This window comes from Melanostigma gelatinosum (assembly GCF_949748355.1).
Source record: "Melanostigma gelatinosum genome assembly, chromosome: 17".
NCBI lineage: Eukaryota > Metazoa > Chordata > Actinopteri > Perciformes > Zoarcidae > Melanostigma > Melanostigma gelatinosum.
Window position 1 is genome coordinate 14,752,771 of NC_136650.1, and position 65,649 is coordinate 14,818,419.

The 65,649-nt window shown below is 43.1% G+C and overlaps 3 protein-coding genes across 5 annotated transcripts in view; 2 read left to right on the forward strand and 1 right to left on the reverse strand.

Moving 5' to 3' along the window:
* Nucleotides 1-24,021: 24,021 nt before the first annotated feature.
* col1a2 (collagen, type I, alpha 2) lies at nt 24,022-42,759 on the forward strand. The gene is made up of 49 exons (XM_079287864.1): nt 24,022-24,212; nt 27,428-27,479; nt 27,965-28,048; nt 28,683-28,739; nt 29,045-29,089; nt 29,191-29,244; nt 29,405-29,458; nt 29,591-29,644; nt 29,761-29,814; nt 30,433-30,486; nt 30,708-30,752; nt 30,905-31,003; nt 31,264-31,317; nt 31,636-31,734; nt 32,078-32,122; nt 32,411-32,509; nt 32,654-32,707; nt 32,802-32,909; nt 33,008-33,061; nt 33,210-33,308; nt 33,539-33,592; nt 33,738-33,836; nt 33,947-34,000; nt 34,115-34,168; nt 34,288-34,341; nt 34,543-34,596; nt 34,694-34,738; nt 35,017-35,115; nt 35,279-35,386; nt 35,719-35,772; nt 35,881-35,934; nt 36,679-36,732; nt 36,914-36,967; nt 37,084-37,191; nt 37,295-37,348; nt 37,954-38,007; nt 38,185-38,346; nt 38,511-38,618; nt 38,773-38,880; nt 39,035-39,088; nt 39,178-39,285; nt 39,398-39,451; nt 39,553-39,660; nt 39,768-39,821; nt 40,162-40,269; nt 40,356-40,599; nt 40,720-40,904; nt 41,038-41,280; nt 41,491-42,759. The coding sequence occupies exons 1-49, from the start codon at nt 24,154-24,156 to the stop codon at nt 41,635-41,637; spliced, it is 4,059 nt and encodes a 1,352-aa protein (XP_079143990.1). The 5' UTR covers nt 24,022-24,153; the 3' UTR covers nt 41,638-42,759.
* A 3,277-nt stretch (nt 42,760-46,036) lies between these two features.
* On the forward strand, nt 46,037-55,522 carry casd1 (CAS1 domain containing 1). The gene is made up of 18 exons (XM_079287435.1): nt 46,037-46,503; nt 47,652-47,748; nt 47,955-48,075; nt 48,494-48,538; nt 48,627-48,689; nt 48,812-48,856; nt 48,960-49,083; nt 49,425-49,624; nt 50,885-51,304; nt 51,810-51,899; nt 52,020-52,139; nt 52,940-53,096; nt 53,254-53,333; nt 53,654-53,755; nt 53,860-54,000; nt 54,395-54,472; nt 54,892-54,984; nt 55,254-55,522. Exons 1-18 carry the CDS (start codon nt 46,263-46,265, stop codon nt 55,518-55,520), a joined length of 2,484 nt encoding a protein of 827 aa, XP_079143561.1. The 5' UTR covers nt 46,037-46,262; the 3' UTR covers nt 55,521-55,522.
* A 2,172-nt stretch (nt 55,523-57,694) lies between these two features.
* sgce (sarcoglycan, epsilon) overlaps nt 57,695-65,649 on the reverse strand; it is a 9,600-nt gene continuing 1,645 nt past the window's right edge. For 2 of the 3 annotated variants that reach the window (XM_079287653.1, XM_079287654.1), the window contains exons 2-11: nt 62,952-63,074; nt 62,597-62,754; nt 62,154-62,226; nt 61,252-61,450; nt 60,544-60,706; nt 60,214-60,428; nt 59,709-59,735; nt 59,068-59,256; nt 58,671-58,714; nt 57,695-58,076 (exon numbers count right to left, since the gene is read on the reverse strand). In XM_079287653.1, the coding sequence (XP_079143779.1) occupies nt 58,060-58,076; nt 58,671-58,714; nt 59,068-59,256; nt 59,709-59,735; nt 60,214-60,428; nt 60,544-60,706; nt 61,252-61,450; nt 62,154-62,226; nt 62,597-62,754; nt 62,952-63,074 (1,208 nt within the window). In that variant the 3' untranslated portion in view covers nt 57,695-58,059. The remainder of the gene's footprint in view (nt 58,077-58,670; nt 58,715-59,067; nt 59,257-59,708; nt 59,736-60,213; nt 60,429-60,543; nt 60,707-61,251; nt 61,451-62,153; nt 62,227-62,596; nt 62,755-62,951; nt 63,075-65,649) is intronic. The other variant, XM_079287655.1, reaches the window with a different exon arrangement.

The following is a 65,649-nucleotide window of genomic DNA, read 5'->3' on the forward strand; positions in this document are numbered from 1 at the left end:
GAGACTGCTGTTCGTGTCCCATGTGAACAAAGTATAGTTTTGTAAACCAACCAAGTGGCAGTCTTATTCTGTTTTGTTTCAATTTCAGAGTTATTTTAAGTCAAATCATGATTTTTGTTCAGTAGTTTTGTAGCTTTCTGTTTTGTTTTGTTCATTAACGACATGTTAGAAACATTTTTAGACTGCGAGTATGTAGTATTGCTACTTTTATCGAAGTAAATGATCTGAATACTTCTACCACTCATGTGTTTGTAGAGACAAGTCTTCATGGGACATTTATTTTGTCTCCCCTCTTCTTCTGTTGTTCCTCTGTTGTTTAGTATAAAAACTAAGAAAAATGATTTATTGCTGCCAAATACTACCTCTAAACGTGGACTGACAGATCACTCATTCATTAAGCAGTTCTGCCAACCCGTCTGTCATCCTGCATCGACAGGCAAATGCGCAGCTGCGGGAGAAAAGCAAATATATTCTGCTGGCTGACAGCTGGGTCACGCAGCACTCTGAAGTTTTATTTATTTTGTGTGGTGGTCACAAAGAGTTCACGAAGCTTGCAGAGGAATATTTCGATGTGGCTTTGCGACTTTCAGTGGAGAAGATGAGGCACCTTGTAGCACAACACGAAGCCAGTGATGGAGAGATAAGTGTTATCAGCAGCAGCAGCTGCAGACGAATCACGTTTGCTTGGCAGCAGACAAACCCCAACATGAGGTGTAAACACAACAACATCAATCTGCACGACACATGGCTTTAATGGGGTTCTCCTGGAAAATTATTTACCACAAGGATTTTAACCAGCTGGAGTCGTTTCACTTGAAAGTGGAGAGACGAGATAAATCAATAATTTCAATTATTTTGTTTTCCTTTGAGCAAAATGACTCAATGTATTAATGGACTGATTACACGTCAGGGGATCTCACAGGAGTGGGTAAATACAATTATTGTGTAATCACAGCAAATTTGTTGAGAAATAAATTAAGTCCTATCCCCAAATGGGCAGAATGCATTTGCCTGTCCTTGAGCAATGCTCTCAATCTCTGGCTCCAGAGGGGGTTAGTGACCAGCGGATCAGACCGTGGTTGCACTGGGCATGTTTGGATTTTATGGAACTAGCTGATGTGTGTGTGTGATGCAGTAACACCCTCCAGTGGACAATGTGGCCGCGCTTTCCTCAGCTGCTGTTCAAGGAGGACAAAGGCCTCAAGCAGTGTAGTTTGATCCTTTATTTCCTGCAAGAAATATGCATAATATGCGTATGCAAAATGTATTCCATCCATGTCGCATCAACGGGGTTAAATCCATTATACACAACATTGTATCTGTTCAGATTACAGTCGTATTACAGTTTTTTCAACGTGGCAGTTCCAATGTGCTCTGTAGAAACTTCAGAAGAAGAAAAATGAAAGAAAGCCAATGGGGAATGTCTTGCTTATTGAGCGTTTTAACCAGAAGAGGATGCTGCTCTCTCACTCATGAAGGGACAGAAAGAAACTATGTGCTGCCAGAAAGTCTTTGTCTGACGGCAACAGAAACAAGAAGCAAAAGAGAAAATTACAGTTTGAACAGTTAGTATAGTAACCCGGTTTGACACAATGCTTTTTTAAAATAAAGTACCACATTACTATTGGATGGCCCTTCAAAAGAAAAGTGGATCTAAACAATCTGGTTGCCTCTTCTTTTTTTATCTTTCTTGTTTTCTTTTGGCCATTTATTTTGAAAGCAGTTCATTTTTCCTCTTCTGTCTTTTTTTCTTTTTTTTTGTCTGCAGATGGTCGGGGCGGTGCCTAGAAAGGATTGTGGGAGGCGTTCAGATTCTTCACGTCTGTTGCAAGTGGCGATTGAGGTGAAGTGCGAGTGTGATTCTGTGAAATATGTTTAATAATGAGCAGGTAGAGAGGACTAGAGTTGGAAATAGTTTGACTTTATGAGTGAAAGTGGAATGCCCAGATTAACCAGGAGTTTAGCTAGTTTCATCTGTGGAGGAGGAGCAGGCACAGTCTGGCCTTCAGGTCCTCTGATGGAGCCCCTTGTGGACCCAGCCCTTGTAGAACCTTACTGACACACACTGACCTATCAATTCAGTTGAGACGAAATCGCAAATTGGCATCAAGTAAGCTGGTCATTTGGTGATTTAGCTTTGAAAAACTCACATTCATGTGGGAGATTTACAGCTGAATATGAGGGGACATAGGAAAAACAGAAAAACGAGGATGGAGTAGTGTAGTCTACTTTACAGACTTCTTCAGTTTATCACAGTAAAATGTGTGTATTTTCTTAACAGATATGTTATTTTGTTTCCTGCCCAGGGACTACAGATGCAAATTAGCTGTCATATAAAATAAATAAATCCAAAATAAAATACACATCCCAGACTGTGCATAGATTCAAGAAATATCAGTTCGATGAAAAAAAATCGACTCCAGATTTTCTTTATCGAATTGAAACAGCGGAAAAAGTGACTGAGCACAAAAACTGTTTTTTCAAGTCAACTGCACTCTGATAAAACATGCCGCGTGCATTTTAGTGTGTATGGAGACTCCTGTGGCAAAACCGTGTGTCTGTCTGAGAGGATTGATAAAATGAGAGAGAGCAGCTTGGTGAATATGGCTTGTGACCGGGGTGCAGCAGCTGAACCATCACTGCGCCCATCATGCAATGCTGTGTGGTCACCAAGCTGGCGTTTAGACTGCAAAGAGCACAGGAAGCAAGTCGACTGGACTGACCCTCCCTTCATCGCTGCAAGAACCACATCATATGAAAGAAAAGAGAGAAAGAGAGAAAGGTCTCATCAGAAAGGGAGGGAGAGAGAGAGAGGCTACAGAAAGCAGCCGATCGTCAAAGAAATGAAAAAATCACAGTGAGAAATGTAGAGCAAGGGAATGAGGAAGAGACGGAGGGAGAGAGACAGGGAGGGGAGAGAGAACAGGAGAGACAACGTGGCAGGAGGTTTCGTCCGACGTAGACCTTGGATGGGATGATAGGACTCTGGGTTCATCTGAGGATGTGTGCTGGAAAAAAACTCTGCATAACCAGTCATAAGTCTGCTGAAACTAAACATTAACATTCAAACTCTTTTAACTGCTGTTTGCACTTCAGCTGATGGGACTTTTTGCATCATGCAATTTAGTTTTCACTATCTATTTGATGCCACACCCCACAGCATTGAATATAGTCTAATATTGGGCAGAATTAACATAGTCTTCGTGTAATAGCAGCACTACAAAGTATTGCATAAGTATTATAGAGGAGGATCGCTTGGTTTGACAACAGTTATCGTCCGAGGCACAATCTTCTCCTCTCTTTGTGTTTTCTCTTTGCAGACAGACTTTATCACAATGATCAGGCTGCCCCATTACAATGGAACTTCCTGTTTACACCCAAGAAAGGACAATTTAGCTGTTGAATAAATCAGGAGGAATAAATGAATCTTTGAAGGGAATGAAGTCTAAAACCGATGGGCTCCTGGGTTTAGATGCAGGGAAGACTCGATGAATAAAATGTCTAAAAACTTGTGTTCATGTGAAGGTTTGTGACACTGAGGGAATATAGATGCTCCGCAGAGCAGACGGCAGGTAATTGAAGGTTTCACTTCATGGCCCACCTTTCAATTCACGCTTTATTGCTGTTGAAATGGGATGATTCTCTTAACATGCAAACAACATGCAAACAACATGTAAACAAAAAAACATGGGAAGACTCTTTTTAAAATTGATCTCATTTGTGTTGGAGCTGGAGTGAGCAGTTTTATTTACATGGAGATGTTGCTTGTTAGTAAAGCATCTTCCTTACTAACCAACACAATGCCGTAGCCCACCGGATATGCGTAGAATTTATGTTATTTATGACGGGTTCTGCGCGATACTTTGATCCTACCATTGAGCAAATTTCATAAACATTTTGGGAAATGTGCCTGTTAGCTTTTTCGAAGAAAGTTAGATGAGAAGATCAATACCACTCTACGTCCATTTGGCTTAGCTTAGATTAGCGAAAAGGCTAACCAACACCTTTTTATATCATTTTTCTTCACCGCCAGGCAGCCACCCTAGAAACTAGGAAGTCGGTATAAATAGTTTGGCAAATGAACCGCAGTAAAACTACAACTTGGTGTGGGTAGCCAAATTATTTGTTGTCTTTGGACAGAGCAAGGCTAGCTGTACCTAATTTCAGGCTTTATGCTAAGCTAAGCTAACTGTCTCCGGGTTGCTTCATATTTCGCAGACAATTTTGAGAGTCCTATCATTCTTGTCATCTAACTCTCTGCAAGGGAGCAAGGCGTATTTCCAAACGTGTCACTTGCTAAGTGACACGTGTATCATGATCAATTATCAGGCCATGATAAAAACTGATCCCAGCCAGGAAATCCTCCTTGGAATAACATAGAAGAGAGGGAGTGGGTGAGGAGCTAGGAAGCAACGAGTGTGTCTGGGTGGGACCGTGAGGAGTGGGAAAGGGTGGGAATATGGCTTGTAGCAAAGGGAACGAGGGGGGAGGACGAGGAGTGGCTGCAAGTGCAGGTTTCTCCCTCTCCACTTTTTTTCCTCCCATTAGTGAAAGTAGGCTAATGCAGCCCCTTAAGAAAAGCAGTCCGCCTACTTTATCACATCCCCCTCATACTGGAGGTGTGTTTACCTCCTGAAGAGTGTCATCCAGTGGAGCCACCCACCACAGCACCTGGGCAGGCTCATCACAACTCCCCCTCTGACCACCAGGGTAGGGGGAGAAAGAGGATCGCTCGCAAACACCAAACCTTCAGCTATAGAGATTCCATATAAACGTCATTCCTTCCCCGTTTGAATGTTGGTTCCACTGTTACTGACGAGCACTGCAGGCTGAGACAATCCAGCAGTGGGAGTCTGAACTCAGGGAAAGAGAGAAAGGCATGGGGGAGGGGAGAGTTTTGGACCGTTTTAAGATGTCTGTGGAAAACGAATCATGGGGGCCTGTACAGGGGGAGATCCAGAGGAGAAACACATCTGGTTGGGAAGAAAAAAGAAAAGAATAGGATTGAGAAAAGAGCAGAAAACGCATTTCTTTTTGACAGTTAAAAGGTGTGGAGGGTTTTGTTTAAAAAGTATGTTAAAGTACGTCATGTGCCTTTTATCAGAATACAGTAGTAATGAAGAAGAAAGGTATAAGAAGAAACTGAGAGACAAACAAAAAAGGAGGCGCATATATACGTTAGCAGAAAGTTGACACAGTGACAGATGAGGAGAGAATGGGGGGGGGGAAGGAAACTGTGAATTGTCATCTTTGAGTTTAATGCCATGTTATTCTAAGCTGGAGACATGCCTCCCTAAACACTGACTGTTCTCCACAATAGACGGGCAGACGCAGGGAAATGCAATCCAACGCTGCCAGCCCTCGATTCCCTTTGGTGGCCAGGGCTTGTCATTAAGATTTCTTTTTCCCCGTTCTCTTTTAGAAATTGGTTTGAGCCACGAGAGGCAGACACCGTCTCAGGATCCTGACCCAGCCACGTCATCTCCAGGTCTGTGTGGCGGGACATGATCAATGTGCACCACATCAATATGAAAAAAAAGTTTTATCAAGAGAGGAAAGAATTTACATTCCATGGCACTGCGAGAATGTTCGAACCTGCCACTGTACAGCGTTCTCTTTTAGTTTCTGTGTAAGGTTGTTGAAAAACCTCTTCGTCCAATAATGTTACAATCAAACCAAAGACTGGCTGCACACTTCCAGCAAAAGGAAATATTTTGAAAGGCTGTGTGCATCTTTTGTACACAGTTCCCCAAAATTCAGCTGGCAGATTTGAGATCTTTAGGATTTGTGCTTGAAATCTGAAATGAAGCCCTATGGGTTTGAACACGGCATGGGTTTATAATGACTGGTTAACCTGTGGGCTGGTAGGTTGCAATGAGCGAGTTTTACTTGAGAAACGTAAGATAAACATCCAATATATTGCACAGAAAACACCTTGGATCATAATGGGAAATGCTAATGCTTAGTGTTTCAAATGCAAGTATTGCCTCAGACGGAGAAGTCAACAGACTAGAGAGGAAAGGCAGAAGGAATAGAATAAAAAGACGAAGAAGAAAGGGAGGAGAATTCCTGCCATGTTGGAAGAAGACCAGCTCTGTGAGGCTGGAGGCTGCAGATTTAGAGCTCGGACTACACGCTGGAAAACTCTCTTCTCATTTCATTCTCAGCAATTTCCCTGAAAGTAAAATCTTGCAGTACTGTAAAACACTTCTGTAAAATTGGACAGAAACACTCAATTTTGAGAGAAAAAAGTAAAATGTCTAAGAAAGAAACAGAGATTTCCTGATGGCACGAATACTTATTCAATCTCTCAAGCACACACTGATAAAGGTGTGTGTGTGTGTGTGTGTGTGTGTGTGTGTGTGTGTGTGTGTGTGTGTGTGTGTGTGTGTGTGTGTGTGTGTGTGTGTGTGTGTGTGTGTGTGTGTGTGTGTGTGTGTGTGTGTGTGTGTGTGTGTGTGTGTGTGTGTGTGTGTGTGTGTGTGTGTGTGTGTGTGAGTTGCCACTGAAGACCCCAGGGAGCAGTAAGAGGAAACAGCCTGATTCCTGCTCAGTGTGTCCATCCTGTCTGACACCGGCTAAGAAAATACAGCAACATATGCGCCTCACCACCAGACATGCTCACCTGAGTGTGTGTGTTTTCATACATTAATGTGTGAAACCTGAAGAGGATGATGTTCATCACTTGAACATGTTTAATGTCTTAAAGGAGGACTCGGTTTTTGGCCTTGTTGATCGAGGCAACATTGAATCTATGCTGAATGCTTTGCTGTCATTTCAGACAAATACACGTGTCACTGCTGTGATGGGTCTGCCTTTTCTACACTGACTTCTTCCTATGAGGTAGAAAACTAAAATGACTAGAAATATATTAAATGTGTATTACTTTCACATATCTTCATCTCGCATATCTTCACACATGTATTTCAGCTCAAATTATAGAGCAGGAAAATACATATTCAACATATCTTTGAAACATTGGTGTAACAAAAAAGAAAAAGCTTGAATCAGTTTTGATAGTCCGACTGCCTACCCGTACACATCACCTCAATGTGATTGGTTTACATGGGTTTTTGTTAAAAATAAAGGTTGTAAGGATGGAAATATGGTGGGAGACTTCAGTCACATGTTTATGTTTTGTAAGGGAAAACATGGTTGGACTTTTTCTTTGTGCCTGAGGGAAGCGAGAGGTGTCACATTTCCGATGGCAAGTCTCAGCACATCCGTAATCCCAACCTGGTCAGTCTCAAACATCCATGATGTCGACCATCATGGTCACAGAATAAATAAATGATTTGCTGGACAGATGGTCGGGATTAATGGGGAATAGGGAGAATTTACAAAAATAAAGTCTGTCTAAAAGTTGCAAATCCCTTTATTTATGTCCATATATAAAGGGATACCTAGCTGAGCATCTTTAAGAATAATCTTCTGAGTGTTTCTGTTTGGAGAGGAAACAGACATGTATTTAGGATGAAAGCCCACCGGCAGGTACAGTGTTATTATTTCCTCATTATAGATCAGAACAGGGTACCATCCTTTTTGAGATGCAATTTTAAAACGACAGCAGCTTCAAAGTCCTGTCTTCTGCTTTTTAATCCAATCGGAAGATGAGATGAAAATAGATCCCGGGGCTCTTTCTGATTACAGTCAGGTGTGAACCCTTTGATAAATAACAAGTTTCTTTTCAAAGGCCCAAATATCTTCTCCAGTCTTTATTCCTTAAAAGTTTCTTACTCAAACTTGTGATGAAGAGCGCTTGTACCGCTCTGTAGTGGCAGGAAACTGATCTGTGAGTGCCAAAATAAAGGTCCAGAAATTAGATGAACTCATGACACAACCCACGGTTCAACAATGTTTTTTGGGGGTTTTATTTGCACTTCAGAAATCTAAATTTGAACTTGCCCCTTCACAAATTGTTTTATTTATTAGTATTAAGTGTCCGGTCGCTACCGCGCATGCGCAACACTCAACGGTGTGAGAAGGAAGCAACATGGCTCAATCCTTAATACTTCCATCATCAGCTCTGGTGAAAAAAGAGATGTTTAATTCTTCTTTTTACCAAATGTCCGATTGGGCAAGTGAGTTGTTAGATTTACAGACCGCCCTCAGCGACCGGGTAGCTCAGGTCACAACAGCACAGCAGTGTTGAAACTAGCAGCTAGCAACTTTGTCATATTAATCAACACGTGCTATGAATATTGGACTGACTAAAGGATGAATTAAAACGAGGAAAAACAATGTTTAACAATGTTCGTTTGCGAAAAAATATTGCAAAAACAATACTTGTTTGTATCTTCCTTTCTTGGTTTTCCATGCTGCGTATGTTATTATGCATACTGCACATTGTGTACGTTTTCTATACCATCATCAGTTATCATATCCGTTATTCTTTTTAGCCATCCAGCTGTGTTTTTTTATATGCCTTCCTCCTGCTGCAGTATGAGTGTGTGTATTTGCATCCCATCTAAATTAATATTTATCACTGAGCACCCAAAACAACTGTTAATAGTTCAGAAAAGAAATGCAGGAAAGCAGACATGTTCTCTTCCTCCCCTCCTCCATCCAAATCTAGCTGTGGACACGTGGAAGAATATTCTGGTCATCATGAAGTTTTGGGCTCAGCAGGAGGAAAAAAGAAAGGCAAGAAGCAGGACTGGAGAGGAGGAAAAGAAAAGATTTCTTTTTTTTTTAATGTAAAATCCGACTCCGCCCATCTATTACGACTGGCTGCAGTAGATCATCTGGTCAACAAACTGAACTGGGGGAAGTGTGGACACGCCTTGAAGCTATGAAGTGTGTGTGTGTGTGGCATGTATGTGTTTATATTACTGACAAAAAGAAAAGACAGAGGAAGAGTGAAGTAAAAGAGAGATGAAGAGGGAATAAGAAATAGAAAGAGAAACTTGCTTTCTTCCTCACATGATTTTAATAAATGTGTATCTTAAGCATCAAATATATATATCAGAATACAACCATAAGAAGTTTGGAAATATTTCAGTGCTTTTCTCATTATCAGTATTGGGGACCTATTGTCTGCAGATAGCTGTAGAGAAGACAAGGTGTGTGTGCGTGCGTGCGTGCGTGTGTGGAGAGTGAGTGAGACGAGCCCATACTTGCCCCACGTAAACCCTGGAATGACTGGGAGTCACTAGAGCCGGGACCACCTCATCGTTTTAACAAGTGGTGTCATCCATTAGTCTTTACTGGCGTTATAAAACCAGTGCTCAGCTGGCTCACCAAACACCTTGTTCTTTTGCTGTTTGCTTGTGCAGAAAATACTTATTGTGAATCATGGCCAGTTTAAGGCTTTACAGTAGATCTGAGTATCAGTGATTCATTTAAAAACTGCACTTTTAGGGCAAATTCACCATATTTTGGTCAGCTATGGTGAACGTAATGTTTCCTGTGCTAACTTGCAAACCTCAAAGTAGAATTCATGTGTTGTTTTCCTTTTCTTGGTAAATTATCTCTTGAGGGAGATACAATACAAAAGAGACTTTCCTGCATAACAAGGCAAACTCTGGAGTTAGTCAGCTGATAGTGAAAGGGACACTTCCTTTCTCAAAATAATGATATGAACCAGTTGAGTTTAAAAAGTGCAGGTCTATCTGCACATGTTCTGGGTTACAACAGCAACAACTTAAGCTCATTGTCTTATTCTTTCTCTAAACATTTGTTTTTGATACATCCATTCCCATGCATAAAGAAAAAGTTCAACATTTTGGGAAATACTCGTATTCGCTTTGTTGCAGAGAGTTATGTATGCTAAATATGAAGCTACCGCAGCAGTCAATTCACTTAGCTTAGCATAAAGACTGGAAGCGGGGGGAAACGGCTAGCCTGGCTCTGTCCAAAGGTAAGGATAAGGATTTGTTGTCATCATAAAACCTTCTTTCTACACTCTTTATCTGAACATTTTAGTTACAAAAAGGTTTAAAAGGGAGAGATGGATAAAAACACAACTACAGACGAAGAGCAAAAAGACAAAACACTTTGGCAAAATGGCAAAGACCTTTCCTCCAAACACTGAAACATCGAGGTTCAGATGGCCTTCATTCTGTTTCTCTCTCCATCTGTCTGTGTTACCTTCCTCTTTGTGGACAGAGACACAAAGAGGAAGAGGAAAAAAGAGACAAAGTACAGTCAGGCAACAGAGAGCGATAGGTCACGGAATGAAATAAGAAAAGAAATGAGATTAAAATGAAAAGTGAAGAAGAAGCAGCAGGCAAGTAGAGGGAGGAAAGCAGCAGAGGCAGTAGATTTTATCCAGATGCAGAACTTTCAGAGTGGACGTCAGCCAACAGGCATGTACTCATGCTTTAGCTATGTCATGGGCTGCCTGCTCTACCCTTAAACCTCCCCCTTCCTTTAAACTCTCCCTCACTCTCCTTCTTTTAACCTCTCTCTCTCTCTCTCACCTACCCCTCGTCTCTCCACCTCTCTAAACCCAGTTATCCCCCTCTCTCTCTTTATCTCCCTTCCTGTCGTTCTTGCTCTGACTCAACCACATGCTGCACAAATAGACATCTGACAAAAGGGGGGACGTGGACTGTGTATTGTCGTGATAAGTTCTGTTCATGAATTTCGTCTTGGTAATAAGTAGGGTGGCAAATTTAAAGGACGTGGCTTTGAAACGCCACAACTGGTTCCATGAAAATCCAGATGTACAGGGTACGAGTTTGGTCTGACGAACTTTTTTTGTCTTGTCTGAGTTTGAGCAGACACACAGGCTAGAATTTGCTGTGATGGTGATTTTCCATTGAGCGCTCAAGAAAATAGAGGGAGAAGGAGAGGGAGAGGGAGGGACTAGACAAAAGAAATTGAGAAAAAAACATCTGTAATTCTCAAATGGAATTTCTTCCATCATGAGCCAAACCTCCAAATGTAACCAGCAGAGGAGGTCAACTCGCACTAAGATGGTGGATCTGGTGGCCTACATACACTATAGATCAACACAAACCCCACCTACAGTTCAATTAGGAAGACTTCCCAAAACCAAAGCTACATGAGCTAATTCTGGAGATAGCATCACTCCTTCTCGATGAAAGATCCTAATTCAGAAAGATGGAAATTTCAAAAAGATCTGTTGAAATTATAATGTATCTAATTATCTTCTTCAGCGTTTTATACAGTGCGTATGAGCCGACACACAAAGGGAGATAAATAAAGGCTTGACATTCAATACTGTACTGTGATGTTTGTGGTTTTCTCATTTTTACATTGTCAATACAGTGGCCACTTTCTTTTTCATGTGTATCGTAAATATATTTAAAGGCGGCGCTGTGATGTGTAACCGTTCTCACCTGCACAAACCACAAAGCCACCATGAGGCCAGGCTGTCTATGAGGACTGTAATAAACATACTTGGTCAGCCACTAACTTCCAAACTCACCTGGAGATTTCCTGAAGCAAGCCGCATTTTCACCAATTAGTGTACTCCACTTTCCTCAATTAAGTCTCCCTCATGCTCCAAATCCATTGTGATTAATGCATTGTCATTTAGAGATGCATTGTGTCATAAAAGCCAACTCCTAACTAACAGCAGGATATACACATCAAACTGCTGAAACTCTGAGAGCCGGTCAAAATAACACCACTATTTTATAATCTTGACTTGTGGCGTCGGCCTATAGTTTACCTTCGTCCTCTTTGTGTTCGTGCCACTAACAAGTGACTGTACGGTTCGTGTACATTTCGATGCTTTGTGTATGGTAGAGACAAGAAAATGAGTCTTTTGTTTTCGAATGAATTTTAGTTTAGTTTTTGTTTCTCAACTCACTTCTACTCTTCGGAGACTGACAGTTAGCAGTTGTAGCAACTTGCTGGGTTTTGCATCGACTGAATTCAAGCTAACTGTTGACTGACATCCGTCTCTCGGAGCTGTTGCCCATTCTTCTCCCGGCAAAGTAGTTTCCTGGCGGCCGAGAGGACAAAACAAAAATACGAGTCCCTTTTTTGTTTCTGACACTTTGTATTTGAAACCAAACTATCAAAACGCACAGAGACAGGACGAGTCGGGGCGAGCTGCCTGCTCATTTCAGTACATGTCTCTGTAACACAATTGAAAGATGTCTTTTCACTAACGTCAGCACTGTTACATTCCGTTGATCATCATTAATTCATCTGGCCAGATCTTACACATTGCACCTTTTACAGCAAAAGTATGGGAATAAATGCATACATATCACGGATAATTTGAGGATTTGATTTGTATGTAGTGTTTGTATTTTATTATGCACTTAATTGTTTAGTTATGTCTTTAAATGCCACTGCTGCCCAAGGAATCCAGATGCAAATCAGCTGGTGCAATAAACAATATTACATAAGTGCAGATTTAGTGGCCTCACTGTGAGTATTTGCATAAACGTACCTTTGTCAGTAAAACAACTGGGGCTCTTCAACACACAATGCTTGTGATGGTTTTTAGTGTGACATTTGTGTTCAGTCAAAGACTCATTGTACTATATATTTCCCCCAAATACATTTGGATTTTGGTGTACAAATCAGGCTTTTTCAGAGCTTTGAAACAAAGCAGTTTGAATCCATATCGAACAGCATCGCAGGACAAAGAAAACCGCTCCCTGCAGTAACTTGAATTGGTAAATAGTAAACTTGTGATGTGTTTTCTCTGGACAGCAAACCCTGACATTTGGAATGCGATCCAAAACCATAGATCCAGACAAGCTGTGCTGCAGGCAGAGAAGAGAAGAGAACGTGTGGAGCAATGGGGGAGAGGGATAGACAGGAGGAGGAGGAGGAGGAGAAGTGATGATGTGGAACTTTATGAAACTAGAAGTCCGACTGAGAATGAGGAGGATTTTTAGGGAAAATGGGATAAGTATGCCATTGTGTGTGTGTGTGCGTGTGCGTGCGTGTGCGTGTTCATGTCTGTGAGTAATAGAGACATACTTTAATAATTTTTTTTATTTCAAAAAGTATCCTTTTTTGGATTCCAGAAGGCAGTTTAAAGAATATTCCATTTGTGAATTAGTTTTGTCAACAAACACATCTAATATAAACTGAAAAGCAGCTATTTGCCTAATTTCAGTTTATTAGAGACAGTTCACATTCATCACAGGTTTCATCATTGAATCATGAACTAAATTGCTCAGCTAACACAGTTTGATTAAATCAATGTAATTAATAGACTTAATTAAATCAAACGTAAATGAAGCTAACTTCTGATATCAAAGGGGTCTTGCTTTGGAATATATTTTCTCATCATCAGCATCCTCTCCATCCCAGTTCCTTCTTGCAGGACAGCATCGGGGTCTTGTAGAGGTAGAGGCTCCTCCTGCTGTTACTGTGTGTAGGTCCCATTGAAGGTTCAATTTCCTGTGACCCTTAAAAACTGCACATTTGCTCTGAACGCACCACAAAATCACACATGTTCTTTATGCAACAGAGCTATGTAAGATGTGTCATATGTGAACTACTGGTATTAGAAGTCAAGAATAAGTCAACGCTATAATGCTTTCTTATACTGTAAGATTCCCGTCTTCATTGTTCCATGCCCCTTATTATTCATATGTCTCCTCTCCACGTCATAATGTGGAAAATGTCATCATGAAAGTTACATTATTATTACATACAGGATGTGATGCTTAACACTATGCTCAGTTTATTTCTTGTGTTTGTGTTTCTAGTCTGTGTCTTAGTGGAAAGCTAAAAAAGTACGAGTGCTGTTGGTGGTCTTTCTGTTGTCCGGACTAAATATACTCTGCTGCAGTAGTGACATTTTGTATTTGTTTTTTGTAAACAACTCAACTTAACGAGGAAGTATTGCTTTCTCACAGGCAAATTCTTAAGGCGGCCTGGTTTTCCTGCCGCCGATAGAAGATGTCTTCCACCCATGGCTTTAGCTTTCTGCTGCTGCGGCCCTCCTCCCTCTGGCTTAGCGGGTGGAAAAAGTGACAGAGCAGCTGAGTAAAATGCAGGAGGTAACGCTGCTCCCAGACAGAGTGATCAAATGGAGACGAAAAAGATCTCAGAGCTTCATTTAGTTTTGCAGGATTTATTCAGAAGAATGAAACACAGACAACTGTTCATTTAAAAAAAACTGTGTTCACTGTGTAACACCAACGTTTAACTAAATAGTGTGCAGTTACAAACAACAACATATGAACGGGGCGCCACCTCCAATGCTGTATCCTGTTCTCTGTATACATCCATGGTTTAAGTCAGTATTTCCTCTATTGGTGTCCAATGGTGCCATGCCAATAGGCATGTTTTCATTACAACCAAAACCTTTACTATAGGTTGATTCCTGAATCATTACACCTTCAGTAGAGAAAGAATACCCCTTGGTAAAATGTGTATGTGTGGTTTATATTTTATTGTGACTACTTTCTTCGAGGGAAAACTGCTTGACGCTCTTCTCCACTCTAACCCGACCCTGAAACCCCGGTTTACTTTCTGTACTAGAGCTGGTGTTACTGTTTGGGATCGTCTGTGCCTCGTCAAATCCTTCAATCGATCATTCTTGTACGGAACCAAGAAATGACCAATGCTGAGAGCCGCCATGTTTGCAATTTCCTTTAAAATCTGTTATCTCAAGATCACAAGTTAGGTATGTTATATTTTGTTGTCTCCAGACAACGAGCTTTGTTATATCGAGATAAAAAAAATAAAGAACTTGTGATCTTGAGATAATAGCATTAAAAAACCAATTACAAGCACAGCCGTCCTTGGCTTTCATAGAAACTAATTAAGTTGAAATAATTAGAGGCATTGCCAAGATCAAATATCCCACCAGAGGTTTGAACAGCAATGCAAATGTAAGAAAAGTAAAGTAAAAGCTTTTTTTCCAGCATCCAACTGGTTTGTAGACCGTTCTCCTTCCCATCTGTGAAATCATTCAAGTGCGGAGGAGGTCTGGAAGAGTCATTTTACTTCCTTGTTATCAAACCGACTGCGGCCGTAAAGCCAGAGAGGCCAGGCGCTGCACTTTTTCCTGACACAAGTCTGTGTGAGCAAAGCTGATCTCAAAGAAATTATATTCAACCTAAATGTACACCACCACCAAAACTACAAACAAAAGGTGCAGACTTTACATTTAGCTGTTTCCTTTGAGACAACAATACCTGCACAACGAATTAACGTGTTGAATGGTTTTGCTTCCACTGAAATCAGATTATGAAATGACTGAGCTCCCTGGCATTGATGTGAGAATACTCCAAAGGGTTTTGTTACAGCTGATGAATACAATTGGAAAAAAAGCAAATCTCACACAAGTGATGCGTGGAGGGTTTTTTTCTTCCCCTCAACTTTGACCTCACCTCTATAACTCTTGTTTCCCGCACCCACCATTGTCACTGCAGGGATCCCACCATCTTTGTTTGTTAGTGTCTTGAGGAAGACAGAACCAGGATGGAATGAACAAGAGAGAAGGAGGAAAACACATTTCATCAATTTATTCGACCAAATAGCATCTGCAGAGGCAGCTGAAGTCATGGAAGCAATATGATTGTGGTATGTGGACCTGGGACTGAACAGTTTCCATGCAGGAAAAAAAAAAGAACCGTGAGGTTCCTCCCTCCCGAAGGTTCGGCCAGTCTACATCCACCATACTAAAATAAAACTGCAGGAACCGGAGCAATTTGAAAGAAAGAGGTGGAGTTACTGAGGGGAAGTGACGGCAGGAGAGAAAGAAGTCGATGGATCAGATTTCCATTCGTGTTAATATCGATGCCACGGTTTGTCGTGTTCACAATCTTTTGCAGGGCTTTGTTTTTTCTTCAAGGGTGTAAGGATGTCATTGGCTTCATAACAACCCTGACACTCTCTGTCCTGGCTCTTATGGAAACAAAGTGGTCGTTTTTTGATGGATGCTGTTGTATTAGAAACCTTTTGTTCAAACACTGTTTCCTTTTAAAATTCTCCGTCGTCGTTTACCACAGATGTTAGTTACGGATGGAGCGCAGTGTCTCTCTTTTCTCTGGTGTGTCATCCGGGGCTCTGAGTGCATTTTCCCAGATGTGTAATGATATACTGCTGTGTTGAACTCGCCCCTAACCAGAGAGAGAAAGAGAGAGAGAGAAAGACTCCAGACAGCTGAACTCACTTAAATGTGTTCCTCATGTGTGCCGTAATATGGAAAAGATTTCAGCGCTCTCCCCTCCGCTCACCATAACTGAGCTCAGCTTAACCCTTCAACAGCCAAAATGCTCTAGTTGAATGTAGTCTGCAGGTCCTGTATCTTTTATCCTAGTTGTGAAAACGTACCCTCAAACATGTGCATACACACAACCGTACACTCAGATTGCAAACTTCAATACAACCACTAAAAAGTTATGTCACTGTAAATGGCTGAATTTATATTTTTTTAATGGGCTGAGCAATATGCTGTAGGTCTGCTGTGCCTCCTGTAACTCATAGGAAGAGTCTGATAGAGTGACTAAAAATGAGCAAATTCCTTTTTGAGTTTGTGAGTTTACTGAAAATGTCCATTGTTGACCATTAAAACTACAATGCTCGGCCAAATACATCCGGCACACCTCAACAAGACGAAATGATGTGACTGGTACAGCAGTGCTATAGAGCTACATGCTAATATCAGCATGCTAACCTTCTTACAATGGCAAAAGAGTGCTGCAGAGTTTGACAAGAAGCAAATGGGATTTTTCCATTGGATTTTGGATTATTGCAGAAAAGTAACAACACAAGTTTGTGATACTTGTTTTGTTCAGCAAAATTAATTTATATGATTTTTGAAGTGTAAATGCAATCGGCAGAAGTAAAAAGCGTGAAAGGCTATAAACAAACGACACCACGTCACATGACGTCAACAACACGTAAAAGGCAGACTAGTTTTCTCATTCACCTTTTTTATAACATGCAAAAGCTTCAAAATTCACGAGTGGAATATTTGCTGACATATTTTGTATCATAGTAAAAATATTAAAATATCTCCTTAGGTTGTGTAAACCACGTTGACTTCAAGACGAGGGAAGTGCAAAAATACTCACTCATTTCTGGGTTCTAAGACTCGTTCCTTTAGCACTCTATGCTAACTTCAGCAGGTTTATGTTTACCATCTTAGTTTAGTGTGTTAGCGTGCTAACATTTGCTAACTAGCACTAAAAACAATTACGGTACAGGTGGTACAGGCTGATGGGAATGTCGTTAGTTTTGGAGGCAGCCTATTTGGTCATAAACCAATTGGACACATTGAACTTTTGACCGGATGATGGAGCTAGATTGAAAGATAAAGATTGTATTGGTTGGTAAGGATGGTAGTTTGTAAATACGACAAATATGTCAACCAGCTGGTAACGTTTATGGGATCAAAAGGGTTTATCTTCTGGATACCATGAATTCTGTACAAAGCTTGAATCCAGCCAATTAAATGTTGAGATATTTCAGTCTGGACCAAAGTGGTGGACCGAACAACCGACTGACTTGGCCCTCCCTTGAGTCATGCGTGGCAACTGCCTCTCGGGGATACAACATGTGTCTTTGAATGCTTGCACCTGATGAAGTAGAATCATTGTGCTTAAAGGGACAATGTGATCGTGAAAAAGTATATGATAACCAGTTATCTGTAATAAATGACATTTTGTGAGTAACTGAAAAGGCAGCTGTATTCCTCACATTGAGTTCATCATTTTGTAAAATGTTCCTCATCCTGAGAACAACCCCTCTGACTTTCATCTCTGCTCCACCAAAACCGTGACTGAACTATGTCAAAAGATCAATTCGACTCTTTTGCATATGCATGCAGCCTTTCAAAATAAATTTAAAAAATACATATAAGGACATTCTCTTGCTTTTCACTTATATGAGTTGGACTTTTTTCCCCCTCTCAAACCACGGCTCAGCTCTATCTAGCAATTAACTGCCTGCCGTGGACTCTGGTGACATTGTGCGGGGATATTTCTGTCACGTTTATTATGCGTTTGCTGACCAGACTGAGTCATGTGGACACACAGGCATATCTAACCATGTGTTAGTCCCAGCCAAGGGAGGTTCCCTACTTTGATTATTTTTCTCTTTTGCCTTCTACTTTGTTGCAATTCTCACGTTCTTTCTCATCACTTGAGCTCTTTCATTGACAGAAAAGCTTTTTGGGGGAATTGTCTTTGCTTAAATTTTGATAAATCCTCTGAAGTACGCAAGAAATATGCAAGAAGCCATTTTCACGAGAGAAAAGCTGTATTTTCTTTGAGTCTATCTCCATTGGAAGAGCTATTCGCTGTGACTCAACTGTTCCACCATCCTCGCTTGTGTTTCCTGACACATATTTATACTCTCCCTTACCCGTACCCCTCACTCCTACCCATCCCCAAACTGACATTAGAGCAGCTCTTCAATAACCCCGCCTCCCCTCAGCTTAGGTTCAAGAAATATATTCCACTGGAAGGAAAGAGCCTGCAGATGTGGTAAACTATGGGAGTGAAGGGAGAAAGAGAGGCAAAGACGAAGAGACGGTGGGGAGAAGCTGAAATGATAGAAACAAGGGGGAAACAGGAAAAGCAAGAGAAGGACGGGAATGAGTGAGAAAATGTGTTACATACACGTCACAAACTTGGCTGAGGGTGGAGTATAATTTGAAGCACTTAAAGCAAATGAGAGCTCCTTAAAAAGCCCTGGCCTGTGTTTTGCTAGTCCTCCCCCCGTTCCTTCCTTCCTGGGTGCTACAGAGTCAGTCAGCAGGGTGAATAATGCCGGTGGCCTCAGCATGCTGATATGCGCTCAGGCCTGTCGAGCCAACGAGAGAGCGGAATTCTTTGACTCGTTGTGCTTAAAGACTCGTGCAAGTGCCAGCAGCTTCCAGGTTCTCCTCTCAATCTAAATGGCGCTAAATCTACATGCCTGACTATTTCTGTTGCGTGTTGCTGCTTTCTTTAACAACTGACTAAAGGAGCAGCGGTTCACTGCTTATCGCCTCGACTGAATAAAGAAGTAGTGATGTTGCTGCCTGATTTCTGGTAGACGAGTCAATTCAAACTCATGATGTTAATCCAGACCTTGTTCAAACCCGGAGAACTTCACTGTAAATTCAAGTTGAATTCCTGAAGTTTTAAAGGATACACCATATGTTGAGCTGAATTTAGGGGACACGTATGAAATGATGCACTTTGCATCTGGAATATTTGTCTTCGATGGGATGGTTGATTTCAGTTTGTTTCGCTTAACAAATAAACAGACAGAAAATGAACCAAAATACCTCAGAGATGAGGGTTATCATTCTTTGTCTATCAACGGTCTCAGCACAAGACTTCCTCGCCAGCTGCAGCAAGATAACTTTCTTGTGTTTGTGTTTCCTTTGTCCTCGTTCTCTTTTTCTCTCCTGCCTTAAAAAATGTACGATACTTCCAAGTTTCACACTTTAACTCTACTTTTAATCATTTTTGAAGCGTAAATGCAATTTGCAGAAGTAAAAAGCTAACGCTAGGCTATAAAGAAACGACACCACGATCGCATGAGCGCTATTATACATAATAGGCCGTGAAGGCGAACTCGTTGGTGTGAATTCATTTTGTTGTCTCATTTAGCCAGTCGTTATCAACTTTCTTTTTTAAGACCTGTGAAAGCTTCCTCGATTCACAAGAGGGATATTTACTGACGTATTCTATATCGTAGAGCAAAGCGTTTGAACCTCTTCAGCTCGTGTAAACCACAGACCTGTTTTCAGGCATTTAACCAAAAACACATTCAAGAACCCATTGACTTCAAGACCTTTATTCATTCTGAAAGAAATGCAATGCAGTTGGAGTATGAAATCAAATTATTTAAAAAACCTTATTGTTCGACGTGTTGGGGAATATGCTAATTAGCTTTCTTGCTGAGAGCTAGATGAGAAGATGGATACTCTCGTCTGTGTGGTAACTCCACACTCCACAGTTTAGAAATGCTAATTCGCGATTTAACTTTTGTTTGTCATCGACGGGCAGAGTTTCATAGTTTCTAGTTTTTACCGACAGTATTACTGCGTGGAAAATCCGTTGCAAGTTTTCAGAGGAGAAAGACAAAAAGCGACTGGACTATAGGCTGTAATTTGGAAACCTCAACCGCCCCTGCATGTCTGCTGTGTGTATATATGTGTGTGTGTGTGTGTGTGTGTGTGTGTGTGTGTGTGTGTGTGTGTGTGTGTGTGTGTGTGTGTGTGTGTGTGCAGTGCTCTGTTTAATGAGTGCCTCTATCTGTGTGTGTCACAGAGTGTGTGTCTGAACCTTTTTATCCATCACTGTCTGCTTCCTTCAACCCTGTTTTTGATCTTTTCTCCTCTCTGTCGTCTCTCTCTTTGCTTCAGTCTGTGACAGGATTATAGGTGTGTGTGTGTGCGCCCCTCCTCTTTAATCACTAACTCTCTCTTTCTCTCTGCTCTGTCCCTAAACTTCCTCGACAGACAGCTGCCGGTGTCTGAGTGTGTGGGCCACATATGCTTTGTTTACTTTATTTTACAGTAGAAAAATGTGGACGGGCCTCCTTGTTCAGAATCACATTGTCCCCTTTTAGAATGCTTTGAGCCACCCTCAAATGTATACGAAATAGAAAAAAGGAAATGTCACTCTGTTAACTCTCACTGAGATGGCTCTTTGTACCCAAAGTTGTGGTACAGTATGGACGAACACGCGACAAAATAAAGAGGAAGCCACAATAAACGATTGAATAAATATAACGAATGATTCCATGCAAGTGAGGGGCAACAAATAACTAACATATCACCATGAAACTTCTCTATAATTATGTTTAAATATGCAAATGAGGCATTATCTAATGCTGTCTTTTGGTAAATTTAGGAGAAATCTACAGACGCAGATAGACAAAGTGTATTAAAATAAACACCTGTAGAGGTTCTTCATGCTTCAAGTCAAGCCATTTGAAGTGTGACCGTCTGATCTTTTCTGTAATTCTGACACGATAACATCAGATATACTCTGGCATTTCCCGATCAAGGATGCAATGGTTCTACGTTTCCATCCGAGCGTACAGCAGCTGATCAAAATCTAATCTCATTGGCTGTGTGCTCTTCTCCTCAGCAGCTGGCTGACAGGTGGACAGTCACCTCCGACATGAGAGGATCCCACTGCACCCATAATCCTTAGCGCTTTCTTCCGCATCAGAATGGAAATATGAGACGAGGCCAGTGAGAAAACAACGTCAACGAGCCAATCAGAGCGTAGCACATCTGGAGGAATCTGTCTGCGGGCCCAGCTGGCAGCACTGTGGGAGACAGCAGAGGAGAGGAGCAAGATGTGAGATTCAAAATGGCTGAGGGATTAAAAGAAATCTCCAGGAGAGGAAAGGAATGAATCTTGTCTGATTTTAATTTAGCTGACTTTACTTTACTCTTCGCCGTTGCAGCATTCTTATTTCCTGAATAAAAGCACGGTTAAAGGAGCAATACCCTTTGAAGGCACTACATTTAACTGTCACCAAAGCTGAACTGGGAGACGACAGAAGTGAGACTGGGTGACCAGTGTTGCTGACTGTACCATTTTCAGATGTTTCCCAGGAGCTTGCAGATGCATTCGGTAACATAAACTAGCTGTCTACCCCCCAGTGATAGATCGACCCACAGGACACCCTCACAATCTTGAGATTTTCTCCTGAAAATGCCAATGAAAACATCTTCAGTATACAGTGACTGGAAAATGAATTATCAAGTAAATAACAGTGAGTGCTTCGGGGTTGAATTGTTTTTTTCATTTATTTGTGTCTGCTGCCATGTTCGTGACCCTTTTGGTTTTAGAGTTAAATAGATTTTTTTTTTTTAATTCAAACTTAGCTTTCAAAAAGTGTTTTTTTGAAAGCTAATCATGTTTTTGAATGTCCGCAAAGAGCAAATAATCCCTGAGATGAAAGGAAACGACACAACTGACTGTTTCTTGTGAAACGTGGTTGAATCAAGACAGGGGGGGGGGAGTCTGATGATGTGGAGCTTTGCAGCCATCTTTGATTTCCTACGCCGCCTGTCTGGTCTCTCCGGCTACTTCAAGGCTTTAGCTCCTCAGCAAACATGAGAATGTAACTCTGCAGTGAGTGGGAGCTCTGCCATCTTTAAAACACATTTCATCTCGCTCGCCCCTCCCCTTCTTTTTTTCTCTGTCTTTCTGTCTTTCTGGTTCGACTCAGGGAGGAGTTGAGGTAAAGTTCTCGGGAGTGTCCAACAATTACTTTTCTTCGGGGTACAGAGGGGGGAGGAAAGAGAACGGGCCTTTCTGTGAGCAGGAGGCAAAGAAGAGCTTATTTGGAATAGTTCAGTAAACTGTAACATAACAGAACCAAGATGTAACCTCCTATATTGTTTCTATATTATTTTAGAGTGGCTTAAATAGCTGGTGCTAGTACCTACCATGTTGCAAAAACCAACTTTATAACACATAATTGATGATAAAGTCATTCAGAAACAACAAGCTTTTTATCATTATGATCTGCACTAAAACCCCTAAAAGTGTTTGTCCAGGCTCACTGAAGAGTTTCGAAGTGGAGCTCCTTTTCCTTTCCACCTGACGGACACACTAGTTTTCATATTTAGTGTTTATTGGGGCAAATCCATCTCCATAAAATAAACAGAAAATATCTAAGTATGTCTTGGTGATTGAAGAAAGACAACTTTTCTCCTTCTTGAATTTATGGTGCAGCAAATATCCTTTATGAGATGCAGAATAAGATAAGACGGAATAGGGAGGTAATTCTTTACATTGTCATGAACTCATTTTACTGGTTTATTCCTTCATAACCAGCAATCGTCTCTCATTCAAAGAATAGGATCTCAACAGTCATCATGTAGAACAGTTTCCTATTGTGATTATTCCTCCTGTGACTTGAAAATGTGTGGATTCCTCCTTTAAGCCAGGACACAGGGCTGCTGCACTGAGCGATACATTTGTTTTAGTCGTGAATAGATTGATTCTGGTTAACAATGTAAATGTGAGTTTAAACACCGAGTGCAGCACTGCATTCATTTAGAAATATGTTCATGCTGTGCGCTTTACTCACTGGAAAGGACAGTGGATGTGTAATATAAGGCAGCATGAGGGGGAGAAAAGATGGCATGTCTGGTCATGTGGGCAGGTAAGCGCTGCTCAGAGAGAGAGCGGGAGAGAGAGGTTGAAACTAAATCTCTCCTTCACACCTGTCTTTTGTCAGTGTAAAGCTCCAGCAGACTATGTTGAATGTGAATCCCTGCATTCCACTCATAAGCTTTTGCAGAGTAAATATTCATTACAGTTTTAAACTGATCTAAAGAGTTTAGAAGCTTTACAGAAAAATCCAGATGTAGAAACAGAAACATTATTTTATTTGAACACAATTGTTTGGGAAATTATTAATGCATGTGGTTTGCACTTGAGAGGGGGAAAAAATATGGAAAATGACACAAATCTGCTTGACTGCACAATGGTCATTGTTGGTAGCCACATAATACACAAAATAGCAAGGTTGCCACGAGCATGCCATAAACAGTAGAAGAATAAGGCTTAGATGTGAGAAGTTTTAAAATAAATCCGTGCGTAAAAACGGTAAACTAAGAATTAAATGATTACAATTAAATTACAATCGATCAACAATAGTTCAGTAGATATTGCTACACTCCGTCTAAAAGTTACTTTCTTCATTAAATACAAAGTGAAGAAGAATCGGGCCCTCTCGGTACCAACTGAAGCCCACCGATGTGCACCAAAACGGGCACATTTTACGCACAAACCTAAACTGCGCGTTAGGTTGGATACCAGCCGCCCGTATCTCAGTACTGACACTCCGGATTCCCTGCAACCCGTAAAAGAGGGGAAAAACGTAGCCCTTCTTCTCCCTTTTAAACCTCGACGCTGTCCACGTCCTCAAAAAGAATGGATCTAATTAAAACGTTGCACTCGTCATCATCGCGAAAGCGTTGCCAAACGGGTTCTGGTGGAGAGGAGGCTGGGAGATGCAGCACCACATGACTGAGTGTGAGCTGGAGAGGGATGGGAGTCCGATTGGGTTTCTCTTCTCTCATTGGCCGGTGGGCTGACTTTTGACACGCAGACCAGGGACCCTCCTGCCGTATAAATAGGCCTGGTAGAACATTATTACTCTAGCATCACGGCAGCAGGTTTCCGCTCAGTTTGGAGTTACTCGTGTCATCACAACTGTAAGCCTGCTTGAAGGGTGGTTTAAAAACAGCGGTTTAGCAGCACAAGGAGTCTGCATGTCTGCGTAGACATGCTCAGCTTTGTGGATACTCGGATTCTGTTGCTGCTTGCAGTAACTTCATACCTAGCGTCATGTCAATGTAAGTTTGAATATCTGCTCTTTTTCTGTGATGGATATCTTTTTTCTCGGGTCCCACTGCTTGAGGATCTTGCGCTTTGACTTTTATTTGGGACTTACATGAAGGTCAACCTGAAGACAGCTCAAAGCACTGCAGACTAAAGCTCAACGGATTTAGCTCGTGCAGAGGATTCTTCACCCTTTTTTTTTTTTTACCCAAGGATACAATTATTTTATATTTCATTAGTTTCCGAGAGGGGAGAAGTTGCACTCCTGAAAAAAGTTTTCTCGCTTTGAAAGAGACCTCTAAAGTAATCGACCTCGTGACTTTTTAAAACTTTGAATGCATGTGGAGTCATCAAAATAGGCTAAATGTGTATTTTTCTTTCAGACATTAGATGAAAACCTTCGTGGGGCGTTGTACATATTGTTCCATCCAGACGTCCAGCTAATGCAGCTTTATTATAGGAAACGGCGATGTCTCCCCCTGGTGGCCATGAGTGTAAACTTCTACTTGGCACCAATTCGATTTTTTTCTCTCTAAAGAGAAGCACATCTGTTTTTTTTTAAAGTAGAAATTAGACTAAATGCTTATATATTATAGTATTTCTAGGTTTGCGTTAAACCTGGTCTATAACTGTCTTTATAGTTACACTTTACTGCGGAATTTATCATTATTTAGGACACAAAGCGATTTAAAGAATATACCACAAAATATACATTTATGTTGAAAGCTTCTTGGTAACTTTTTTACTGTTACAGTAAAAAAATGTTTAAAATGGGGAGGTAAATTGTCTCCCATCACCTTGAATGTCCAAGTGCGCCACCTCGTGGTGTAGATCGGACATGACGTGGTAGAGTTCATGGGGAGGTCCCAGCTGGGCCAAACCCAGCCATGACCAACTGATGTCCACCTGCGACACATTTTGGATGAGAGAGACACACGTCAGCCATGAACATTGGCCATAATGCAGTCATCAGATTATCAAAACTGCTTTACAATTTTGGCTTTTAGTATGATTCAATCTAATTGGGCTAAAATTCTCCTCTTTTTAACACAAAACCAGAAAGTGCACTTTTTAACAATATAGCAGCAGAAATCAGGATAAATAACTGATGTCAAACATCCCCCAATACAAGTGATGTCGTTCTTATCTTGTTTGCAGGAGCAGCCCAACTATTCCTGTCCCAAGGGCACAAACTACCAGTCCGGGCCTGTTAATAGCCGGATCCTTCTGGAATGCTAGTCAACACTGAGATTCACATTCAACACAGAGTTCGACAGGCTGAAGGCGTTTAGCATGCAGAGATGGCCCTCAGCTACACTTTCACACATCAAGCAGATTGATAGCAAGGAGTCAATACGGAAAAGCCAGATGTTTTAAGCCCGACAGAAGGTTTTGTTCAACATTTCGAGATTCTGGTCATCAGGGTCGCTTTGTTTTTAAACTTGTCTTGATCTCTGACACATTATTTAAGCCCTAGACGACGTTTAACGCCATCAAAACACACAAGCAGTGCAGCTTTCTGTTGCTATCTTTGAAAGGGAAAAAAATACTTTATCTTTGAATGTGGGATTACTGGATTTTAACATGGCCACTGTGCATTTTATTCCAGTCTTGTTTCTGCATAGTGTAGTTGCAGTCTCGTGTGTACATTTTACTCGACTTTGTTCTCATTCAAAGGCAAACAGAACTCTTTTCAGCGACCCAAAGAAAGAGTTAACGCAATCAAAAAGAATAGAGATGGATTGAAATGACACTGTTTCTGACTGTTTTGCTCTCAAAATGCGTATCATGTTCTAACGGAGTATTCCCTCTTCTCTCCCCACCCTCATGTTCTCCCTCTTCCTCCTCCCCATCTCTCCAACGCCACAGACTCGGTTAGTACACACGCATGATATCATGAAAGCAACACTTCTTAATGATAGCTTTACCTTGCCTCTTTGCTGTTTTAATCTTCCAAGCGCTGTGAAATATTCCATGACAGCGAGACATCTGGTTTGGTCTTGATGAGCAATCTCAACGATGGCAGAGAATTTAATTTCAGAGTTTCTGCCCCTGAACCAAGTTATTTCTTGCAGTTTTCTCCCTTCCTGTCCATGAATAGGTGAGGGTCCTATTGGCTAAAGTTTGTGTCAATGAAAGCTAAAACCGCAGCCCTGAGGCACCCATGGGGCCTGGTACAAAGGATCCTTTCTAAGGGGCAGAGGGAGGTTTGCCCCTAACAGCTGGCTTTGGGTCCGTTTGGAGTCGTCCCCTGCTCCTTGATCAGGATTTGATTTTGATTTACGTAAGCTGATCTCAGACCAGTTAGGAAAGGTTGAGATCGTCAGCTCAGATAAGCTAAAAAATAGAAAAGTATTTCACTGTTATAAATCAGACTGAGGCCCCTCTAATGTAAGACAAACAGAAACTGATGAGTGTTTGTTTGAATGACTCTGCTCATAATTGAGATTGCCCAAATCAGCAGTATGTTTGCAGCATTTTAATGTTTTAAAGGTGCAGTATGCACTGTGTGGTTCTTTATTTGTTCCACGGACTAACATATACTCTGCTAAGAGCTTGTTGAGTCTGGTTTGGGACGCTCCTTTTAGCATCTCTGTGCACATGTTGATGATTTATACCACATGCACATTGCTCTGCTGCGTTTTCATTGTAACGCCTGTATCTGCATGTTTAAATGATCCTCGTTATAGTATCACGTCTTAATTAGCATGCTTAGCTGTTTCTTGCGATGGGCACTCATCATCATGCTTACGCAAAAGATACGAGAGCTGAACGTTCACAATAGCCTACACGTTAAATGGCCTGAGAAGACGAAATAAATCTTACGTTTAATTGTCTTCTTTTATTTTTATTTTGGGAAAAGTCAAGGTGGGCACATAATGTTGTTCTTATGTGTCATTCACCTGCAGTGTGGCACATCAGACAAAGTGTAGTTTGGATTAGAAAAGGTCAGAGGGCATCTTTACGATGTCTGTTTTAATCACTGAAATGTGTTTTAACTTGCTTACCCTCTCGCCGGAAGATCAAGTTTGTTTTCATGCACATATTTTTTGATTTATCATAGAGCAGATTGTTTGAATACAGTTCATATCTGGTTTTGATTTTGCTTTTCGTTACATTGACACAGTTCAGATTAGATGCTGCTTCCCCTGCTTTGCTAGAGGAATGTTTAGGATCTGACATGTTGCTTCAGCAGCAGTTGTTCTGGTCTGACTGAGTGATTTTCTGCTGCAGGGTCCCCGAGGAGACAAAGGACCTCAAGGTGACAGGGTAAGCTGAAGCGAAACTCTGCTTCCTTCGATCAAACAACTGTTACCAATTATGTAATTCATGCAATTAATGTGGTGCATTTTGTTTGCATCTTTGGCTCTGTGTTTGTTGACATCATTTGACCCTCTAACCTTATTAGGCCACACCCCTTTCTTTACATCATCCATAGGCCCTAGGTTTTAGGGACAATAACAGTGATGTGCATGGATATGGGTGCTATTTCAAATATTTACCTCATTTATTGTATTCGCAAATTCATTTTCCAAAGTAGAATTTGTTTCCCCTCATTGTTACTGAAGTAAAGTCTGCTCATCACATCTTATAATAACACAATTAGCTACAACAGTGATCAAGCTTTATCTATTCATCTCTTGATTCTGTTCATTCATGAAACACAATAATCGAACAATCACAAGAAAACCATCCTGTCAGCCGCTGTTCCTCCAGCAACAGTGTTTGCTCACTATGTCGTCTGTGTTTTACAGGGTGATCAGGGCCCAAATGGAAGAGATGGCAAACCCGGACTCCCTGGCCCCGCTGGCCCCACTGGTCCCCCTGGGCTCGGAGGAGTAAGTCTCTTTATACTCGCTAAATAAGCCGCTTAGCTCAACAGTGTGTATCTCAAAAGTGGTCCAAAAACTATCACGATAATGCAGTTTCAGCCGTGGTCTGACTTCCAATGATTCTCATGATGCAAACTGCAGACAAAGCGTTGAAATATGTCTGTGTGATGTGTGTGTCTGAGCCAAATTCGGCTCATTCGGGGCTGCAGGCCACGTCTCTGTGCAGCGCCGGCTGGCAGCGTTTATAATCACTCCTGCTGCTTTGCTTTTTTTTAATGATGTCATAACCCCGTGACCTTTGACCCTTGACCCTTCACCCATTTGAAGGACAAGATTTCTGTTCGCGCTCTTAGTTAAATCTCTTTTAAGATCTTGACCCCTGAACTACATACTGTAGGATGCTGACTTCCATGTTGTGGTAAATCTGATTATAGGTGCAAAAAGGACCAATTTAAAGTCGCACATGCAGCTGTTGTGTGTTCCTACAGTATTCTTTCATGGCTGATTGTTGTGTCATGCCAATTACATCGACTTGGACGACTGGAAACAGTGACCGCTGCTATTCCTTGGTCCTGTATCAATGCTCTGCTTGTCCGATATGACTGATTCATCTGTGGTGTTTTTTTCTTCTTTTTACCAGAACTTTGCTGCTCAGTACGATGGCGTAAAAGCTCCCGATGCCGGCCCTGGACCCATGGTGAGGGACCCTCTCTCTTTCTACCACATACACACACAAATAAACACACACCTTCATCTACACACACACCTCAACCAACCTTTATTTCAATGGATACAGACTTCCCTGGACCTGAGCTGTCTGTTACTTCTATGTGTGTCTTTACATTCTTGCCTTCACATAAACACTTATAGTCCATGCTGGGATACTTACCTCACACCTTTGAATTCTGATTCCAGTCCTCACACACAGGACAAAGCGCACCAGCGTAGATTATTTTACTGTTGATAAATGCTGTGTATAATTAACTTATTTCTCCTTTTCAGGGTATAACGGGCTCTAGAGGCCCTACTGGACCTCCTGGACCTCCTGTAAGTTCACACACACCCTGCTCATTTAAGTTCAATCTGCTGTTACTATAATGTATATCTGACTCTGTACTATCTATAACTGCCTCTTTCTCATTCAACAGGGAGCTCAGGGACACACTGGACACCCTGGTGAGCCCGGAGAGCCTGGACAGAATGTAAGATCATCTTCCAAAATTCACACCATTCTTCAAATGATCATGTGTTTAGAATTGCTTTGTGCTCATTTCTTTGTCAGACTCATCCATGTGATGCCACAACCCGAAAAGTATTTGTTGTCTTTGCGATGTCTTAAATGTTCTGGTTTTCCTTCCGAAGGGTCATTTTGGTTCCACTGGCCCCTCCGGACCCCCTGGCAAATCTGGAGAGGATGTACGTATACATTTGTGTTTCTACAGGCCCTTTTCCGGCACTACTTTGGGTTTCTTGTAATCTTGTAATGGTTCTGAGTTGCTGCTGTTGACTACAATGTGAAATGTAAATGTCTGTTTTGCTGACTCACAGGGTAACAACGGCAGACCTGGCAAGCCCGGAGACAGAGGTACCCCCGGCCCACAGGTAAGAGATGTTCTCCGAAAACAAGGAGAACAAAAAATGAACAGATACAAAACAGACATCTGAACGATAAATGTGAAGCATGTCTCGGTAATACTTTCTCGATTTTTGAATGGCAGGGCGCTCGTGGATTCCCTGGAACCCCTGGACTTCCAGGAATGAAGGGACACAGAGTGAGTGTTGATCTTTTCCTCTACATGACTGCGTGGTTTACCGAATCACCTGAAGCCCCCTGGCTTCAAGGCAAGCAGCCAAAACTGCTCCAAAACAACAACAAAAATGGCGGAAAGGCTACACCTGTGCTGCGTGGACTCAATAGTTTGGGAGCATGGTGGGAGTGATTTTAGAATCAACTTCCTTTCTCCTGCCTCGTGAGGAGCAATGTAGCATTATAACAGAGCTTTATGGCTGCCATTTAAGATTTTTAGTCCCTGTTTTGCATGAGAAATTCTCCAGCCAGACAGTAAAACTTCCTGGGAAACCACCTTTGCAAACAGCCTCCTGAATGTCTTACGTGATACTTTGGATGTCAGTACACATTCTCATGAGAGGTCGAACAAGCATCCCAAATGCTGATCCCTCTGATAATCTCATCGATCTAATGAGGATCCCCGTCTCATCACTTTGTCCCTTATCTCTTCTTAATTGTTTCTGGAGTAGCACAGTATATTTCCAATTAATAGGAGTGATAATAATAGCACTCTATGCCTTTATATAGCCCACAGGCTGTCATGTGATGTCTGTTTGCCCTTATGAACGTCTTCCATCATCACTCTCTTTCTGTGCTACAGGGCTACACTGGCTTGGATGGACGCAAGGGAGAGAACGGTGGTGCCGGTGGCAAGGTAAGGAGGGCACCCAATGAGTACTTCATGTCGGATCCCAGTTTCTCTTGTATTAATGTCGATGTCAGCCATACTGATAAGTTTAGGGTTAGACTTCCGAGTAATGTATTGTAGTTTCTGCAAGGATGCATTTACATGACTTAGTTTCTCCAGGTTTTTCAGCTCTCACCTTGAGTCCCTTCACTCCAGATACCTAATCTCCTCTCCTGTCTCTACTATAGGGTGAGAATGGTGCCCACGGAGCTTCTGGAAGTTCTGGACTCGCTGTAAGTTTTTGATCGAGTTTACCATTCGTGCACAAAACCGTAGTAAACCCTGCCATAATAATAACGGAGCCATCGTTCATCATTTGCCATTACACGACCGCAGTAAAGACGCATTCCTCATGACTTCTATTTTTTGTGTGTTCTCTCTTTAGGGAGCTCGTGGTACGACTGGTGAGAGAGGCCGTCCCGGCCCTGCTGGCCCTGCTGGTTCTCGTGGTGCTGATGGCAATGTTGGACCCTCTGGCCCTGCTGTGAGTATTGGCCTTTTAAACCCTTGTAAGATGAATGCATTTTGTGAATATTGAACTCAAGATACCGATCCAGTTTGTACTTGGTGATTGATATTTTAAAGTATAAATGATAATCTGAAATATAATGTCAGAGGAAGGATAAATATGCTACTAAATATTGATTATATGAATATTATTGCACTCATATTAGACAAACGTAATGTGAGCTTTGACCTATGTTACATGTATCTGGATGTCATATCAGCTGTTCTTCTACCCAGGGTCCCCTCGGATCTGCTGGTCCCCCCGGTTTCCCCGGCGGCCCCGGACCCAAGGTAAGTGTGATGTCACTTCCTGTGGCATTTACTGTCCTTTGGCAACACATCCTCCCAGAGATGTTTATGTGTAGGGCCACAAACGGAAAAGTTCTCATTGGCATACAGTATCAACATCTCTCAGACAAATAAACTCCACGTGACCATCTGTCAATGTTGACCAATCCAATAGCTTCTTGTGTATTATCCCCATGGGAATAGTTCAGACATGCCTCAGTCACTCTGGACCATTTGTTTTCATAATTGCAACACATCCTTAAGAAACACCCTGATTAGGATTTCATTAATTAATCATGGCTGTATTTTTGTCTTTAACAGGGAGAGATTGGACCCGGTGGAGCTACTGGCCCATCTGGACCTCAGGGAGGTAGAGGAGAGCCCGGTACCAATGGTGCTGTTGGCCCCGGTGGTCCCATTGTACGTATACAAAGCTCATACCGCTCTTCTTGGAAGAATCATAAGCAAAAACATGTATTTTATTTTGTCCTTCATTTTGTTTGGATTGTTGTGTTGCTACAGATTTCCTCAATTAATTCCTAAACTTCATTAAATATAAATCATGACATTTATTCTGAATTATGATTCTATGATTTGCATTGATTTGTCTTTACCACATTTCCCCGAACATTATCCTTTTTTTCATATTATTGTGCTTTGGAGTGTGTTTGTTAAATCCATGAAAAAGTTAAATGCACTAATTGATGCAGCAAGGTGTTTTTAATCAGAATGTTTTCCCTAATTTCTTGTTCTTTTCCTGCAGGGAAACCCTGGTGTCAATGGCCTGAATGGAGCCAAGGGACCTGCTGTAAGTACTCAGGATTGTACTATTAGGGCATACGCAGGTCAAAGGTCGGTTAGACACACAGAGGTTACAACCATTAGTCCCGAATCCATGCTGCACAGATAACACATAAATAATGTGGTTATTTTAATTGACATGATTTACTTTTACTAATTGCAGGATGCAGTTTTTATTTTTTCTATTCCAACTTAGCATAATATGGTCTCTATTTATTAGACAATGATCAAATACAGGCAATGTTTCAAGATAGGCTGTAGCGATGCTCACCTGTCCCTCACGGCTGTTATTTAGGGTACCCCTGGTGTTTCTGGAGCTCCTGGCTTCCCCGGACCAAGAGGAGGACCTGGTCCCCAGGGCCCTCAGGGTTCTGGTGGACAGAGAGGCCTTTCTGTGAGTACACAACCGACACACAAACAACGCCAAAAAAACATACATATTCCTTTTGAAAGTATGTTGTACACACAATGCATACAGACACACCGAAACACAGATCATTGTGTCAATAATTAAACAGTGTCTGTTTATCTGTTTTAGGGAGATCCTGGTGTTCAGGGTATCAAGGGAGATGGCGGACCCAAAGGAGAGCCTGTAAGTTCACGTACTGATCTTTTCGTTTAAAATGTGAAGTACCTCTGAATACGTCATGACTGTTGTCCTTCAACTTCTCTGTTGCCTTCCTCAGGGTCACTCTGGACCTCAGGGAGCCCCCGGACCTCATGGTGAGGAGGGCAAGAGAGGACCCAATGGTGAGCTCGGTGCCAATGGACCTGCTGGAAGCCGTGGAGCTAGAGTGAGTACCAGACCATCGTCTCTGATGGGACCCATATGATTCCATATTCAGAGCCATGTTTTTTGGATCACCTGCTGATGCTTGTGTGTCTCTTACAGGGCGCCTCTGGCAGCCGTGGGATGCCTGGTAGTGAGGGAAGATCTGGCCCAATTGTAAGTCTGCAATGAACAAATCTCCTTCCACCAACATGCAATTTTGATAACGCAAATCTATATTTAATTACACTGATGAGAAGCCAAAAATAAAGTTCTGTTATGCTTCCAATGTTATATAGTGTATAATATTGTCTCCTTCTCATAGGGCATGCCTGGTGCCCGTGGTTCCACTGGTAATGCTGGACCTCGTGGACCCCCTGGAGATGCTGGCCGCGCCGGTGAGTCTGGCCCAGCTGGTTTAAGGGTGAGTCTTTTGCTAATTTCATTTTTCATCTGGTGTCCATGTTAGTTCTCAGAGTCTCGGCTACAGAGAGGAAAGGCCTCTAGCTTGGAGCAGCAGTGAAAGGCTGTTTTGTGAAATGAATTTGCCTTGTGTGCATGATTAAACCCAATATTTAGTTGAAAGGTAGTTGCCTCAAGGGATCGAATGAAGTTTGATTGATTGATTGATTGATTGATGTTTATCATGTACAGGGTCACTCAGGAAGCCCTGGAAACTCCGGACCCCCAGGAAAAGAGGGACCTTCTGTGAGTAAATCTGAATTTTACACTGAAACTTGCGAATCTATTATTGATAATATCCCCAAATTTTACTTCCGGACACAATCTCATTCTGTACTGTTCATGATATTTCTTATTAACATCCTGCTGTACTTTCTGTTTCCTCCTCCAGGGACCCGCTGGACAAGATGGCCGCTCTGGAGCTCCTGGCCCATCTGGGTCTAGAGGCCAGCCCGGAAACATTGGTTTCCCCGGACCCAAAGGACCTTCTGTAAGTGGAAACAAAGCCCAAACTGAACAATGAGCATTTGGATCTCTTTTTTGCTTTTGGTTTTCAAGTTTATCGTAACCTGTGCGTAACCTACCTCTTACCTCCGTCAGGGTGAGGGTGGCAAGCCTGGAGATAAGGGATCCGCAGGCCCCTCTGGACTGAGAGTAAGTCAAACAATACCCTGCAAGTGTTTAACATAGTAACTCACTGATAAATTTCATCATGGTGTGTCAGCTCCTTTGTCAGTTGTTATAACATGTCATCATATTCCTACCTAGGGAACCCCTGGAGCTGATGGCAACAATGGAGCCACCGGTGTCAATGGACCTGCTGTAAGTATCCTTTTATATATATATAAATATACTATATAAATCACATATACAAATACATACACCATGTATGTGTCGTTTTAACACTGGTCTTCTCTCTTTCTCTTTCTCTTTCGCTACAGGGCGGTGTTGGTGAGAAGGGAGAGCAGGGACCTTCTGGATCTCCCGGCTTCCAGGTTCGCATTCTTCATCTGATTCTATTCCCTGCTCATTGTGAACAGCGCTAAGACAATGAAAAACACAAAAGTGCATTCATCAGAGCAATTCCAGTCGAATTGCAATATAACCTTAGCAGCTACACAACACACACACACAGTATCAGCATGAATGGCACTGTTGAGTCCATTGGTCCTGATGTTGCGGCTCGATGTTTTCAGGGTCTGCCCGGACCCGCTGGAGGTGCTGGAGAGGCCGGCAAGGCCGGAGAGAGAGTAAGTAACACACACTGACTTCCAACATGTTGCACAGTCGAACCATACTTTGTAGAATAAGCAGTACATCTCTAACCCACCGTTCTTGTCTGTATAGGGAATCTCAGGAGACCATGGAATTGCTGGACCTGCTGGTACCAAGGTGAGTTCACCTGTTCATGCCTTTGTTTTCCAGAGCACATGCAGTACAGAGATTTTTTTTTAGTTTCCAGTTAATATTCAGGATGAGTTACCTTTCAAAATCAGAGGCGTTCTGGGTCTATTAGTAGCCTCTCAGATTCATGATGCCAAACGCATTAGTTAGAATACTAACAGAATATCTCCGTCATTGTGGCAGATTACATTTGCATTCATATAGTAAAACAACCAGCTTCAAGTCGCCGAAGACAATACACTGACTCCCTCTGTGTGTTCCTGCAGGGAGAGCGTGGTAACGCCGGTGCTGCCGGATCTACTGGACCTCAGGGACCAATTGGAAGCCGTGGACCCGCTGGAGCCCCTGGAATCGATGGTGGCAAGGTAAGATGTTGCCATATAATGGTTGTTTATCTGCCCTTCTGAGTAAAATGATCCTGTAGAAGCCGAATATGTTGGGGCCAAGCTCATATATGAGGGAATGTATTTATGGAATCACGTGCGTTTTATGCAAAAAGGAACCATGGTTTGTCATGTCTGTTTCCAGGGAGAGCCTGGTGCTGGTGGAGCTGCTGGTGGACCTGGACACCAGGGAGCTGGTGGCATGCCCGGAGAGCGTGGAGGCGCCGGTGGCCCTGGAATCAAGGGAGAGAAGGTAAACTCCACAAATCGCCCACCTGCAAATAAAGCGGGATGTCAGCCTTCAAAATAACTCAAATGTGTTAATGAGATTTGTTAATAATCAGACAGCCACAACAGCTCTGTAAATACCATAGGCATCCTGTGACGATGTATATGGTGACCAGTATTTATTTTATAATGCTTGTTGTATGTAATGTATATGCTGTTTGGATTATTGATCACCAAATTAGCTTTTACCTAATTCTCCGTGTGTGTTTGTTATACATGCTCCCTGTTAAATAAGCTTGTAAAAATAATAAATGTAAATTTCCTCTCTAAACTTCCCTCCTCCTGTCTCTCCTCTAGGGAGAGGGTGGACACAGAGGACTCGAAGGCAATGGTGGCAGAGATGGTAGCCGTGTAAGTTCAACTCTAATTCTTCTTGAAGCACTTGATATAAAAGTGTTTGAGTGTAGCAACCAGAGCACCAGAGCCTTGGTCTTAGTGTCCTCTCATCTCTCGTTCTAGGGTATGGCTGGACCCGCTGGACCTCCAGGACCCACTGGAGCCAATGGCGATAAGGTAAGTTGGTGATGTGTGGATGTTATTTACCACAAAACAAATAATCAGATATACCATTAGAATGTGGCCGTTGAGGATGAAAACTGTAACACAGATTCATTTATGTTATGGAGCTTTGTAACGAGCTAAAGAATGGCTGCCTCCAACATCAGTTAAGATGGCTGGCAGACTCTCGTACCAGTGACCGACAGAAGAAAACCATCAAGACGTGTTTTTAAGATCAAATCACAATCAGATATTGTCTCTTGGCTGACCAACTCAAATCTATATCCTTGAACATCGCACTGCTCTTTAGGAGAACCCCAACTTTAGCATTGTGTCTGATGCTAGAACCTCAACACTGCCACCTGATGGCTGGTTTATAATATTCCAGCAATGGCTCAACCTCAGCCTAATCTAGGATGGCATAGGCGAGAACGTAATAAATGCAGCCGGCCGGCGGATGCACAACTTTGCAGCAGCCTTTTTCCAAACGGTTTACCTATTGTTTTTGGACAAAAAAACGGTGACACAACTTTTGCATTATGTCGTAAAAGAAGAAAAAACAAAGAGTTATATTTTATTTCATCCATATCAGCTTTTTAAATTCTATCTACAGTACAAAAGTCTGTTTAAAACAATGCTGCTGACAAAAGATTTCTCATGTGTGTATGGATTTATAGACGGATAACAATGGATGAATGGATGGATAGATTGCCGGAAGCTATGCTAAGCTAATGAAACTCTCACTGTTCTCTCCTCCAGGGTGAGAGCGGTGGCTTCGGACCTTCCGGCCCAGCTGGACCTCGTGGAGGCTCTGTAAGTAGCTGTGGCTGACTTCCTTCATGCTAACCCGTTTCACCATATTCGCCCTAAATTACCTGTTGCCATGATATCACCAGCACCTGATGATATTATAACAGACAAAGACCGAATGACAACTTACAGCTTTTATGTGCAGCTTAAATTGTCTTTCTGACCCACTGCTTGTTCTCCACAGGGAGAGCGTGGAGAGGTTGGATCTGCTGGATCTCCCGGATTCGGTGGACCCCCTGTAAGCCAGCAGCCGATCACCTTGCAATACAAAATACTCTATACGGTGATACAAATACATACACGCACACTATTGCCCAGATATTGACCCTGCCCCATTACTCTTCCTGTTTGCAGGGTTCTGACGGTCAGACCGGAGCAAGAGGAGAGCGTGGACCTGGTGGAGTAAAGGGAGAAGTTGGCCCATCTGGTCCTTCTGGACCCGCTGGACAGTCTGGACCTGCTGTTAGTACCATTTACAGTTGACATACAACCACTTACATTGACAATTTAAAAACTCAGATGAGATATGAGTGATGTGAACGGTGTCGGATTTCTGTTTTTCTAGGGTCCTTCTGGCCCTGCTGGACCTACTGGTGGTCGTGGAGACAACGGACCTCCTGTGAGTACTGAAACATTTAAAATAATTCCTCCTGAATACATGTATTGCATCTGTAAGCATTTAAGATCCTTAAAAACATGACAGTATACATAAACACATACATAATCTGTTTACCTCAGAGTCAAACGGCTCTCTCGCCCCTTCAGCTCAAGTGAAGTCTACCAGAGCATTTAGTGACTGGAAATTAACATCATCAATCTAAGGGGCCAATTTCATCTGAAAAGTTATATTTGTAAATGTGAATGTCAGAGGACGACCACTGTCCACTGACCACTGAGTTATAAGTAACTCTGTTTTCCACAATCAAACGCCATGTAAATGCTTTTTCCTGCAGCACTTGAGCCACAAACTCACACATTTTCTATTTTTCCTTAACTTTAAGATTGATAATCAATGACGTTTTAGGAACATGTATCATATAGCTGCAGCAGTACTCAAGGACTTTGTGTTTTTTATTTAATTTATTCATCTCTTTATTATACCTCTCTGATGTCCACTCACACACACACACACACACACACACACATCGACACACACAAACAGGCACACCACACATTCTTGATGACCGCTGTGTAACCTTTGATGGTGTGTGTTCCCGATGTCAGGGTCTGACTGGTTTCCCTGGTTCTGCTGGTAGAGTTGGCGGTTCTGGTCCCGCTGTGAGTATTGCTCTTATAACGCACACACACACACACACACACACACACACATGCATGCATGTAAGCCCATGTTGAATGCATTGGATTACGTAACATTTTCAAATAATTTTCTCATCTTGCTGCTTCTCATATCAGTGAAACTGACATAACCACATTCTGCGCCTCTTCTCCTCACAGGGTATTGTTGGACCCCCTGGCTCCGCTGGTTCAGCTGGTAAGGATGGTCCTCGTGGTCTCCGTGGTGAGTCTGGTCCCGGTGGTCCTTCTGGAGAGCAGGGTATGGTTGGACCACCTGGTCTTTTCGGAGAGAAAGGACCCTCTGGAGAGTCTGGTCCCCCTGTAAGTTTGATCAAAATGATGAGACCTTTGGAACACTGAAATGTTGAAAACAACAACAACTGTTGGATAAATAAATATGACTGAGTTTACATCTGTATTATGGGCATATAGATCCATAGACATCCATCGCCAATACATTAATATGTGGCTTGTGTGTTGTTTAGGGTAGTCCTGGTAGTTCTGGAACCGGTGGTCCTCTTGGACTTCAAGGATTCGTTGGTCTGCCTGGTGCTAGAGGAGATCGTGGTACACCCGGCGGTGGTGGTGGATTGGTAAATTTGTGCATAGTTTTCAGTCACCATGCACCTTTGCGAAAGAAAACATCTGCCAGAGGGTCAAACATGCATTCCATACATACTGTATCACATACAGTATGAAGCCTGGGACTGTCGTTGACCCAGTGGTTTTCTCTGCATGCTATCACAGGGAGAGTCTGGTAGAGTTGGACCTGCTGGTTCCCCTGGAGCTCGTGGTCCCTCTGGCAACATTGGCCTGCCTGGTATGACCGGACCCCAAGGAGAGGCTGGACGTGAGGTAAGGATTGATCTGGAATTACCTGGTAGTGGTAACCCAATGTGGAGTATTAGAGTATTCGACAAAAACATGGACTCACAAGAACCTGACACGATAGCCTGATAACAAGATAGCAACTTTTATGTCAACTATAATATCCTTTGCCATCTTACAGGGTAACTCTGGTAACGATGGACCCCCTGGTCGTGCTGGTTCTGCTGGATTCAAGGTAATGCCCGTTCATACACATTGAAGCACATTTGAACACACACATATGCTATGCTCTGACCCACATTTACACCTTTCCACCATGTTTAGGGAGAGCGTGGTGAGCCCGGACCTGCTGGTGGCATGGGAATTTCTGGTTCCCCCGGATCTGCTGGCCCCTCTGGAGCATCTGGTAGAGGTGGAAACCGTGGAGAGTCTGTACGTATAAACAGCAACCCGTTTAAGATGAATTCACAAAATGTACAGGTTACACAACATCTACATTAATCTGCTTTCTCATCCTTTCATTCCTCTCTCTTCTTGTCTCTAGGGCCCAGGAGGTCCCTCTGGACCTGTTGGAGCAGCTGGAGCTAGAGGTGGCGCTGTAAGTACAATGAACAAGTATACTCATAGAAATAGTACATATAATAATTAATCGACTAAAAGTACACAGATCTAACACGCGTGTGTGTGTGTGTGTTATAGGGATCTGCTGGAACCCGTGGTGAGAAGGGAGTTGGTGGAGAGAAGGGAGAGAGAGGCATGAAGGGTCTGCGCGGACATGGTGGTCTCCAGGGAATGCCCGGACCTTCTGTGAGTGACCCATACCGTCGTAATGCACACAAAATATGTGCTCATATTCACCTAATCTACAACACCTACTATGATGTCACTCAGTGATGCACTTTCTCTCCCCTCAGGGACCCTCCGGTGACTCTGGAGTTGCCGGCGGAAACGGACCTTCTGGACCCAGAGTGAGTGGAATCCTAATCACCCACAATACACCAGTGGTTTTCTTGTTCTACCTGTATCCATAGAGGCACCATGTCCTCAAATCAAAGGCTTATATGCGAGCTAGTAATTAGCAGAGCTAGTTAAGGTCAGTGTGGCAGAGAGAGTATCAAGGAGTGTTCATTGTAACGTGATGAACCACATTCAGAGCTAGTAACATTTCTAAAGGTGTCATTAATAACTATCTTACTGATCTCTGTTGCATTGTGTTATTTTCGTGATCACTAAAACAACAAATACAGGAGATATAGTAATGTAAAAAGACGAATGTTTGACTGTGTCATGTGATGACCTCCTCTTCAGGGACCTGCTGGACCCCATGGACCCTCTGGTAAGGATGGCAGAGCCGGCGGCCATGGAACCCTTGGCTCTCCTGGTGTTCGTGGACCCCCTGGATACGTTGGACCTGCTGTAAGCACATCTAGAGTCTTGTAAACCTGACAGTTGACAACTGCTACTGCGATACACATATCAATCCTCTCTTTCATCCACATCAGGGTCCTGCCGGATCTCCCGGTCTGGCCGGACCTCCCGGCCCCGCTGGTGGTGGATATGATGTCTCTGGATACGATGAGTACAGAGCCGATCAGCCCTCTCTGAGAGCCAAGGACTACGAGGTCGATGCCACCATCAAGTCCCTCAACACTCAGCTCGAGAACATGCTCACCCCTGAGGGATCCAGGAAGAACCCTGCCCGCACCTGCCGTGACATCAAGCTCAGCCACCCCGAATGGAGCAGCGGTAAGCTCAACTTAATCCGACAGCTCTGTGGGGGCAGATACCGCTTACATTTAGTACGGTTAAGATGTCTTTTGGAGCCCATATGTAGGAGAGTAAAACGCTCTTTTTCCTGCCCTGTAGGATTCTACTGGATTGACCCCAACCAGGGATGCATCAATGACGCCATCAAGGTCTTCTGCGACTTCACCACCCGTGAGACCTGCATCCACGCCCATCCCGAGAGCATTGCTCGCAAGAACTGGTTCAGAAGCACCGAGGGCAAGAAGCACGTCTGGTTCGGAGAGACCATCAACGGCGGTACTGAGGTGAGCGTCCACGGAGAGGAAACACGTTTTACTTTATTTGAAACAAAAGGGGTTTAAACACCACACAAGCACCCAAGACCCGGAAATAACAGCAACAACAGATGTAATATTTATTTTTCTTTCCTTCGTGCAGTTTACCTACAACGATGCGACCCTCAGCCCCCAGAGCATGGCCACCCAGCTTGCCTTCATGCGCCTGCTGTCCAACCAGGCTAGCCAGAACATCACCTACCACTGCAAGAACAGCAACGCCTACATGAGCGATGAGACCGGTAACCTGAAGAAGGCTGTGGTGATCCAGGGCTCCAACGACGTTGAGCTGAGAGCCGAGGGCAACAGCCGCTTCACCTTCTCCGTGCTTGAGGATGGCTGCACTGTGAGTTGCTCTTTGGTCTTTACTGTTACCTTCACCGCTTCTGGCTCATTCTTCCTCATGAGAAAGAAATTACTCAGTTTGCAAACTGCTACATTAATGCAGTTTTTGGTGTCACGAGACAGAGCTAATTTGTTTCACTGCTGTGTGATTTGTATTATTTTGCCACTATTCTAACATTTGGTCCCTCTTTTTCTTCCTTTGCGCCTGCAGAGACACACTGGTGAGTGGAGCAAGACAGTGATTGAGTACAGAACAAATAAACCATCTCGCCTGCCCATCCTCGACATTGCACCTTTGGACATTGGTGGAGCTGATCAGGAGTTTGGTTTGGACATTGGCCCAGTCTGTTTCAAATAAATAGACTCATGATAAATTAAACACCAAAAAGAGAGAAAGAACGAAAAAACAAAATCTCTGCCCTTCTTTCTGTGTTGTTTTTTTATACTGAATGCTGATTTCTCTCTGCGAATCCACTTGCTTAAGATGGGCAACTATCTGAGAGGACTGAATGGACTGAAGGGAGCATTTGTGCAATGCAAATTAATACAGCAACCCAAAGGGACGTGGGAAAACAGCTTGTTGTGGGACATCATGTCATCCTTTTGTAAAAAATAAAAGAAGTGTAATAAAAACGCTGAAAGTATGCATCACTTTGTGGTCTTTGTATATCTTCCAAAGAGGAGGTTTAAAACCACAATTTCCATGAAAAAAAGGTTTAAGCTACCTCATGCCTGTACCTAAAGAAAATACTTTTGACAAAACCTGGGTCCACAACCGAGATGTTAAGACTTCTAATGCTTCAAGCTGTATCGGAAGGTGCTCAGTTACTTGAAGCAGAGATCTATGGTGCTAATATGCAGCTCTGGAGCTAACCACTTTTACTGTATTACTTTGTATTGACATTTGAGGAGTCTTGCATTCGTCCCCTGATGCTCCCCCACTTTAAGCAGGTGGAATGTTTCTAAATCTGATGTCTGGTTTTTGTTTTGTTTCATTTTGTTTTGCTCTTTTTTTTTGTTTTGTCTAGAAGGTTGTTTTTTTTTGTTTTGGTTTTTTGTTCAGGCTTTTTTTACTCAAAACCCCACACCGAGTGTTCATACTGACAGCACATATTTCATCCAATTCTTAATGCTTTTTAGGCGGCCTCTTTCTCTCTAAAAAAAATGAAACCACAAAGTCTATTGTTCCTATTTTGTATATGTGAGATGTTTAAATAAATTGTGAAAAGTTCTGAAATAAAGCATGTCCAATGTTCCAAAACAGACAACTCAGTGACTTAAGTGCTTTCGTGTTTTAATGACACCATTGAAGGTTTGTCACTGTATTTTGGTTCTAGTTTGGCTGATGGTAGCAAATCATCAAGAACTTAAACATCTTCTGACTGTGGAAGCACAGTCATATCTGATTTACTTTCCCCCTCTTTCATGCTTTTCAACAGTACATCTGAATTTAATGTACAGTAAATTTCTGTTGACACTGTCCATGCCAATGTGTGATTACTAATGTGCATTGTGTCTTGTAAATATGCATCTTCTGATGTTGCTTTTCCTTGCATAATACAGCTTTTGCATCCAAATAAATTTCTGTGGTTTGGATCAAGGCATGAATTGCAGTGATAAATGCACACCAATGTGGGGACATGGCATTCCTGCAGAAAAGACTTGTTTTGTCACTTTGTCAGAGGCTGAGTTCAGTGTGTTAAGGGAACTGGGATATGCAAGCTTTCTGAAAAAGTGGATTTAATTATACCTCCTCATGAAGAAGCAGTTGTATTCAGCTAAAGATAAAGGCATCAATACATAAAAAGTATTTTCTGTGAAGTGGTGGAAATACACTTCTCTATACAAGTTCAGTGAATCACAATCCATCTACATCGTACTGTCGATTGTAGGTTAATGTGTCTGTAATGATGACAGAATATTTTTTATTATTCAAACTGTTCATTGCCTAAAAGTCATTTTTGAAAGAGTGACAGACTGCTCCTGAACATGACTTTGGACACAACAGCTTCAGTTCATCCTTCTGAGTATATTCCATGTGGAGATCAACCGAGGAGCCATGGTAGCATTGAGCTTATCACCCGAAATTCAAAGTCTCCAGTATTGGAGAGACAGCGAGATCCCCCTTGTGGCACTGGCACCTCAGTGGCTAGTCTGTGGCAAGCGTCAGTCAGGCGTCAGTCAGGTGCCACAACTGTGGCAAGCAAGCGGCACTCGTTCGACACCCGTCAATAAGCTGCCGAGCTGAGCGGGCGGAGCCACATTTCCTTCAGCCAACAGTGTGCCGTTGGAAAAGTACTGGCATATGATGAAGAATACACATTGTGGCCAGACTTCCGAACCAAATGACTCCTAGGTGCTACTTCAGCCCCCCCTGCTGTGTCGACGCCTTGAATGACCAAATGCCAACTGTGTGTCCTTCCTGCAGATCTGAATGTGAATGCCCCCTTCCTGCTCTTTGTCTCTACTACTACTATGTCTGGTCATAGTCTTCCCTAGTTTTCTAGTATTTGCATGCAGTCTAAACACTGCTCTGGCTCCCTGTATAAAATGCTTCTTTGTCATTTGTTCTGGGTCAACTCACCGGCTCAGATCTGTTCTGTGTCTGTGAGGTCACCAGTGTGCCGGCATGCTTTAACAAACTCACAACACCACAGCAACTTCTGAACTAGACTTGAATGATTTCTTCAACACATACCACTCCAGGGATAGGTACCTACCACTGAACAGCATACCACTCCAGGGATAGGTCTACCACTGAACAATAGCCGCATACCACTCCATGGTGGTACCTACCACTGAACAATAGCCGCATACCACTCCAGGGATAGGTACCTACCACTGAACAACAGTAAGTTACCGTTCATTTACGGTGAAATTGTTTAGAGTGTATCTTTGACCACGGAGCAGCAAAGACTGGGATGCATGTTGCAACCACGGGTCTACAGCATCTGATACGCATAACCCTTATGATAATAAACCACAGCTAGAACCGTTAATCACACAGACATCCGGCGACAAACATACTATGTATTTCTTTTTACATTACATTAATTAAAATGACTTGGCGAAAGTGACACTTTTGAAGTGAGATTTTGAGATACCTTTACTCCACATGTCATTCTACCTACTACTATTACTACATTTCAGAATCAGAAATGGTTTATTGCCAAGTACATTTGCACATACAACGAATTTGACTCGCCGATTGGTTCGAGACAATAAACACAGTGCAACAGAGGACACAATTGAAAAATTGAAAATATGAAAAGAGGGCCATATTCTACTTTTGTTTCTTCTTCACTACATTTCTCTTACAGCTGGTTCGATTTTTTTCTTTTGACATATGATTGCCAACGCTACCAGACTAACTGGTTGGAGGTTTTCTAAACCGTAATAAATACATCTTTATTTAGAATAGACTGAAATGATTTTTAATAAACAATATACTTTAACACAGGGGAACTCTTCGAGACAAGGTCTCAATTAGGTAATAATGCATTACTCCCCTGGGTTGATATTGTACTTTAGTGGTGCAAATTCCTCATCAAAATTTGAAATTAATCAAATTACATACAACCCATTGGCACACAGTGAACCTGGGGCAGCAGGGGATCTAGGGCAGATGTCCTCTGTTATAATCCAGCCTTGCTCAACAGTATGATTGTCGTCACTATTGTGTCTTTCTTGACCAAATACAACATTCAAGTCCTGCTTACATGCAAATAAATCAGAAATCATAATTAAATAACATCATGCAGAATACATAGGTGCTTTCACTATACTTTAAGTACATTTTGCTTTCTTACATTTTGAATGCAGTTTTTTACACTGCAGTATGAAATAAAGGATCTGAGTACTCCTTTAACTCCCCCTCTGACTCAGTCCAGACCTGCTGATTTACAGTATTACTGAGCAGGTGCCCGACAGACTTGCTTGGACGTCCCCAGTCTTTTACAGATGCTTACTATACCAGGTTTGCACAGTAGAGTAGTAATTATATGTTTATTATCTTATGTACACATAAATGTGGCCTTTGTCTGATGAAGAAATAGCAGGTGAAGGAGAAGAAATACAAGTCACGCAGGTGAAGGAGAAGAAATGCAAGTCAAGCAGCTTAGAATATTCAAAGGAGAGTGCAGAGTGGCAGATTACAGATAACTGTTGAGTGTTTAATAACCACTGATTGCACAGCATGTAGACTCTGAAAAGTCATTTGAAACTCAAGTGTGGAAATAGAATGTGAAAGGTTACACCGATTTTAATGGAAAAACGAGTGCAAGTAACTCTGTGGATTACAAAAATGTAAGCACATTATTCAGCACGTCCTTCAAACACAATAACCAGAGATTTCATATGAACTTTATCGGTGGACAGCAGGAGCTGATCTACAGTATAAATACTTGGCACAGCTCCCCCTCCACTTCAACATGGACCTGACGTTGATCATTTCCCATAAATAGTTAGAAAAATACTGCAATTTTTAAACTCAAGCCATCATATGCTTGTCTTTATTCAGGGGAGTTAAAACAAATCACTGTCCTGGAAGTCAGTGCATGATACAGTAAATCCTGAGCAAAAGTGCCAAAATATTCAGCTCCACAAGATCTAGCTACACTTTGATCGGAGAGTAAACACACAGCTGACGTAACTCACAAGCTCTTTCAGCTCCAAACAGGTTCAGCACGTCACCTGATGCTTACTTTACATACTCGCAAAACTACATTCCATCTGTGTTCGCCTAACCCATCTGTGGTAATGCATTCAGCTCTCTACCGACTAACGTCATGTCTTAATACTTTGTTGCGCTTGTACAGAAGATTCACACAACCTCCGGACGGTGCGTAATTACGCAAATCTTCAAGTTTCGTTTTCAAACTCTTGCTTGAAGGCACCGAACTTTTACACCGGTCTGTGAACTGGGACACTCTATTTTATGTATTTCTACTTATTTTTGATCTGCACCTGCTACAACCAGCGGTAATGGAGACGCAGGATGCGGTGCCGCAAAATGCAGACCCGGCGGATGGCGCACAGGGAGGAGCGCCGCTGTTAGACCGCACAGGTGCTTGTTGTCATGGAGGAGCAAAGATGGCGGTCCTGGCCTATAGCCTGGGCAAACGAGAAATAAACCATCATTTCACCATCAAAAACGCCAAACTGATATCGCTGGTACTCGTCATCTTACTCCTGGTGTTTCACACAGCTTTGCGGTACTATGGCGGTAAGTGGTCTCCCTTTTTATTGAAGTGTACTGTTGGTGCAGCTAACGCCAGAGCAACCAGCTACTAGCTAATGCTAGCTAGCTACACCTAGCTTTTTCGTGTCCGCGAGCGCTTCACTTTGCGGATCGGTACAGTGCCGTTATCCGGTGTTTACTTTTAAAATGTGAGGCATAACGTCACGGGTTGCACGCTTTAGACAATGCAAATAGGTGGTTGCATATATTGACACAATTCCCCCGACGGTTAGCCTAACTGCACGAACTTAAATCCGATTTGTGTGGTTAGCGTAGCTGTGCAAAGCTAACACTGCATGTCGCTGTGTTGATATACTCCTGTCAGGACACGCTTGGTTATGTACGGTGTAGGTTGATGCAGCGAGCAGCTGACATGAAAACGTTTTTAAGTAGTCTATAATGAGTTGCTATTTAAATGGCAAGTAAGTTGCATGCCAGATTATCAATACAGCTCGGCAGTAATTTTGGTGTAGTAACACTACACACCATAGTCAACTTTAGTAGTTTTGAACAGCATCGCAGCAGAATGCTCCCTGTCTCGGGTCTTTGATAAGTTTGCTTTGGCTCGTCGTTTAAAGATCAGTTACTGCAGCTGCATCGCTCAAAGACGCACATTGTCAACATGCTGGATCTCGTTTATCTTGTCCCACACCCTTAAATATTGGTGGCACAAATCCCAGAGTTTAATTATTGTTAAATATCAGAATGTTATACACAACGCCCATCTTAGAGTGGACTTTGTTCATGAACAGGATCCACATACCTCTGTGTGTGTGTGGGTGTGTGTGTGTGTGCGCGCGCACAGAGCATCAGCCTTGTCAGCCCGCATACCCTTAACGTTTCTATGGATTGACTCAGTTGCTCCATTCATTCAGTGGCTCTTTTAATTTTTACACACAAATGAATAGCTGAAGAGATTCAACGTTGAGCTTGGATTTCTGATGGCTTTATGTTGGACTATGGCCCCTAGCAGAGCCCTGTATTGTATACTAGTCTTTTGACAGCACTGAACGAAAAGCAGGTGCCATTGAGACAGCAGGTTTCAGTCACAGAGAAGCTATGTGTGAACGCAAGAGCGGTGTCTTTTCTTGTTTGGTCTTACTGATGGGGGGGTTTCTGTATCTTTCCTCCAGGCGGAGACTCATGTGAACGGCTGCTGTCCAGAGGACGTTACTTGGGGGAGAACGTATGGCAGCCGTACGGCTGCATGATGCACAAATACAAAAGCATGTGAGTTCCAGTAACCGTTTGAGACGGACATGAACACGGATGTAGTCGTTATACATTTGGTGTGTCTGTAAGGGTGGAGGAGTGATAAAACCTGCTTTTAGTGAGGTTATAAAATGCAGTGAACCACCCAACCCATGATTGGTTGTTATGTGCAGTTGTTGGGATTTACAGTTTGCAGATTCCTCACTGTCATTTTTGTCCTACAGTGAAGCCAAAACCTGCCTTGCTGAAAAGCGAGTGACCTTTGTCGGTGATTCACGAATCAGGCAGCTCTTTTACTCCTTCGTGAAAATGATCGACCCTGAGCGAGGAGAAGATGGAAACAAGGTAATTATGAGAAGAACCCAGGGTTTGTCTTTAGAAATTGTTCAGCAGAGGTGGCAAGAGTTGGTGATGTATGGCATACAGATCTACAGATGTGACGCACACCTGTGTACAAATCAAGTGCAGACATTCCAAATATATTCCTCCATTTACCCGAAACAGTCTTTTCTTCACACTACACATCTATACAGATGTGATTTCATTCAATATCTGCACCTGCAGGAAACCCTGAAATGGGTAGCATTGAGAAAATGTACTGTAACCAAAAATACAACAGAATATCAAAAAATGCAGCACTGGAATGCACTGCAATCATTCAGCCGCTGTAACTATTTTTGGTCTGATCTCAAGGAGGGAAAAAATAGGAACGCTCTTTGCCTAACAGACTTTCTCTCTGTCCGTCCACATGTAATGTCTGAAGCACGAGGACATTTCCTTTGAAGTGGCGAGTTCCTCTCTCAATGTGGTGAGCTATTTATGGATGTGTTTTATCTCCTTTTCCCAGTGTGTAAAAGCATTCCCTGATAAAACATCTCCGTACTCTTTGTGTGTAGGACTTTCTGTGGTATCCAGAGGCAAATCATTTAATGAAGGAGCGCTTGATATCATGGACAAACGTGAGTATAAACGTTAAGTTCAAGTAAGGACCATTAGTAATAGAGGGAGTTTCATAAACCTGACGTTGTCTCGTGGTTAAGACATCTACTTTACTGATTGTAACGTCTCTCGTGTGTTGCAGGAAGGTTCAGCAAAGCCAGATGTTGTCATCCTTGGTGCTGCAACAGTAAGCTGTATAATGAGTGTTGAGCAATGCTTGCCCATTTCACAACAAGGTGGTGGCTGAGTTCTGTCAATCTTAATCTCATCCATGAACCCATTTCCCACAGTGGTCCATCAAGTTGCACAGTGGCAGCAGCGAGACGCTGCAGCAGTACAAAGTCAACCTGACAGCCATTGCCGCTCACCTGGAGAAGCTGGCTGACCATGCAGAGGTCTATTGGGTCCTGCAAGGTAAACTCACCTTCAAGCTGCTTATCCCCCCTCCGCCACAGTGACAAGTTTCTGATGCGATCACTGCACTCATGTCGAACCGCATTACCATTAAAACGACTCCGTGGTTCAAAGCATTGTTTACGCAGATATAGTGGTTGGGTGCTTCAGGGTATTTCAGGTGCTGCAGTGTCATCACTAAATCCCAATGTCCCAAGTCGTATTTTTGACCAAAAAACTGTGCGTTTCACACGCGATTTTAGGATTGCGTGAATATCAACGTCTCGTACATGCACCCTCTAAAGCAAATCTCTCTTCCTCTTCGCGCTGCACAAATCGCCATCACACCTCCGTCTGTCTAGACCCAGTTAATGAGGCGGTGTTGAGTGAGAACAGGAAGATGATCACCAATCAACAGCTGGAGCTGTACAACGAGGCGGCGGTGGACGAGCTCAACGGCAGGTCCCGGGTCAAGGTGTTGGCCGCGGCCCGCCAGGCTGCACTGGAAACGATCGCCCAGTCGGACGACGGCTTGCACCTGCCCGAGAGCACCATGAATGTGGTAGGCAGGATTTCTGTTTTATTACCCAAATCTGTTCATCTAGACTAGAGGTAGTGTTGTTGTACTCCAGATCGGGCTTGATCTCAAGACCACCCCGTGAAGGTCTCGTCTCGCAATCTTGGTCTTGACTCAGGCCTTGGTCTTAGTATTGACTTGGTCTCAACCCCTCAAGGTCTCGGTCTTGATACACTCTTGGTCTTGACTTGGTCTTGGTTTAGTTGGTCTTGACTACAACACTGGCGAGAGGGAAGACCTCCCAAAGTGCTTTAGTTTTTGAGATGTCCCTACCGGGAGTAGAACAAAGCACAACGAATGGGGGATGATGCACCCAAACTCACGTCATTTCATAATGCAAGCTCCGATTGATCGATTCCAAATACGTTGGACAAGGTGTTCCTCTACATGTGTAAAACAATCTCGACAGCTGTAGTAACAGTACTACAAACGCATAAGTACAATAAGCGGAAATTCTGAAATGGGACATTTTGCAAAAAGGTACTTTCACTTTTGATAGTTTGAGTGTATTATGATGCAAATACTTTTTTACTTTTAAGTATGATTTTGAATTAGAGCGAGGCGACAAGTCCTAAATCTGCCATGACTATCGATCTTTTCATATCACAATGATGTATAGCATGTTTTCTCGTAGTTCATTAAATGTAGTAGTAGTGTGTCTTTGTGAAATAACCGTCTGGTAAAACTTGAATCATCGCATCGAAGTATTGCTCAAAGCTGCTTTTACTTGTGACAGAGTATTTCCACACTGTGGTATTGCTTTTGCAGTGCAAACTCCGGTCCAGCTCAAAGATGGCGGGATACTTTTTTGCCTCGCCACTGTCTCTGACACAGATGCCTTTGTGCTTGCCAGTAAATGCACCAATTCATGTGCAGCGGTGATTTAAAATATCACCAATGCAACAAACATTACAAATATATTATTTTGGGGTGCACGTTTTGCTGTTTGTAGTCCCTACTTTTTACATGTTAAACAGCTGTTGCAAATGATGGCAACCAAACCACCAAGCAGGATATAAAGCAGTTAAATTAGCTTCACCTTGCCGACTAACTACAACAATAAAATGCTTCTGACACATGAATGTATCTGTAATACCGATCCGATAATAGAAAACAGGGACAGGGGCCATTCTGCTGCCTGTTACCGTACGTTCGTTTGACTTGTAGAGTACAGTGTGTTGTTGTTGTAGTAATGGATGACTTCACCTCACTCACCACTACCACCCTGTGTGATGCTCCTGTTAGGGAGCCATGGTCCTCATGAACTCTCTGTGCAACAAGCTACTGAGGCCCATCGACGGCTCCTGCTGCCAGACGTTGCCACCCCCGAACCGCCTGCAGAAGCTGTCGTTGTGTTTCTTCCTGGTCTCGGGCGTGGCCTTCCTGGTCTTCCACGTCCTCGGCAAGAACCGCCACCGCCGACCCGTGCCCCCAGACGTAGAGAGCCTCGAGGAGAAGAAGCCGGCGACCGCCGCTGCCCCTCTGGGTCCAAAGGCGCCGTTCCAGGCCCTCTGCAGGATGGGCGTCATCATGAGCTACTTCTACCTTTGTGACAGAGCGGACGTGTTCATGAAGGAGCAGAAGTTCTACACTCACTCCACGTTCTTCATCCCGCTTATCTATATGTTTGTCCTGGGAGTGTTCTACAATGAGAACACCAAGGAGGTGAGATGGCACTGTTGAACGCAATGTTTCTTTTATTTTGGGGAAGCAGACTTGCAGAACAACACGGTCTCACTTCAACATAATATTAAGTCCAGTGTATTCTAACTTGGTGTTGAAAAAAAAGATGTTTTATGTCATTTTAAATTTGTATCTGTCTATAAGACAAATTCATCCATCAGCTGTGTGAATGTAGTTTGAAGGTATGGTGAGCTTGGACCAGTTGGGTGGATTGCTGGATGTCTTGTCTAGTCTAATTCTTCCATCTGTTATGATTGACATTATTATGAAGTCTAATTTCCCTACAAGCCCTGACTGTAACAAACCTTTTAACTGTTTGTAAAAACACAAGAAAGGCGTCCGTGAGTTTTTAAGGTAGGAAAACATACAGTCGTAATGTTGCCCTTGCTGTTGGTAAAGATGCACCGAGTTTAAACGATTAACATCTGCCTTATAATTCAATATGTTATTGTCTTTTTCGTCTTTTTTTTTTTTTTTTTTCAAACAGACCAAATTCCTGAACCGTGAGCAAACAGACGAGTGGAAAGGCTGGATGCAGTTGGTCATCCTCATCTATCACATATCTGGAGCCAGCGCTGTGAGTGCCACAGTAATTATGTCATCGCACATACATTTGAGAGTAACCTGCTTTTGAAGCACTGCACATTTATAAGTCATGTAAAGGCGGAGAACATTTGTTTTTTCTTCTCTCTTTCAGTTCGTTCCAGTGTACATGCACATGCGGGTGCTGGTGGCAGCGTACCTCTTCCAGACCGGCTATGGACACTTTTCCTTTTTCTGGCTTAAAGGAGACTTCGGACTGTATAGAGTGTGCCAGGTGAGGATACAGTCGGTGATACTTTAACCAGGATATGCAACCACTCTTTATCTTAGTAAACCTATTTTATACCAGAGCCCTATAGGCGTAGTTATCACAGCTGTGCTGTGGACGGGGGCAGCAGTACAACTTATATTCGCCACTTAAAATAATCGTTATCGGTGATTTATATTTAGAATGTTTTCACTGTGAACTGAAGCTGCCATATAAGCTCTCTTCAAAGCCACCAGACAGTCATTACGCTCCGCAGAACACAGGCGTTGCTTGTCTGCCACTGACTCAATGAGTTAGTCCGTGTTATTTTGTGATTTTGGTGTTTTTAAAGGGTGAGTTCAGATTCGTCAAAGTCGCACAATAACACAAATGAACTAACCGAGTCTGAGTCGGCGGTAAACGAGCAACTGCTGTGTTCTGAGAGGTAAAATTGCTGTTTTTGTCCGAGGAGTCCTGTGGCTTCGAAGCGAGCACAGATAGATGTAAACACCGTAAGTTCCCAGTTGAAAAAGTCTGCGGACAGCAAAGCAATGTGAAAATATTGTAAATCTAGCGTACACTGAAACAGATGTTGGTTCTTTTTGCTGCTGTCCCTGTCCTCAGCAGTACATTGCTTAACTTCAGAGCCGGTACTGCATCTACTTTTAGGAGTTTGACTCCAGTTACTCATATTTTTGTACTTTAGAATGAAGCACCATCATATTATTAATACAAAGCAAGTACATGTGTTTAGTTTGGACTGCTGTCAGTGTGATGCTGTTATTGATTGATCCGCGTATGTTTCTGTTTTCGTGTTCGTTTTCCAGGTACTTTTCCGTCTAAACTTCCTGGTGTTGGTGCTGTGTGTAGTAATGGACAGACCCTACCAGTTTTATTACTTTGTCCCGTTGGTCACCTTCTGGTTTGTCGTCGTCTACGCCACGCTGGCCATGTGGCCTCAGATCCTTCAGAAGAAGGCCAACGGTAGGTGTCACTCGCATGCGCCATACCCTTGGAAGAAGTCCCGGAACCATGTGACTCAATATACAAGATTAGTTCTGCTCAACAACTGTGATACCCGTCATGAATGTTAGCAGCATTGAGAACCTCTTCACCAATGGCGGTCTTGTTTCCTGTACAGGTAGTGGCTTGTGGCACATTGGGGTCTTGGTGAAGTTACTGGGCCTCCTGCTGTTCATCTGGATTTTTGCCTTTTCACAGGTGGGTGAATTTTCAATATTTTAATCCCACCAGTCAGAATTGCAACCTCACTTTAATTTTGTGTTCGTAAAACTTTAAATTCAAAATTTAATTCGATTTCATATTGATTTTAATATACTTTTTCAACAGTTATGTCTTTGCACCGCTCAGTTTGAGAGAAAATGTTACATACTTTTAAATACAAGATTGTTTTAGGATTTTTAGCCCGAATGAAGCAAAATGTCCAAATATGCATCTTCTGTCATAGTCTTTACTCAAATGCTTAGTTTGCTCCCCAGACGTGCTGATTCAGTCTTCATGTTTTTGTGTTTTTACTCCAGGGTTTGTTTGAGCGGATCTTCTCTGTTTGGCCCATCTCTGCGCTCTTTGAGCTGAACGGAAGCATCCATGAGTGGTGGTTCAGATGGAAGCTGGACCGATTTGTAAGTCAATAACACTGTATGTTAATGCAGCTTACATCAGAAGCTTTTACATATTTTCCACACTGTGTAACAATTGTTTTGATGTGGCGATGGCTCTTTTGCAGGCGGTGATACACGGCATGTTATTTGCCTTCCTCTATCTGGTGCTTCAGAAGTGCCAGGTGCTGTCGGAGGGCAAAGGAGAGGCGCTCTTCTCTGCCAAGATTTCCAACCTGCTCCTCTTCCTCTCTGTCGTCTCCTTCATAGTAAGACTCTTCACACTTGGGTTTCTGCCAGTACTGGGCTTTGGACTTATTATTTTAGATTGCGGTCATCTTTCAGGTCCTTTTTCCAAATCTTATTTTACTAAATGAACAAAATGTATACTGACAAAAGCGGCCAACCCAGCTATGTCAACAGAACAAGAAGACGGTCTGATAACACACGCAGACGGTGAGCGGCTTTATTCTCTGCTTAAGTAGACAATACGCCGCTACATCTTTACGGAGCAAATTACTTTTGACGCTGTATTAATGATCTGAATCCCGTAAATGGCACTTCTGGTTTGCTCTCGGTCGAATCTCAATCATCCAGCTCCTTGTCTTTGTTGCTGCTCTTGATTTAAAACGTGCTAAATGATCCTTTTCCCCGTGTCTCCAGACCTACTCAATATGGGCCAGCAGCTGCAAAACCAAAACGGAGTGCAACGAGATGCATCCTTACATCTCTGTGGTCCAGGTATTAACTGCTCGTTATTTTTCCTCCTCCTTCCTTTCTTTCGTTCTGGTGTGGTTTTACAGAAAACATGTCTTCTGTTGTTTTGCAGTTGATGCCCTGTGGACAGTTTAGTTTTTTATTTGCCTTGAGATGTCATTATCTTAGTCACATGACAGGATACTATGAGTGTAACAACAAGGGAGTTGCCTTTCTTTGTTGCTAAAAATAGTACTGGCATTATACAAAGCCAGTCCACACCCGAAAATTCCTCTAAGTTCTGCAATAGATCATAAAGAACAGCTCATTTCCCCAAAAATGGTCACGATTGTCTCTCTTACTTAATAGTAATAAACTTGTTATTACTGTAGTGACTGTCTGTCACTCTAACTTGAGTGTTAATGACTCCTTGACTTCAAAAGTCCTGTCTCTCTTGTCCTCAGATTCTGGCCTTCATTCTCATCAGGAACATTCCCGGCTACGCCCGCTCTGTATACAGCTCATTCTTTGCATGGTTTGGAAAGATCTCCTTGGAGGTAAGACATGACCTGACTGTAAAGCTGTGATCATATATTAAAAGCTTGTTTTATGTAGTCCTACATGCAAAGAGCTTTGCAAAGGGTACCATAAATCAATAAGAGAAATGAGTAATTCAGCTAAGATGAGGTCGCAGTAATGAAATGTGGATGGAAGCAACACTAGTAAAAAAACTAGTCCTTCGCAGCTCTGTGTCTTATGTTCTGTAGCTCCCTGCAGGCGACCGCATATTACATTCGCACTGTTGAATATGCTTTGTCTCCCCCAGCTGTTCATATGCCAGTACCACATCTGGCTGGCAGCAGACACCAAGGGTATTTTGGTCCTGATCCCAGGAAACCCTTCACTCAACATCATGGTCAGCACCTTCATCTTTGTTTGCGTGGCTCATGAGATTTCCCTCATCACCAATGATCTGGCCCAGGTGGTCATCCCCAAAGACAGCGTGGCCCTGCTGAAAAGACTGGCCGTTGGGCTCCTCAGTCTCGTTGGGTTACTGCTGGCCAAGGGCAGCCAGACCACACCCGGTGCCTGATGGACACCTCTCGGGGGGGGGGGGGGGGGGGGGGGGGGGGCACACTGGTGGTTTAGCCTACTGGTGGCCACAGGAGACGACCTCGACTGTGTTGAGTGACAACCCGGGGACCTGTGGGAGGACCGAGTCTCTCTGCTGGCCCCACGTCAGAGCAGAGTCTGTACTATTTGACTGCTGTGAAAGTCGCACACTGAATAAAAGAGAAATGCTCAAAGAAGCGGTTTGCTCCTTTTCAGGGCAAAATTGCAAGAGAGAAAACAACACGCCGAAAACGTTTACATTCTCTGGATTCAGTAGAAGAGCAGAGGATTTTCTGTAAAACAAAACAAGAGGTTTTCATTTTTAAGACCTCGTGCTTGCTGTGTGAATATTTGCCGCGTTGCTTCTATTTAGCCAAACAATAAGTTTATTGTCACATACAGAACTTCCTGTCATAACCTCACTCTGGAAGGGATCAGTAGGAGCACACTCCGTCCACATGGCAGTAGAAGATGAAGGTGTTTTCACTCAGGATCCATAATCTACATATTCAGATATCTTTAAAAAAAAAAAAAAATCAACTGTGCTGCATTTTACTATCGAAATGTCTTTTGTACAGTATTTCTGGTGACTTCAAAATTGTGTAGGTATCTAAATATGCAAAATATGGACCAACAACTGGCTTGGGTGATCGCAAATCTGTCGAGACTAAAGTGAATATTTTGGAGTGCAATTGTTGAAAAGTTGGATTGTCCTTCGATCATATTTTTGTCAGTGATTTTTAGAAATGTTTGCCTTGTGCTGAAAGGTACCATGGTCACCTGCTGTAGCTCTGAAATTCTATGTGATATGTACAGTATTTAATGATTTAAATTAAGCTCATATTTTATACACGGTTGTTGTTTTTTTTGGGGGGGGGGCTTTGTTTAATTTTGTACTTTGCGCTCATGACTGCTGTTTGTGAAGGAAGTATGACATGGATCACTTTGTACCCATCCCAGCAGCTCATACGTGATCACGGAGGTTGAGCCTTTACAGTCTGACACTCGTCTGTCCTATTCGCTCACTTTGTATGACAGAGCGAGAGACTTTATTTTATACGGCAACGCTTCAGCAGTGTTTTTAGTCCTCCTTTCATACTCGATTAAAAACACGCCTCACTAGCTCCCGGTGGAGCTTGCACATATTATTGTACAATAGGAATAAATGTGATGTCGCCTGTAGGCACTTTGCATCAGGGCTACATCCACTTTTACAACAACTACCAGTACTAAGTGATGAGCTGAGAGGATGTACAAGTGTCACTTAAAGGAACATATTGTTTATTTTGTCAGCTGACGAATAGGGGATGTCTCTTTGCATATATGTCCTCGCAGACATTTTAAGAGATATTAGCACTTTTGTTTTAAGACCTGCCTTTTCTTTTCATCTTTGCAGTAAAATACGATGTTTAACAAGATGCCACCGGTGCAGATACTTTCTGTACTTTAGCACATTTTTATTAGGTAAAGGTTTCGTCACGGTCACCTGGCAAATGTATATTATACGATCCAAGCTACATCGCTCATGGGGTAGTAAACGATTGCTTTGCCGGTCGTTTTCTTTTTTTACATTTAAGTAGCTTCTGCATAATTAAAAGAAATACACAAAGAATTAATTTCTTCTTTGCGGTGGAACAATTTGTCTCCGGCTTTTCGCATCTTTCTTGCCCTTTAGCCGATGATGTGCAGCCTCGGTTGTGTTCTCTGAATAAGAGCGAAGTAAATTTGTAATTTCTATAACCAGTCATCACCTCATTGTATTGATGAAAATGGCATTTCCATGTTGCAGTTTCCGTTATGTGAAGTCTACTGCTCCGTTTTCTCGTCTATTACTGATCAACGGCTCTAAATTCGGTAATTGTTTCGGGCCTTAATTAATAGATCTTTTTGGTCGTGTAAAAGCGACAACTTTGTACCCCTGTGGAGGGCCTTTTCGAAATATGTTACATGTACATTTTTTTTTGTGGTGTCTTAAAAATGTGAAGTGTATCCATATTATTTATAAATGCCTTTGTTCTGTTGTACATTGTTAATACCTTCATAAAATGTGCTTTTATGGCTTTTTTTGGACAAAAATATACTTTTCATGTCATTCAGACATACGTCTCTTGTTTATTTTTGGAACAAAAACACTTGCGTTGAAAATAATTTATTTTGAAAGTATTTATTGTTATGTGACACATTACATATAATTAATAACACATGAGAACTAAAGCGTTTGAATGTAAAACTCCCTTTTCCTCGAAGAGGTTCATTGTGCAAAGCAAGTAGAAATCCAAACTTAAACATTTACAAATATTTCAAAATATTCTGATGTTTTTATAATCAGCTAAACTCTGATTATCTCACACTTCAAGGTGGAAATGCATATGAACTATACATCTTTGTAAAGACACGTCTGAGGCATGCAGATTGGCACAAGTGTTAGAAAAGAAAAAGCTATAGATATGAAATCAAAGTCGGGTCCGACATCCGTCGTCTCTGGTCACAAATCCAACGCTTCGGCCACCTTTCTCTCCTCAGGAATACCATTTACCTACAATGGATACGAAAACAACATTAAACCTCATTGGCGAGTACTCGCATTGAAGAATTGATAAGCCGTCGGTCCTTTTTGGCAGAAGAGATGAGCAGAAATAACCAACAAAAACCTCATGAATCAGCATGACTTATCTGCAGCACCTACCTCCAGCCGTCGAAACGTTGACATGACATAACTATCTCCTTTGTTAGCAGTGAACAGAGAGAGCAGCAGGTTAGTGCTGGAACAGTCATGCAGCTGAACACCACGCACACAGGAGGGCGGTCACACGCCAACTCCGCTCGACGAGAAGTAAAGCTCTCGTGGAGCCGGAACAAAAAGATTTGCTCCCAATAATCTGTGTCCAATAGAATGACGTCTGCATGCTTGTGTCTTTACAGCGATGTAGATCAGGTCAGCAACAATAACTATGACTCCAAAATGTGTTATTGTCTGTATCGAGTCATCTTATTCAACGTGGCTGTCAGAACACCCCCGTCATATCTACTCATAGCTTAAACATCGAGCATCTATATTTATATATCTATATTCATGAAACACACCGTGACACGTTCAGACTACTACAGAAATGTTGAAGGGAGGACCAACCTGATGGTCGCTGCTGTGGTATCGTAATCTGGTTTTGCAGATTCCTGAAATTAACGACAATGATATTCTGGTAAACAGACATTCACATACATTACAAGAGCCTTTCGTATCATGTGTTGTACTTATATTAGCAGCATTTATCTAAGTTTTCAAGCCCATTCGGAAAAATCACGGGACAGCTTGAACCTCTTAAGCTGTCGCTTTATTTGTTTTCTAAAGGACTGGCTGGCTTGCTGCAGCTTTAGCTGTAAACATGGAAACAAGCTGAGACAATAATGGTATTTCTTTTGCTTACATTTCCCCTCTATAATGACGCCTATAAGCCATACACCTGCCTGCCTGCTCATGAGCATGTGTGCATTTCCCTCCACTTCGACCAAATACTCTCTGAACTCACGTCTGCGTCTGCATGAGGGGCATGCTGGTGGTCTCATAGTTGTCCGGGTGGATGGGCGGCACCACCTCGCCGCTGACTGGGTTGAAGACGGGCAGGGTGGAGAGGGGCCAGGAGATCTCCCGGTTCTTAGACATGCTCCGCAGCTCCTTGCTGGACTTCTGGATGGAGCCGTGGTGAACCAGCTGGATGCTGGAGAGGGGAGAGGCAGTGAAGAGGACATGTACTGTAGCCCGTGTTGTCATGGTCGGTGGTGTTACTTTGTCTCAGCTACGGTGAGCGCTGCACTCAATTCATGCATGCACAACAGCAATGTGACCTCAAGCCTTACCTATCGCTTTGACTGCCTTACTTCGTCTGACTTAGGGTGTGAGATAAGTTCTTAGACTTCAAGATGTGTGTGTGTTTAAACAAGTTGTTACTGCTGCAGCATTAATAACCTACATCTGGCCATTGAGTTTTTTGGAGCAGCCCATTGGATGAACGGATGTCAACACACAGATGAGGACATTAATGGTTATGAGAAAGCCGTCAATGACAACATAGAAGACAAAACTGCAAACCAAAGAGAGGGGGGAGAGGAGGGAGGGGGGGGGGGACAGACCCCAAAATAAAGAAAAACACAGGAGAGGTAAAACACTTACTCTGGTGTTTGCATGTTTCTTTTTTCCCTAGAAACAAAACAAAATGGATGAATTAAATACTAATATTAATAGTCAAAGAGACATCTACACACAAGTGAATGGATTGTTGGGTAAAGACAAGAGTGGAGATGGTGATGGGGGGGGGGGGGGGTGGAACATTGAGCGAATGAGGGGGCACGTCTCTCCCAGCCTGTAAATGATGGAGAATGATGGATGCCATGGCTATGCTTCTAAACATCAAGATGTACGTGACGGAATTATGAAAAGCTGTGACAGATGTTCATGAGGAATAGAAATGGACCCGTACAACTAGATGGTGATGACAAGCTGCAATTCCACTCCAGATTGTTATCTAAATATCCTGCACTACCCATCCTGTCTCCCATTCGGAGCTCATATTACTTAAGTAACAGTTTCTCTACTTTCCTCAAATGTTTTTTTTTGGGGGGGGGGGGGGTGTCTGGTGCAATATTTGCATAAAAAGTACAAGACCAAGCACACTTACACCCCTTCCCGTCGGCAGCACATAGTGTAGCCGAGGATGAAGAAGAGGACTAGTGCCACGGCGGAGGGAACAGCCAGTGTGATTAGGAAATCTGAAAAGTAGTTCCGGCCCATCAGAGTCTCAGAGGGGGGGTTGTATTCTCCAAATTCAGGCAGGATCCCGGTTCCCGGGTCGGGACGGGTAATGTACACCGGGACCACTTTTTTGATGTCAACCTGAAGACATAAGTCGTAGTTAATTGACGCCGTTAAGTGAAAAACATTGCTGAAAAGCAACCTGTTGCCGACAGCAACGTTCAATTCAGGCAACTCTGTTCAATCCAACCCTCACCAGAGAGATCTTGCACCAATCGATGTCGAACTGAGCTCTGAACTTCTTGTCACAGCTGATGGCGGGCTCCATTTCCTGACTGCAGCGCAGCTGGTTATGTGGGCTCTCCACCTCCCGCAGGCACGACGAGAAGGGAACATCAGCGCCAACCATCACGTACACTCTGGGGAGAGGAGGAGGAGGCAGTGGAACACAAGGCATGAGAGAGGAGCGGAGAAGATGGAGCCTCATTTTACACGTTTACGCTGTTATAGTCAAAGCGTTTTTCTCCTCCACTGACCGTTCTGCACACTTTCATCTTCCAGAACGTCAGCGTGGATCTTTGATGCGCAACTTATGGCCGTTCACGTGGGCTATTCCCCTCTGAACTAGAACAACTGACAGTAACTGTCAGCGCTGACGGCCAAGTGAACTCATCTAATTCACAGCGAACTGTGGATCCCCGGGGCCCCACCAATCAAATAAAATGTCAGCGTGATGCGAGTGGGCTGAAAATATAAGCAATTTGTTTGATTGATTGGGCGAAGATGGAGAGAATCTTTCAGGCGGTTAAACCTCATGCTTATTGTGTGTGAGTTATGAAGAGGAATTATATCCAAATCATTCAAAAAAAGTCTGATTTAGCTGTAACTGGATCATCTTTACTCATGAAAAGCACCCCGTGTATTTACAACCGTTGCAATACAGGTCCAGTCAAACCTTCCTCACCCTTCCTTGAGGTTGTTGATGGGCAGAGGCACACGGCCGCCACGGTCCAGCGCCGAGGTGATGTTTATGGCGTTGAGGCGCTCCGGCTGCCATATGTTCTTCACCGCTCCCAGGAAGTCACCCAGCACCTCGCTGGCCAGCATCTCCTCCACGTTCATGTTCTTGATGTAGAACTCCGCCTGGTAGGGCAGAGGGAACTCTGTGCAGAGGGATGAAGAAGAGAAAAGAGGGAAAGAAGACGACGTGAGGGGCAGCTACAGTGGTGTCCTGCTGACGAAGACATCATTGATGCTTTACTACTTTGCTGCAGGGTTGTTGTTCGCTGCGCTCTCTTATGACTTGGTTTCCCTTTTTGGGGCACAGATGGCAGATGACATCATGCAAAAGGTAGAGTGATGTCACGTCAGCGCGGCGAACATCTGCCGAGCGTGCCGCAAATTCAGTTCACATTGAACTGCGTGCACCGTGACTCGTCAACAAGCCTTGTTGTGCAAACATACAAGATGCACAGATGTGAGGTCACTGAGATGCAAAGGAACGGATGCTTCCTGCAGATGTGCCGTAATAATTGATAACTCTAACTCACTGTACTAACACAGGACTGTGTTTACACAACCACAGCATATCATACTGATTTATAACGGCCAACCTGTGACACATCTTTCAGTCCATCTAAGGTATTTATACTATATAAATATATATATATATGTATATAATATAAATGTCCTCAACACTGGGTCCTCAGCAACTCGATACTTGTCTTTATGGAACACATGGTTAGATCTACAGACAATATGTTCTTGTTGACACAAGTAATCAAAGGCAGCGTCTCCTCCCTCGGGATGTAATCAGGGAAGTTGCACATTCTGATGTGTGTTTGCTCCTCCGCTGGCACTTCTTACCGTCTGTGCCCATGATGTTTATGACCAAGTTGTGCCGTGCCGTCTCGAAAGTGCGTCTGTTATAGGCAGTAATCTGGAACACACAGCGGTGAAGGTTTAAGCCCAGATCAGTGCGGCTTATGTGGCAGCAGTTTTTTTTGACAAGGCTGAGCTAGATACACCACGCGTGTGCCCAACTGAGACACCGTAAAAGAGGGTGTGTCGCTGCGAACGCTAAGCCTTCTGGGAAAATAATTTCTACAGTAGCTTTAACAAAATAAAACAGAATGGAATTCAACTCTGAAGACTAACATTGGACTAGGCTTCGACTAAATGCATACAAATCAGCTGCGTTAAGTAAAATAAATTGAAATGTGTTCCTGCTTTTGGTGAAGATTACAAATGTGATACACGAATGCCTTCCTCTTCCTTCCCTTCATGTTGAAAGTGGTCCAGCCACCCACCTCTATGACGGAGGGCTTGCCAACATATCGTGCGGTGGGGGAGCCGTAGAGCACGCCGTCGCTGCGCTGGCTCCTCTGGATGTAGCGCAGCCAGCCTGGCCTGTCGGGGTAGCCCATGAGGTTGGTGTTGAAAGTGATCGGGTCACTGCTGGCATCACCTGCGGACAGAGACCTTCAATGAGGGGTGACCCAATGATCTGTTGTGGTCCAGCACCAATTCAGTGAATGTGCATTTAGAGCCATCAGCTGAATCGTGGATTCACAACGACTGCACCAATGTCGTAACCGTACAAATGTTTGACAAATGCCAACACTTTTAATCAGTGCAGAATGTTTAAATGTCACGGTGCTCTACCTGATTTGGGGTAAGGAGGGAACTCTCCTTTGAAGTGCTCTCTCTCCAGAACATGGACGAACAGCACTCCTGCAGATGGGTAGACGTTACGGTCTGCGTGGGATCGTGACAAGATAGTGACCACTGAAACACAGATTTTTAGAAAAAAAAAAAAGGGCGAAATTATCTCCTGAAAGCAGAACGTTTTCAACTTTATTATCAACGACCTGCCAGCAGCACTAATTACAAAAGAAGAGAAGGCGTTAATAAAGCAAACATTTGTTACAAGCACCTGCTAACCTACTTCACGCTTTGCAAAGCAATACCTCCCACAATAATAGATTTTACTGCTTTTCTTGCGTTGCTTCTGCATTCTTTTTGACATGAGGATGCAGAGCAGAAACAGCCAAGCATGAAGGCGTAAACTCTAATTTATGAAAACCACTATTTTGCACGTGACAAGAGCAAGCTGCTGAAGCAAGACAATTCATTTTAGGGCCAAGGAGCCGCAGTACTCTGAGTGAAATCAGCCGTAATGAGACTGAGCAGAGTTGTTTCCAGGCCCTCCTCCCACTCGGCCTCCATTATGCTCTTTGTTTGGACCATTTCAAACACAAACATTTCGTCTGTATTTGTGAAGGGCATCGCTGAGAAAATGGCTGCCTGTTAACAAAAGTTGACATAATGTAAGGCTGGAGGTGATTAGCAAAGCCCTCGCCTTCTCTTTGCATCTTTTCCTTTCACTATTTCCTCTTCTCTTGCCCACTTGTCTTAATCCACCCTCTCTCTCTCTCTCTCTCTCTCTCTCTCTCTCTCTCTCTCCTCTCAGTGGGTGGGCACTCAGTTTTTAATCACCATGAGAGTGAACAAGGAGGCAGAGAAGAAGGAGGGAGATGAGAAATAGCGAGAGAGTTTGAACTGCTTTCGCCTGCAGACTCATAACTCGAGACGCATTAAGCAGCTAGGCGTGCGAAAGCTGTGCGTGTCTGTGTGTGTGTCTTCCCTCTAGCAAAATGTCGCCGATTTCCCCCGTTGTTTATCACCTGCCTTATCCACCCATTAGCATCCATCAAACCTACACAACCATCTTCAGTATCCTAACATACAGCGGGTCTCTCCTGCTGTGCTGTGATCCCTCTCTTTGAACCGAAGCTGATTTCCAAGGAGAGTCTCCGCTGAACAGAGTAATAAAGCAGGATTTACATTCTAATCCGTGTCCATGAAGGAGGAAGTCAGTCAGTATGTGATCTTTGGCTGTTAAGCGTTATCTATTACTCGGGTGCACGGGCTCCCACGGGCTCCGTCACAGCTAGATGCAGTCAATAGCATTTAGCGGCCGCTGATTGTGGTGTTACTTAAACCTGAGGTTATTATATCCACCACATCTCCTTCTAAGAGCAGATCAAAGGGACGAATCCACGCCGTAGCTCCTCTCACCTTCCGTACCTGCACCCGTGACGTGAGGACCTGGGTTATTCAGAGGCTGAGAATAAAAACCTCATTCAGGTTCAGCACACCAGCGGCGCCCTCGGTGATGACTTTGAGTCGATCTGCAAATCCCACTCTGAATGCGCTCGCTCCTTTTCTATGACCTGCCCCCGTTGGGCCTCATCAGTTCTTTCACCACGCAAAGCACCACGGTCAAGTACTGGCTGTCCTGTTCTGCTCAGAGACCAACTGGTTGTGGTATAAACATGTGTGTGATGACAAACAAAGGAGCCCAGATGGCCTGGTGTCACTTAGCGGTCTGAGGAATAGGAAATGACCTATGGGATTTGAAATGTGTTTTGACCTATAAACATAAAAGCTTTTGATTCAACAACGAGCGTTTAGGCCTAACACACGCTCCTGGCGGCCTTATGTGTGAATGCAGTCACTTCCACTCAGACAGCAGCCAGTGTGAGTAAAGATCACTAACTAAGCTACGCCGAGGCTCTGCTAATAGCATCAGATCTGCTTATTTGCGGCGCGCTGACTTTCTGCCAGAGCGTCTCGAGATGATGGACTGCAGCGCTCCTACAGTACATAATACATCACCAATTAAAGTTAATGCTCGACCGTCCACTGAAGACTCACCTGTCGGCTCCCGCTGCAGGACAAAGACAGACAAGTGCACGCTGACACACGCAACAAGCTACACGTACTGACGCACACATTTGTCCGTGGATCACTGGCACGCCGTAGAGGTGGAACACGCTCATGCCTAACCAGATTTTATGCTTCTCTGGGTTGACCCTGGACTGGCTGAAGTCTCAGGAGCGATGCCTTAAAATGCCATTGGCAAAGGCAGAGAGAATAAACCACCCTTGTCCCTCTAATGGCTGCAGCTAAAAGAGGCCTGTAGCTAGCCGAGGCAGAAGCAAGGGAGGGCTCTCCTTTAGTTCTGTCGAGTCAGCTTTCTATGTGCGTTTTGTGCGGGTCAGGAGGACGCATGTGCTTCTTTGGTGTTCAGCGGGGGAAGCACCGGCTACAAGGATTGCTACTGTTTGGACTGCAGCTTTGGTGTTCCACCACGGATGAGTTTGAGCCTCGTCGTTCTGAACGCAGACATGGAAGTGAAAGTAGTCGGTGTCACAACAAGCAGAGGGCTGTAGTTAAGGACAAGGAAGAGCCGGCGCAGTCTTCTTGTGCTCTATTAAGGTAAGTAAATCTCTCATTGGTCCACAGCGATTGTTGTGACGTTCTGTCATCCACAGTGTTGACTCAGTACCATAAAGTA

Bases quoted from the DNA above. Each gene is read 5' to 3' on its own strand.
- casd1 (XM_079287435.1), top strand. From the start codon at position 46,263: ATGGAGACGCAGGATGCGGTGCCGCAAAATGCAGACCCGGCGGATGGC. The intron at 48,539-48,626 runs GTGAGCTATTTA...CTTTGTGTGTAG, and splicing joins CGAGTTCCTCTCTCAATGTG to GACTTTCTGTGGTATCCAGA. The intron at 54,001-54,394 runs GTAAGACTCTTC...CCGTGTCTCCAG, and splicing joins TCTCTGTCGTCTCCTTCATA to ACCTACTCAATATGGGCCAG.
- col1a2 (XM_079287864.1), top strand. From the start codon at position 24,154: ATGCTCAGCTTTGTGGATACTCGGATTCTGTTGCTGCTTGCAGTAACT. The intron at 33,062-33,209 runs GTAAGTCTGCAA...TCCTTCTCATAG, and splicing joins AGGGAAGATCTGGCCCAATT to GGCATGCCTGGTGCCCGTGG. The intron at 34,342-34,542 runs GTTCGCATTCTT...CGATGTTTTCAG, and splicing joins CTGGATCTCCCGGCTTCCAG to GGTCTGCCCGGACCCGCTGG.